We start from the raw sequence: 72,089 nt of genomic DNA, 5'->3' as shown, positions 1-72,089 counted from the left end.
TATGCATTTATATATATATATAATATATAATTTCTTCAGAGAAATTTAGATGATTTAATAAACAAAACATAATTTTTTTTTAAAAAAATCTATGTATTTTATATTGGAAAGATGTTTTTATAATGTAAAATTTCTTATAGTTAAGAGGTATAAATAGCCTTATACAATAGTAGAAATGTTAGCTCTTCCCTGTAGCTATTGATATGGTTGAAATGATGCTTAAAAATTATACACAAAGTATCTTCAAATGGTTCCCTTTCATTATAGTACAATTGTATGGGAGAGGGGGAGTCCATATGTCTAAAGACCTTGTAATCCATTAACTGAGAAAATAAAATCTTCCTATTTTCCATGGCTAATGGATGAAGCAACAGATGCAGGTAAAGCTGTTCATTTGATTACATACATACAGAACATTGTTGAAAGTAATGGGAGAGAAGTCTTGCCATTTTCCAAAGCTATCAATGAAAATGTCACATTAAGACATGATTTCAATGTTACTAAGAATTTTTTAATGAAAATTTCATCATTGAGAAAAGGGTATTGGGCACTACATTGAATGAGCTTAACTATGTCATAAATTATTAATAGTGTAACAAACAACAAAATAAAGAAGAATAAAATAATTACTTTATTATACACAGTCAATCCTCAACATTACCATGCTTAAATTTTGCAATGTCAACCATTGACATAAGTTTATTAGTAACTTCATTTTCACTTTCATGTTGACAACCATACACATTCATGGATATGTTCAGTAGAGGTGAGAGAGAGAGACAGAGAAAGGGGAAAAGTATTCATAAGAGTGTTTGGGAATCTGCTCCAGAGAGTACTAAAGTAGGTCTCAAGTACACAATGAATGGAAAAGCCACTAAGTTTATAGGTAAATAACTTGTTTGGTCACTCCCACCCTCTCACAAGTATAGGTTTGGTGAATATCTCACCTTCCCCACTGGCTTGCCCTTGGGCAGCATAGTGTCAGAGAACTCTCCCTGAAGCATGTCCTTTTTATCCAGTAACCGTTCAACCACTGAGCAGAAAAGGGAGGTTAGAGATGGCAGTTTCTCCCTTTCTCTTTTTTTTTATTCTGAAGTTCTTCTGACATCATTGGCCTTTCCCTTCCTTGTCCCAGAGTTGCCTCTCCTCTCATCTACATTTTATGGGCTATCTCATGGTTACTGTGTTAGGAAGAGTGCCTGTTATTAGAACTAATATTTTGTTGTAAACAATTGTATGTAGAAAAGTGTATTTTCAGCAATCTCTAGTGAAAAATTCTAGTTTTTTGTTGATCATAAGAACCAAACGCCCCATTTCCCATAGGTTCAATGTTCAAAATATTCTCTTTTTTTACTTTTTCTTCCATTTTCTAGGAATGTTTCCTCTCTGAAAATTGAGAATTGGCTTTATATACATACATACATACATACATACATACATACATACATACACACATACATACATATACGTGTATATATACATAAACATGTATGTGCATAAAATTCATAAATAATATATCATTTGTGAGAAATAATGTAGCCTTTCACCTTTAACCATCATTGCATCTGCCACCTTCTCAATTCTGGAAACAGATCTCAACATTCAGTTCTCTTAGAATACCAATTAATGTTTCTCCTCAAGAATTCTCATGTTTCTTGACATGAAAGTGCTTAAATTCACGTAATCTCAGAAAATAAGTTCTTTTAGTATGTTTTTTGTCTTCTCTCAACTATCAGTTAGTTCCTCAGTCTTGTCAGAGATTCCTCATACACTGCTTTAAATTGTCACTATTCAACATTACATTGTCTTTAAAAGATGTAATAACTGTATCAATAGTTTCTGTAAGTGTATGTTGAAATTGTCAGACATTCACCTGCAATAATATATGGAGGCCAATGGCTGCCTGGTTTTGATAGATAATCTTTAGTAGTGTTGACAGTTTCTATATAACTGAATCCCTGTACTTTTATGCTTCCATGGCTAGAACTCCTCAGACAGCCACAGCCATGCACCTGCCAACATTCTCTTTCTGGTCGTTTTGAAGGACTGGCTAGTTTTAATGACCATTTTAATTATATCATCTGCTTTAGTTTTTTGCCATCTAAAATTTTTTTTAAAAGTTATGTTAATCTTTATTGAAGTGATGCTTCCTCTTTACACTTACCATTCCTTTCCTGTGTGTTGACTAACAAACACTTTAATTCTATGTCTCAGAATTATGTCAGAAATTGATACAGAGCCTCTTGACCCATAGTTTACCCGCCACTTTCTTTCCTTTTCCAAAAATTATGCTATTTAGAATTTCCAGTCCTTTGGTACATTTTCACATTTTCATAATTTTTAGGTTACTGAGAATAGTTCAGAAATTCCGACAGCCAATTCAACCAATACCCAGAGATGTAGTTTATCCCTGGTAACATGAACTTATCAAAGGCAAATAGCTGCTGTCTTGCTACATCATTGCTTGTCTTGAGTGGCTACTATTCATTTTTATTGAATCTTTGCAATGAAAAGATCATGTTACTTGGCAAAGAAAACAGAAAGATAATGAGAGTTGAAGAGCTCTGTTGCTCTTTGCTATAAGTAATGGTTCTATCTCTTCTTTAATCCCTTAGCTTTCTCCAAAATTGTTTAAAAACAGATCATTTTTCCTTACTTTTCTTCAGCTCATTTGAAACTTTAATAAAACCTATAGATTTTGCCACATTTCATTTATCCTACATTATCGTGTATATATCCCTTCCATATATCCCGTCCTGCAAACCTAAAATCATTGGTAAGACATTTATGTATCTGCATTGGTATCATTAGACAACTTTATTTTTACTCCCTCTTTGAAATTGCTTTTCTTTGAATCTTCAACCTTTGATTCCTGAGATCTAACTTCTCCTTTAGAAATTATTTTTAGTCTACAGGATTCTGCCTATACTTTCCCTGAACACTTTCAAATCTGTTCTCCCAAAACCTAGTCAGTCTTAAAGCTTATCTCAAAAACAATCACAAGTACTTTTTTTCTCAACACTACTCCCCCCCTACCCCTATCCCCACACACAACCCTTCCCTTTGTAATGCAAATTCTCATCCTTTTTCTGTCAGGCCTCAGGCCTTCCAACTGGCCAATATTCCTCAAATTCTCCCTGGGAGCACAGAGAAACACCTTTACATGTTTCAGTAGGAAAATTCTCCACCTCTTGCCTCTCATACTAGATATCTGGTGAATGAGACCACGATTCTCTAGAGGGTGCACAATGCTCCCTGAGTAGTTGAAAGTGAGCAATTCTCCTGATTTATTTATTTATTTATTTGTTCACTTATTTATTTATTTTTTGACCTGGGACAAAGTGAGTCTCTCAGGATGGGCAGGTATGAATGAAATCTGCATTTCAGACCTCATTATATTTTCTTCCCCCCCCAAACTTTTCTATTTCTATCTAAGGTACCAGTACCCTTCTAGTTACCAAAGTTCGAAATTTCAGTGTCATATGTGATTCCTCTTTTTTTTTCTTACTGACAATCTAATTAGTTGCCAGATCTGGTTATTCTTCCCTCTATAACATCTTTTAAATGTCTATACTCCCACAGCCAAATCATTTATTTAGAGTTTCTTCCCACTTTGTCTTGTCTACTATAGTATTCTCCTAAAGGACCTTTCTTCATAAGGTTTCTCCTGTCACTAAATTATCTTTCCTCACCTCCCAAAATGATTTTTTCTGAAGTTAGGCTTAACCACATGATTCCTTTATTCAATAAACACTGATGTTTCCCTATTGACATTAAGATAAACTATAACGTTATATTTTAAAATTTCTCTTTGGTGTCAGTTTTATAAGATATATCATTTTAGTAGAGTGGTATATTAATATAAGTATATTCATATTGAGCTATGTATTCATTTTTCTTATTGATAAAGTTTCATGATCCACAAAATTTAGAAACTACTACTCTTGAAGTGATTTATATTGCAGTTATATCTCTCAGGGCTACCAAATATCTATCTAAAGGGATTAAGATAAAGCACTTCTTTGTCTCAAATTAAATTCTTCCAAACAATACCTTTATCATCATAGGGAAATGTCTCAAAACCAGCATCATTGCATGAATGCAGCCACAGCTGGCTCTGAAAGAAATGCTTTTCATAGACAGCGAAAACACCAGGCACGAAGGGAAAGATATATGGATACACAGGCCGTGTCCTGTCAACTTCCTTGCTAGTCAGCATGAAGGAAAAGAGAGATAAACCACATCCACACCATGGAAAGTCCTCAAAGATCCCAGACCCCAAGAATACCTCCTTCTTATCATTTTTTTTAACATTCCCTTTTCACATCCTTCTGGGTCCTCAGTTTTGTTCCAGATTGAGGTTCTGGAAAACCTAAATTCTGAATAAAGAAGGAATTGTATACCATGTGTAAATGTATCTTGAAATGGCATTTATCTATTTATCAGTCTGTCTGTCTGTCTATCATCAATCTCTACCTGAAATTCTGGAAAATCATTACCCTATAGAATATTGTTTCTTTAAAACAACAAATTCAGAGAATTAATTTCAGTTTCGAATGTGATATAATTAAGTTGTCAGCAGAAATGAAATTTTAAAAATGCCTAGGATTCACTGCTGTTTCATATAGGATTTAAGAATTCTGGTCCTCTCAAAAAGGCTCAGCTGAGGGATTGCCTATTGGTGAAGTTTTTCCTGTTTTACCATCTATTAGTGCACAATTTCTTCCGTAATATTCCAAGAGAGATATGTATGATCTTCTCATTGTTTCCCTAATTCAATTTATATTCTTCATTTTGTTCATATTTTAAAATATTACTTATATTGTAAACTCTACAACCCAGTGGAATATTAGATCCTCAAGGCCACAGCCTGGTGCCTTGACTATTTTTGTCGATATTGTTATTCATTTAAGTCTTTTATTTAGACTCTTCTATAATGTGCAAGAAAGTATGGGACCATAGATAGAAGGCAGTCATGGAGTTGGGAAGACTTGAATTCAGCCTTACATGCTTACTTTGTGACCCTGGATAAGTCACTTAACCTCTATTTCCTTAATTTCCTCATCCCTACAATGAGAATAGTGATAACTCATCTCCCAGGGATGTGAGGATCAAATGAGATATTTGTAAAGCATTCAGCACAGTGATTAGCATAGCAAGTACTACATAATTTTTAACTTCTTCTTCTTCTTATGATAATGATGATGATGACAGTGATGATGATGATGATGATGATGACGATGATGATGATGATGATGATGACCCAAATTTGTGGTTTCATTGTGTGGCAGAGGGATATCTCCTTGTTTTGCTAATATGGATCTGTAACTCCTTTGAAATTAATGGTCTTAGAGAATTGCCTCTGGGTCCTGAGAAATTAAATGACTTGCCCATAATTATAACCCTAGTAGTATGTGTCAGAGACAGGCCTTGAAGACAGGTATTCCCACAAGGTCTAGCCACCTATCCACTGTACCACAGTTTTTTGAACATTGTAGTAAAGATAATAAAATATTTATTGGGAAGAAAGGGCTGAAAGTTAAAAACATAACAGGACAAAAAACCCAGCATGTTGTTTCTATCCCCCTCTTCTTACCTCTTGATAGAATCTCATGAACAGCACATTTAAATTGGAAAAACTTTTGAGCTTATGACTCAGAAACAGATGGACTATTTTTATCCGTCTGTTTCCCTTGAGTATGTAGAGCATTTGACAGAGAATATAGGGAAGCATCTTTGCCTAGAAACTGTGTACTTATTCAAAATAATGAGATCAACTAGTTGAGTTATAATAGTTTCTTGTCTTGTTCTTTTTTTATTCATATTCCACATTAAAACATTTCTATGTTCAGTGCTATACCAATTTGATATATCCTGCTGTCACACTATTTAAGAGAGTGAAAGGAATCATTTCATGTGATTTGAAATATTTCTTCTTTCTAAATGGCACATAGTCTTCTAAGTAGAATACCTCTTAACATTTAGTTTGGGGGATGATTGAAAATGGGGAGAGCAAAATGGCTGGGAGAGGCAGTGTGGTTGAACGAGGCAGAACATAGACATAGGTTTGAGTTCTTCCACTGAATTTGACATTGGTCAAGGTTATTATTTTTTTTAAGGTATCTCCTACATTTTTATTTTTTTAATTTTTTTTGTGAGAAGAATTTTTTCTTGTTTTTTTCTTTTTTAAATTTATTTTATTAATTTATTTTGATTTATCAACAATCAATTCCTTATGCTTTTGAGTTTAAAATTTTTCTCCCTCTTCCTCCCCACCACCCTCCCCAAGATGGTGCACAATCTGATATAGGCTATACATTTACATTCCTATTAAACATATTTTCACATTAGTGAAGTTGTAAGTAAAAATTAAAACCAATAGGAGGAACCATCAGAAAGAGGAAACAAAACTCAACAGAAGAGAAAAAAGAAAAAAAACAGATAGAGATACTATTTGTCTTTTTCTCCATCCTTCCCCCCCATTTATGCTTTTCTTTCTCCTTTATGCTTTTCTTTCTCCTATACCCCCCTCACTAGTGTTTTGCTTTTGACCACCACCTCCTTCAGTCTCTACTCCCTTCTATTATCCCTTTCCCTTTTCTTCCCCTTTGCCCTTACTGCTTTTTCCCTCCCTTGTATCCCCCCTCACTTTTCTTTCCCCCTTTCCCTCCTACTGCCTATAGGGCAAGTTAGATTTCTATATCTGACTGATTATGTTATTCCCTTCTTGAGCCAAATCTGATGACAGTAAGGTTCAAACAATGTTCACCCCCTTCCCTTCTTTCCCTCTGCTATAATAGGATTTTCTGCCTTTTCTTGTAACATAATTTACCCTTGTCTGCCTCCTCCTCTCTCAGTACACTTTCTAAGATGAGACTAATCTACTTGGATCCGTTTAACCCACTTTACTAGATTTTTTTTCTCATTACATCAAAGTCAACTAATATCCACCCCCTTTATGTACACTTCTTTAACATGCTGTAATAACAATACAACTCTCAAGAGTTAAAAGTGTTATCTTCCCTTGTAGGGATGTAAACAGTCTGACCTTATTAATAACATTTTGTATCTTTCTGTCCCATTTACCTTTTTATGTCTTTCTTGAATATTGTACTTGAAGATAAAATTTTTTGTTGAGCTCTGGTCTTTTTATCAGGAAGGTTTGGAAGTCCCCTATTTCATTGAATATCCATCTCCTCCCTTAAAAAAACATGCTCATTTTTGCAGGGTAGTTGATCCTTGGCTGCAATCCAAGTTCCTTTGACTTAAGGAATATCATGTTCCACACCCCGTGGTTTTTTAATGTAGAAGGTGCAAGGTCCTGTGTAATCCTGACTGTGGTTCCATGATATTTAAATTGTTTCTTTCTGGCTGCTTGCAGCACCTTCTCTTTCATCTGGTAATTTTGGAATTTTGCTGTTATATTCCTTGACATTGTAAATTTGGGATCTCTTTCAGGTGGTAAGTGGTATATTCTTTCTATGGTTATTTTCCCTTCTGGTTCTAGGACTTCTGGGCAGTTTTCCTTTATGATTTCCTGAAAGATACTGTCCAGGCTGTTTTTTTCATCATGATTTTCAGGAAGTCCAATGATTTTTAAATTGTCTCTCCTGGATTGATTTTCTAAGCCAGTTGTTTTACTGATGAGGTATTTTATGTTTTCTTCTATTTTTTTCATTTTTTTGGTTTCTGTTCGACTGATTCTTGTTTTCTCAGAGTCATTAGTTTCCATTTGACCAATTCTAGTTTTTAACAGATTGTTTTCTTCTGTTAGTTTTTGTACTTCCTTCTCCAATTGGACAATTGTATTTTTAAAGGACTCTTCTACCTCTCTCATTAGACTTTTAAAATCTTTCTTGAGCTCTTCTAAGAAGGCTTTTTGGGCTTCAGACCAGTTCATATGCCCCGTTGATGTTACAGATGTGGGTTTATTGACAATGTTGTTCTCTTCAGAATTTCTGTCTTGATCTTCACTCTTCTCATAATATGAATCTACGGAACATTTCTTTTTACTCATGATTTCTTTATTCCCTGTCCTTTAAAGAGATTGAGATCTCCTGCTGGGGGACAGAGGGCACTGACCCAAGCTTCTTATGTTAGGAGCCTAGGTCTTGGTCACTGGCTTTGTGTGCTGGGGCCTCTTATGTTGGCAATTGGAGGCTGTAGGGTTTTGGCAGCTTACCTCGTGTTGGGCTAGAATCAGCAAGGCTGGCACTTTCAGGCAATTCTAGGTTGCCTGCTTTTCCTTTCCTTCAGCTTTCTTCAGCTCCTTTTAGATGGGTGTTACAGGATGTTTATCTGCCTGGGGCCCCTTGCAGTGTTGTCTCCCTCATTTCTGCTAATGTACTGGGAGATTCCTTTGTGGTAAAGTGCCAAGGCACCTGGTGGTTTTCTGAGCTGGTTTCCACCAGTTCCCCCACCCTCACTGAGGCACTGAGAGGTCCAAATGTTGGTGTTTGCCTGCTCTACCACCTGGGCTTCAGCATCTCCTCCTGGTTGACAGTTGGAAGCTTTAGGGTTCTGACAGCTTACCTGGTATTGGGTTGGAATAAGCAAGGCTGGGACTTTAGGAAGACTCTAGGTTGCTTTCTTCAGTTCCTTTCAGATGAATGCTGCAGGGTACTTATCCACCTGCCGCCCTTTTTAGTGCTGCTTCCCTTATTTTTGCTGAGGCACTGGGAGACCCATTTGCTGGGTTGCTGCACTGCTGTTCCCCATCTTTCTTCTAGTTCAGCTATTCCAGGGTTTTTTTTTCCCCTGGGGCGAGATATTTTCTGGATTTTCAGAAGTTGATAGGGGAGGGTGAGAGCAACTACCTTTTTATTTCACCATCTTGGCTCCTGGAAGCAGAAATCCAAGGTTATAATTTTTTAAGCTAATATTCCTAATCTTTAAAATTGGTACAATGATAATTTGCAATTCCTAGTTGACAGGATCAAAACAGGCAGCAGTTGGTGTGAAAAATGCAATCCCCAAAACACTATGTAAATGTAAGCTTTCATCTCATAACTGAGAGTAATTTTCTTAAATGGCTCATGGGTTCATAATCAAAATTTTATAGTCTCTCTTGTATGATTTTAAGAAGGTCAAAGTAATTTGCTATATAGCATAGGCTAAAATTTATCTTATTCAAACATAAATTGCATACATTTATCCCAAGGTGGTGCATTGGATAAAACGCTCAGTTTGGAATCAGGAAGACTCATCTTCATGAGTTTAAATCTAGCTTCAGACATATGCTGGATGTGTGGCACTGGACAAGTCACTTAACCCTATTTGTCTTAGTTCTTCTGATCCTTTGCAAAATGAGCTGGATCAGGAAATTGCAAATGACTTCAGTATCTCTACCAAGAAAACTCTAAAGGTGGTAATTAACAGTTTTAAATGAATTAGAAAATATTGTTTTCCCATTCAATTTTATTTACGTAGACAAAGCTTGTTAGGTCACATAGATACATAGAGACCATATCCCTTGACAGATTTCTTTCCCACAGTCCCTTTTGAGAAGAAAACCAAGAAGAAAAAAATAATTTCCTATGGAGTATGTATTCACCCTCACCACAAATAACCATGCACCCTATTATCAGAGACATAATGTAAAGTGAATTGTTATGTACTTGTCAGGGAAGATAAAGAGTTAATCAAACTGAGCAACAAACACAACATTGGTGTATGTTTGTGTGTGTGTTTGTGTGTGTGTGTGTGTGTGTGTGTGTGTGTGTGTGTGTGTGTGTTTAGGGATGCTGGAGGTTTCTGGTTAGTGAAAGGGTAGAGAGATTACCTTTTAAAGAATTCTCTCTGCCTCTCTCTGTCTCTCTCTGTCTCTGTCTCTCTCTCCATTTGTCTCTCTTTCATTAGTTGTGTGAGGCTATAAACACATTTCTAATTCCATGGAGGGCAAATGATTTGTTCCAGATGCTGCTGATTTTTTTTTTTTACAGAATTGCAAGCAGGATGGTTAAAGTCCTTAAATTCTTGAACATGAGAATCAGTGGAAGGAACAGCAAAAGAAGTACAAACAAAACCTTTCTCATGATGAGATACACTCAAAGGTGAAATAGATTGTTTCTGGAGGTACTAAGTTCTCCTTCACTAGAAGTTTTTAAGGGCAGGCTAAATGATGATTTAGCTAGTATATTATAAGGAGGAATCTTTCTCAAGTATCGGTTGGATTAGATAAAAGTGAGGTAAGAAGGACAAAGAAAACAATATATACGATAACTGAAATATTGAAAATGGAAAGAACAATAGCTACTAAATGATATAAACTGAATATTATGAGATCAGGAAGAACTAGCTTATCCATAAAGAAGAAATATAAAAAGACTCTTTGAATTTTTTATTTTCAAATAAAAATGGTAGAAGGAACAATGAGTATGGAACATTACCTGCAACAGCATTTTTTTTGAACAATGATCTGTTTTACTGATTTTTGTTCCTCTTTAAAAAAATAAATATTTGTTATAGGGTCAAGATCCCTGGGAAGGAAAGGAATTGGAATATAGAGAGAATTCTAGTTGATGTAAAAATGAAAAAATAACAACAAAATCTATTTTAAAAAGAACTATTGTTGAGGAGTGATCAAGTAAAAAGATATATGTTTGCATATACAAAGGATGTATACCCTTAAATAGAGAAATAAATATTGTGACTTTTTTCTTTCTGGTTAAATGTTAAGTAGAATCCACATAATAAATACATGAGTACATATATATGTATGTACATATATACATTTACATATGTGTACATGTGTGTGTATGTACATATATATATATTATGACTATAAGCACTGTAACACTTTTGTATGATGCTTTTTATTTGGGAGGTGATGGGGAAGGCTTATTTTAGGATTGACAACAGTAGGTATTACTCTTCAGTGAATAAGCAGGAGGTATTATGCTCACCTTATGCCAAGGTGAGGGATGTGATGTCTGTTCTACCTTCAAATTCTATAACTGTGAAAAACATATTATTTCTCTTTAAAATGGAAATACATCTTAATATGTACTTACTTACTGTAAATGAGCAAAGCAATCTACTGAACTGGAGAAAGCATTGGCTGGAATCAGAGGACCTGGGTTCAAATGCCAGGACTCCCTAATGAATTCTTTTTTACAAATAGAATAATAAGCCATCTGCAATGCCACATGGAGTCACTATGCAAAGCTAACTACAAGTTTCTAATTACTCCTTGATTAACCTCCTCAACTAATTGTAATGCCCAAAGACATCAAGGCAGAGATTTGAAAAATTGACCAGTGAATAGATCAACAAGCCTTTATCACTTGCCTACTAAGAGATAACACTTTGCTTCCATTCTAATTCAGATGCTAGGAGGTCTAAAACAGTGATTGAAAGCTCTGGACTAGAGATAGCACCTTCATAATCATACTCTCACCCTTCCTCACAAAGCATAAAGCCAAAAAGAATAATCATGTGCAATCTTTGCCCATGGATACAGCTCAATGCTAGAGAAAACATTCTCCCTAATGAGAATCTATAAGCACACATCAGTCAGGCTGTACAATAATTAAGGATAGACTGCTTTCAGCACGTAGCATAAGTTAATATTCCTAGACCTGGAAGGGACCTCAGAAAGCATTTAGGTCAGCTTAATAGATGAGGGAACCAGGCTCCAGAGATTGTGAAGTGATTTGCTGAAGATAACACAGGTGGTAAGTAAGCATCAGTGTTAGCATTTGATCCCAGTTTCTCTGACTTCAGAGACAGTGTTTGTTTATTCATTTTCCTATCACAATAAATCATATTGCTCAGTTATAGTAAATCAAAGATGTATCAATCAATAATTATCAAGTACCTACTATGTTCTGGTGCACTAAGTTGTGAAGATAAAAAGAGAGGCAAAATGCATTCCCTACCCTCAAGGAGCTCACAATGTAATGAATACACCTATGATTGTGTATTCTTTTATTTCCAAACTGAAGGGAGTGTAACTTTTTTTTTCCTTGCTGCCCAGAATTTGGAAATGGGAGGTACTTATCACTTCACTCATCTTGTCAAAGGTCAAGCATGGTGCCTCCTCAGCATAGCCCAATCATTATTTTTGCTAATCTAATAAAACTTTATGCTACTACCATTGTCTAAAATTAATGGTGAAAAGGACAGAGAGGAAAAGAGAAATAAGGGAGATCACAAAATGGCCTGTATGACTTATAGATGGAATAAAACTGATGATTTCAAAGATCAATATTGATTGCCAAGATGAGCCCAGAAAAGAATCAAATGCTTTTGATGGAGGCAGGGCCCAAGACAAAATTTTTGCCTTTGCCCCAAAGAGAATCTGGCTCCAAGTTGTCTACAGACCCCAACTCTTATCTTCCCTTGAAAGCCCTAGCTTACCTTTAGATCTTATTCAGATGCACCTTCAACCCTTGCCCTGAATAGAATCTGGCTCCTGTTTGTCTACAGGACCCAGGAAAACCCTTGAACCTTCAAATTTCCTAATCAACTCCCCTCATCTCCCTTTGAAAACCTTAGGCTCCCTTTTGTCTACAGGCTACAGAAAGGCCTTCCTTTATCTCCTTTTGAAAGTCCTAGCCCCACCTTGATTTTGTGCAGATGCCTTTCAAACTTCTGACTTCCTGTTCCCTCCATTATCTATTTCCATTGTCTATTCAATCTCTCTGACCTCCCCAATTAGAATTCTTACCTAGACCCTTTCCCCAACCCCCTTCTCTGGCCACCCAATGTTAACTTTAGTATTTAAGATCCACCTCGGCCTTCATTCAGATGCTGAGAATCTCTCGTGCCCCAAAGGCTGAGCCTTTCTCTTGCCGGCCTGTCCTTATGGGCGTCACCTGGCCTCTGTGATTTATCACTAATAAACTTTTCCTCTGGCTGAAGAAGATTTGAGTTGAATTCATTCAGCAGGGCCCGGTACCCTGATCTTGGAGATTTTGCAACACCCCAAAACCCCTAGACCTCTTCACTTTGATAACATATATCCTAGATTACACTTTTTTTATTTTTAGTAAATATTTAGAAAAATATTAAGAGAAAACTGTTAATCAAAGGATATAAGCAACTTATCAGTAAATTTTGTTCAGTTGTTTTTCAGTCATGTCCACCTTTTTGTGATTTAATTTTTGGGTTTTTGTTGTTGTTGTTGTTGTTTTTTAAGCAATGATACTGGAGTGGTTTCTCATTTCCTTCTCCAGATAATTTTACAGATGAGGAACTGAGGCATACAGAGTTAAGTGACTTGCCCTGGGTCAGAGCTAGTAAGTGTCTGAAGTCAGATTTCAACTCATGAAGATAAAGACTTCCTGAGTCCAAGTCCAGTGTTCTATCCACTGCACCACCGAGGTGGACATTTCCTATCAGGAAATAACTTACTCATTTTTTTGGATGTAAAGACAACTTAATATGTAGATTCTATTGATAATACTGTAGTTTTGGTAGTTGCTTTATTTATTCAACTGGTCTTTTTAATATTTAAATAACCTCTTTTAGCCTGTTTTTTTCCTATTGAGAGAGTTCTGGAATGGAAACGTATTCAGTAAAATGCAGGTCCATTTTTTGTTCTTTTCCTTTTTTTCCAGTTTCATCTTAATCTGGGAAATCTCGTCATTATTGGGTCTGAAAATTTGCTTACACCTAACTTTCCTATGAAACTCAGAATAGTTCTAGAGGCAACTCAGACATTAAAAGGTAAGCCCAAGAGCAAACTGGACTATTTGAAGTAGATGGGAACTAGTACTTTTTAATTTCTTTTTTTCTAATTAGTTTTGTTTAGATGTTTAATAAATGTTTTTTTTAATTCCATGGATTTTATTTTTACTTAATATGTGTTTTAAAACTTTGGGTTACAAATTTTCTCCCTTCTTCCCTCCCCACCCATCCTCATTGAAAAGGCAAGCATCTCAATACAGGTTATAGATGTGTAGTAATGCAAAATACTTCCATAGTAGTCATGTTATGAAAAACAATGTATATTTCCCTTCATCCTATCCTACCCCCCATTTATTCTATTCTCTCTTTTGACCTGTCCATCCTCAGAAGTGTTTGCTTCTGATTATCCCCTCCCCCAATCTGCCCTCCCCTCTATCAACCTCCAGCTCTTTTGTCCCCTTCCCCTCTTATTTTCCTGTAGGGTAAAATAGATTTCCATATCCCACTGTGTATGTTATTCCCTCCTTAAGCCGAATCCCATGAGAATAAGATTCACTCATTCCCTCTCACCTTCCCCCATTTCCCTTCCATTGTAAAAACCCCAGGCCTGCTCCAGGGTCCCTGAGCCTGCACACCCCAGCCTAACTGCGTTCCTCTCCCAACCCTCTCCCTGACAGGTGCGATATATCTTTCCTATCAACCATCCAGGTTGTCTTGGGCTGGAAATTTGTTTCACTTGGTCTTTTTGTGGGTTTTGCTGCTTTAGAATTTGTTTAGAGCCATTTTTTTATATGTATTTGGAGGGCTTTGGGGGAGAGCTCAAGCAATTCACTGCTTTTACTCTGCCATCTTGGCTCTACCCACTACTTTTTCATTTCTAACCTTACCTCTAAGACCTACTTTAACCCAAGACTAAATTCTAGGGAGCTACAAAAAGAAGCATGATTGTGAGGTAAAGAAAGTACAACAGGAGCATCTTCTCATTAGTTGAAATGTTCATTCATTGGCCAAAATTACCACCTATCCAGGATGGTGTCAGTCAATACTCACTAATTAAGTTTTAATAGGTATAAAAGAGAATCCATCACTGTTTGTGTGCTTGAATGAGAAGGTTTACAGTGAGGTTTGTTTACATTAAAAGTGTTTTGTTTTGTTTTGTTTTGGAGTGGGGCTATTTCACCCAGGCTGGGAGTGCAGCAGTCACTCACAGCCTGACCTCATTGATGATCAACATGGAACCTTTAATCTGCTCCATTTCTGACCCAGTTCACCCTTCTTTAAGAAACTTGCAGGGGGATGGGGGGGAGGGAGAGGGGGAGTGTTGCTGTTTTAGAAACTCACTGCATTAGAATCTGCAGCCACCCTGTTAGCTTTTGACATACTGCATCCCAGAATTTCTAAGCTCATGTTCCACTAGCTTCAGCCTCTCTCAGTAGTTGGACATACAAGTTATACCTGGCTTAAAGCATATTTTTAATGAAATAGGTTGTATTATTTCACATATTGATCTTTTCTCCACCTTTAGTACTTGGTGTTTTTCAAAGACTATTAGGAGTTCCTGGTATTCATTGAGGGCTAGGGAGTAGTCATGATGAGTATTCCTTGTGTATTTGATATAGAAGCTACAAGAAGGAAAGGTTTAATTTTTTCTGTATGTTTTGCATAAAGTCATCTCACTTTACCATTAAAAATAAGAAAGCATTTTTGGGCTTTGTGCCCCCCAAAATCTAATAAGAACTAGAAGTATTTTAACCAGATTTATTAAGTTTGTAAAAAAAAATCCACATTCACCAAAATTGACTCCTCTATTGCCTGCATTTTCCCTTTGTTGAGGAAAGCTCAAAAGATTTCTCTTCTTTCCATTAGTGATTTCTATAAAGGAATAAGAAACTTGATGAATTTTTTTTCTTCTTTTGAAATTTATCTCTAGTAGATAAAACAGATCAGAGAGTCATTCTATTCAGAACACATCTGTCACTCTTTACCTATCCCACAATAAACCAAAAATAAAAAAGTTTCGGTATCATGGAGTATAGCCCTGTATGACTACAGGTAATATTTGGTTAATTGCTAATGAAATAACTAAAATAATATTGTTCACCACATTAAATTTTCATCACTTATTTTATCAATAACATAAAAGACAATTTCAAATTTGAAAAGCAATTGAGACACATCAGGATTTAGTTTTTTGAAAGAAGCTTTTTTCTCTTTTCCAGGAATATTTCTTTCTCAAATTAGGCATATTATTAATTATCCTACAGAGTATCCATAAGTATAGATACAAATCAATGAATGACATATGTAAATGATGCCTGAAAATCTTAATTCACATAATTAACACTTTTAAAGTACTTCAGGAATTCATAGACCTGGAAAGGTGTTCTTCCTCATAGATTACAACTACATTGAATCTACATAGGCAGTAGTCATCAGTTGAAAAAGAAAAAGGAAAAAAAGAATTATGTAGAAGTCAATACTTTCATGATTAGACTTTATAAACTTAGACAGAATGGTCCTTAGGCTACAAAATGTAGCCTATGTACTAGGTAGGTTATGTATGAAGCTCTTCAAGAATAGCACAAACCAGGTGAACTTGCATTCCATTGACATAGACATTCAGGGTTCAGTTTCAGCTCCACCTCTCAATAAAGCATCAACATAGCTTTTTAGTAATGTGCTATTTAAATAGCCACATTTAATCTAAGTATACATATTATGGTCTCTGTAGCATGAATGTTATACTAAATGGATTCATCTGGTTTTCAGGATGAATCTAGGTTAAACAGTTATTCTTTCTTTTTTTTTTAAACACAGATCATGAGTTTGAGAAAAAAAAATGTTAAAATTGTCTCTGCCCTGTAGCCTATTTTCTACATTCCCGTTTCAGGTTAAAAAAGTATCTATTATTAGACCTCTTTTACAGGTTAATTGTAAATTTGCCTAAAAATGTCACACAGCAGCTGTTCTCTTGACTTGGTGATGACTGTCATTACAGAGCATCATAGCCACTGAAAATGTCATTCTCTGATTAAGAGAGTCATTGCTGTCACATTTGTCAATGCTTTATAATGCCATGCTTAGCATGTACATTATTTCAAACAAGTAACATGTGATAAAATTATTCATTCATACCATGGCCTCATTTACTCAGGAATTTATAAAGAAATTAAGGATTTGAATCAGTACCCTACATACGATATCAAAGAGATACATAGCAAGATTTTTTGGGTAGGACAATGAATTGAAGTAAATTCCATTATCTGTGTTACAGTTGGCATGCTGTAAGATTTTAAGGAAGTAATTAACTTAAGTATTAAAATTTTTCCATGTTCAAAGTGACAGCCTGGTAGCCTTGCACCTTTCAGTGTACAACATCCTGGCATAGATAAACTGCTCTTATTTCTTAAAATCAAAATTAGGACAGAGAGGCCATAGGGCCTTTCTTTTCAATTTGGAATCTAAGAAGGTACATTGTAAGTCTGTGAAACTCATTACATTTCCTTCACTTGCATTTTATATAAAGTTGAAGTTGATCTTCAGTGTAGAGGAATACATCAATTTAAGACCTAACACATTTCAGGTGTTCAATAAATATTGTTGGATTGCTTTGAATTGAAAGCAAATTAAAGTGCTAGTAATTTGTACCCCCTTTGAATTTGAAAGCAAAATAAATTATAGTTTGAATGACGTAAGCCCTGAGAAGGCAAGGGGAATGGGGAAAAGATAATAAGCATTTATATAATGCCTACCATGTGCTGGGACAGCTAGGTGGTGCAGTGGTTAGAGTGTTGGGCCTGGAGTCAGGAAGACTCATCTTCCTGATTAAATCTGGCCTCAGATTCTTACTAGCTGTGGGACCCTGGGCAAGTCACTTAATTTTATTTTCCTCAATTTCCTCATCTGTAAAATGAGCCGGAGAAAGAAATGACAAATTACTCCAGCATCTTTGCCAAGAAAACTCCAAATGGATTCATGAAGAGTCAAACACAACTAAAATAACTTAACAGCAAACAACGATTAAGTGCCAGACACTGTGCTAAGAAGTTTAGAAATGTTCTCCTATTTTATTCATATAACAACCCTGTGAGGTAGATATTATTATGATTCCTCATTTTATAGTTGAGGAAACTGAGATTAAGTGGCTTGCTCAGGGTCACACAGCTATTAAGTGTCTGAGACTGGATTTGAATTCAGGTCTTCTTCACTCCAGGCTCATGCTTGATCCACTTTGCCACTTAGTTGCCCTGAAGTAAAGAATGATTAAGAAAGTCATATAAATTGTGATAGTCATTGACTCACAGTTTAAAAAGAGTGCTGATATATGGAAATACAGAGGTAAACTAGAATTTCACCATAGGATAGTGTTCCTTTAGAATGTGACTTCTGTGACTAGGCAAACCATCATTTTGTGGAAGGATCTGAAAAGAAAAAAAGTTTTTTATTTTCTTCTGTTATATTTCTTGGCCATAGCTATAGAGCACAGTCTAAAAGTCAAAGTAGGTAAAAAGAAACATAAGTTTTATCATTTCTCATTTTTCACACTGTCTAAACTGCAGAATATTCCTAGCTAACATTCTGTCATTAATTTATCCTATATTGTCTCAGTGTTTATCAGTTAATTTACCTTTGAAAATGAAGGGGTTTGGCAAGCTTCCTTCTGTAAGCTTTTTAACTTTTCAATAATACTAGCATCCACTATAACTAAAATGTTCATGGGTCATTACATTCATTGCCCATTAAAGATGTTTTTCAACCATTTTTCTCTGTGGGAGAATGGTAGCTATGAAAAGAATATCAGTTTAATGGTCCCCCAAAAATATGTCATTCTATTTTACCAGCTGTGGATTTTTCAAAGTACAATCATCTCTTTTTTAGGATAACAGAGCAGCACACACAGAGATACCTGTCTGTGAGATATTTTAGACCCAGGTGACTGCCACTCTGTGATAGTTGACCCAGTCTTCACTTTCCACTCACTCTCTGTAAGAATAAAGTCATCTCTTTCACAAGTGTCTTTTTTAGTCTTTAAAATTTCTTTATTTTACCTAATGCCAATCAAGTGGTACATGAGGCATAAGCTACACTATGTGATAGGTTATAATGATTCTCAGTGTTGTGATTGCCAATTTAAAAAGGGAACTTATTTGTATTGTGACAGAGAGAATTATTATTTCTGATGTTCCAGTGTTACAGAATAAAAATGATCATGTTGAAAAACAGAATTTTAATAACATTCTAAGACAGTTTAGTGGAACAGATATCTATTTTCACTATCATATTTTTTTTAAATTAAATATAGGAAAGCAATTAAGAGTGATGTAGACTGGGGAACAGATATTTGAGTGGAAACAGAACATATTGTTGAAACCATTATCTAGTGACTCGATATATTGTAGTTACTTTAATGTCGTTTCCTGGTAAAAATCTTTATAGTTACAACAATATGCTTGAGTTAAATTCATTTTGTTTCAGTGTGTGTAAAAGAATAATTATATGACCAATTTTTGTAATAAAATAATATCATTTGGGAGGCTTTTCCCCCTCATTTATATTAAATCTATTAAAAGCTAATTTTCTTTGTTCATTATGTAATTCTGTAAAGAAATACAGATTTTAATTTTGTCCTTTATTAATGACCAAGCAATCATCCTTTGATGCATTTACTTGCTTGTAGGTTTGAATGTTATATGGGATAGCTATTTACTTCCATGTCTATTTAAAATTTTAGGGATGTCCCAGCAAATTTGACATTAAGCAAAATTTCCCATGTGCATTTCTTCCTTTAATTACTATTTAACAAATATTGTTACAAGTACTTATTTATAGTCTAACTGGACCTTTGGCTTTTAGGCAGCTAATTGAGTCACGTTAAAATGAGATCTCTTAGTAATCCACATTACATATAGTCATGGAAATAGAGTAGGAAGGAACTTGGTATATTGATAGGAAAGTTATGAAATGGTTCATTTTGCATAGAGATTTCTGATACAATAGGGCCTTTTTTTTTAATTGCCTTGAAAAGAAGCACCTGGAATTTGTTCTAAGGGAAATGAAGAGCCACTGAATGTTTTTAAAACAGGTAATTGAAATGATTAAATGAATAATTTAGTAAGTAGTTTCTCAACGCAGGAAAAAAAAAATTTTCAGCCAGGAGAACCTAGGTGGATGTGAAATCATTTGATGGCTATTGGAAGAAATTAACATATAAAGTAATCAGTTGGCATTAGATCATAATAGATTTGGGAACATGTGACTGGTGTAACAGGTATTCTGAAGGTAGAAACAATATGATGTTATGATTAATTAGCTGTGAAAACAAAAGGAGAGAAATACAAGTATTCAGGCATTGAAAATTGGGGAAATGGTGGTAGAGCCAATGAAAATAAATTCCAAATTAAAAAGGATTGCTGTTTCAAGGTGGTGTGATAGGGATAGATAATGAGTTGAAAGAATCATGGAACTGTGAGAAATAGAGACTGTAGATAATTCTGTACTATATGATCACTTTATTTAGGAGGAAACTGAGGACCAAAGAGAAGAAATTATTTAAATCTGAGTATATACACTACTAAGTAGAAGAACTGGGAATCAAACAAAAGTACACTTCAAATTTAGAATTTTTTTTCTATTATACTAAAATTTAGTTCAATTTAATAATGATTCCTAGAAGAAATTCTAATATATATTTAATATTAAACAGATGAATTAGAAATCTAGATTTTGAGTTGTGTTTCTAATGGCAATCAATCTAAGTTGAATTCTAATCTTTATGGAAGACATGTCCAAGTCTGTGTATTTATAGTTATTGTCTCTTTTTAATTTTCTGATATTTTCACCTAGACCAAATGGAAGAAGTCAAATTATTATTCTTCACTAATATTAGGGGAAGGGGAAGTGGTCAGCTATTCAACTAGGATAAATTTATTCACCATCTCCATAAGCTTGGTAAAGGGTTAAAAGTGACATATGTCAGAAAGGACACTCCTTTTAGATTGGCCACAGTTTATCCCAGGGAAATGAGAAAAGACCTCAAAGACAATATATCGTGATTTTATTACACTGTATATTACTATCTTGGTGCATTTACAATGTAGGCTTTCTAGATATAAGTTCTGAAAGGGAAAATAAAATGTAAGGAAGGGAGTAGATACAAGAACTCACCAATCATATTGTATATGTCTTTATGACAGGTCAATAAGACTGCTACATTCTATTCTTCCTATTCAATTCAAATGTCTTCTTTTGTTCTACATAGTGAATCGAAATGTTCTTTAGTGTGAGGACAGAGTGCAGAGATGGGATTTCTGCTGCTATTGACATATTTTGAATTCAATAAAACTCATGCATTGGGTATGGTTAGAGAAGAAGGTTGGTGCATGTCTTCATGTCCTGTTAATTGGGACACAAGAAGGCTCCAAGTACTCTGGTATTCATTAAAAAGTAATATTTATTAATTTCACATAAAAAATGAGATTTCACAGATTTGCTGCATTATTATTAATATTGAAGTAAAAGTAACAAAATGAGGGAAATTTCAATTGGATATATGGGACTTATTTTTTCATTTTAATTCAGCAAATATTTATTTAATTGACCTTACATCAACTTTGCACTTATCTAGTATATTTTCATTTATATATGTTTTCTACTTCAATTGGAAGATTTTTGAAGACAGTGGCTGTTTTTTGGATTTTTCTCTGTACCAAAGAGGATATCACAGTGCCTACCACATAGTTAGTACTTATTATTACTTGTTATTAATTAGCTTATTGTTAACTTAACCACTACTATAATTAGGGGATGTTCATTGTTCATGTGGGTCATATGTATGTCCACATATATTTGTCTAACTTCAGATCATATTAAGTCTTTACTAGATATCTTAGAATTTCACCTACTTTTTTTTCCAATGGAGACTATGATTTCTTTCTACAAAGGAGCAAGAAAAAAAAAAGGAGGGGGTCATGAGGGATGTCTGCTCTACTTTTGTCAGAAAGGAGATACTGGACTAAAATATATTGATCTGCATTGCAAGTATTCCTAGTTTAAGGGAAATAGATTTTTTTAAACTTTGATTCACTTTTTTGATGTCACTTAATGAGGAAGTGGTGCACTGAATGTTTATCCAAAGGACTAATTCCCTTTGCACCAAATTCTAGTTAACCAAAAGACTATACCAGACAAAGAATAGTGAATAAACTCATTTATCCAGACTTAATAAACAGAAATCTGAGATATTATAAATGTTAAATACATCTGACAATACACATAATGAACTTTTCTGCTGAGTGAAGTATCTCTGCTAAGGCTATCCTTGATTTTATTCAAGGAGAATTTTCCTGAAGTCTAACAGCAGGTAAGCTGTAAATCAGTGACTTGGGAAGCCATCTTTCCCCTCAATGATTGCCTTCCAAACTCTGTTCTTTTTCCCTTCAGTTTTCCTCTTGAAGATGGTGTAGAATCATTTCTGTTCTTTATTATAGGAGAAGCCGGAAGAATGATTCTTCCCTGTTGCCAACTCCACCTCTCACACTGGCACAAGTCAAGTCATCATTCTGTCCACCAATAAAGGGAGTAGTATACAAATGCTCCAGGGTGAACCCAAAATTATATATGTAAGGAGTGCCATGATATGGAACAAAACCTGAGCTTCTAGTATCAATTCTTGAGTAATGCTTCAATTAGAATGAATAGCGAGATAAAAATTGCAGAATGTAATTTCCAAATAAATTAGTAAAAAATAATGCATCTATGTACTATTTTTCTTTTAAAATTAGTTTTGAAAGTTTCTTGTTAGATTTTTGGGCAAAACTTCATGACTTTAGATGTATAAAATGAACAAAACTTTTATTCTTCTGTAGTTTTATATGCTTAAAATAGCTAGTCATTGATGTAGATTTAATGAAGTGAGTATTGAACATACTTGTTTAATGGAGTAATGGTTTGGGTTAGATTTTTTTCATTTGATTGTGATATTATATTTTTTCCTTAACTCACAAATGCAATAAATAAGCATTTCACTGAATGATAAATTTGTGAAGAATTGCTCATCCTTAAGTCTTTGATTAAAAATACTGAAAATTCCTCTTTCTTTTGTTTAATTCTGGGTTTCATACTACAGTAATAAGTTTCATTAGCCTGCTGAGATCCATGAAGCTGAAAATACATTCAGAGACCCCATGAAAGCAGTGGAAGGTATCAAAGTAAAGGACATATAGTTATATTCTGTATTTCTTGTAACCTAAAAGATGGACATATGCTTTTAGTCTTTAAATTCTTTCTATCTGAAAAGCTTTTGACTCTTTGGTACCTATATTAAAAGTACTTTTTTTCTTTGTGGAATAAAAATGTAATCTAAACCTGACTTTGTAAAGGGCTACAAGGGCCAAATAACATTTCATGAGAAGATAATGAGCTACTGAGAAACAGACCCATGAAATAAGTACAAGGGAAATAGAAAGATAATCATTGTTTTCCTTCTATTGCACAATTTCTATGATTTTATTAAGCATTCTTGGATAGATTTATCTACATACAAATCTAAATGAGACACTCGATAATAAAACTGCTAATTGATGGAAGAAAACATTTCATAGACATTTTGTATTTCTTTTCTTTGTGTGAGGTTTGAAGCACTAAATTTCATTGTTGAATGCATTAGGAGAGATAGTTTCCTAGAAGCAGACATCATGTATATTTATCTAATGTTCCCAATTCCATTGTGACCTAGCACGTTTTTATTATTTTGCATCTTAATAACTTCCAATAACTTTCAAAGAATTTTCTTAAACAAGAGAATAATATATTCAGACTCTGGCTCTAGAAATGTTATTTGACAGTTTCACAGAGGATATACTTGAGTGGAGATATTGGAAGCAGTTAGACTAATTAGGAAACTATTGCAATTATTCAAGAAAGAGGTGACAAGATCTAAATAAGGGTATTGATCATGTGAATGTGACTACAGGAAAAAGGGACAAACGAGAGCTGTATCGAAGGAGAATTAACAATATTTGGCAACTGTTCAAGAACTGAAGGTTGTGAGCTAAACTTGCTCAGGATAGTCTCCTCATAATCAATCATGCTGGTACTTTAATTAATAAATCTCCTTAATTTCCATGACCTATATCAGAGGAGTCAAACACACAACCAACAGGATGCATGAGGCCCACAACACTCCTGAATGTGGACTGAACCAGATAAAAGTGTAATTGGGAAATATTTACCAAAAATAAATAAAAATGCAATAAAATAAAGATAACAGGTTTTAATGCTAAATCAATATGAGACCTGCAAGAAACTGGCATCCACAGGTATGCTGTATTTTCATAACTGCTGCCAATTGAAGGCAAGACATATATAGGGGAGGAATCTATCTGGGCATTTAGCTTGCTAATATGATATATAAAAATATAATTTTGTTTGCTGGACTGCCTTATCTATTAGTTTCCAGTCCTCCACTTAAAATATGGGAATTATGAGAGACTACTGGCTAAGGAAGAAATGTATCTAATAAAAGTTGATCAGAATATATTTGCCCAATAGCTTTCAAATCTAGTCAAAATAGTTTTAAACTGAGGATGTGTGAAAGGCAAAGTTATCTATCTATATCCACTAGGGAAGATAACACACACAAAAAAATTCCAGTATTGGAAGATTAGTTCTTGACAAATTAAGAAATTCACAGTAGACAAAACCTAATAAAGGGTTCATACTTAAACTCATGGCCTCAAATTGCTTCTATATTTAAATGAACAAAGTTTCAGGCAGTGAGATGGCTTAGTGAATAGAATGTAGGACCTGGAGTCAGAAAGATCTGAGTTCAAAACCAACCTCAGGTACTTAATAACTTTGTGACCCTGGGAAAGTCACTTGATCTCTGTTTGCCTCAGTTTCCTAATTTGTAAAATGAGGATAATAATAGCACCTACCTTTCAGGTTTTTTGTGAAGATAAAATAAGATACTTATTGTAAAGCAATTAGCACAGTGCCTGGCACAACATTATCATTATCATCATTGTTATTAGATACAAAATAGAGGTCATCAAGTAAATATAAATTTTATCTCAAATGACTGAGACTTGGCATGATGAGACTCATCCCTGAAATATAGTTCTACATAAGTATATCTTATTGAAGGAAAATAGGATTAGGTGGTTTGCTTTGAATATTAAGAAGGTAAATGTATGTGAAGAAAATCACAAACTAAAAGGGTGGGGCATGTTTGAGAACTTTTGGGTTAAAAATAAAAGCTAGCATTTATATAGCACTTTAGTTTGTAAAGAGCTTTGTAAATATCTCACAGCTTCCTCACAACAATCCTGCAAGATAGGTACTATCATTATTCTCATTTGAGAGATAAGTGAAGGAGTCAGAAGTGAAATGACTTGCCTAGGATCCTACAGCTAGTTAGTGTCTCAGGTAGGATATGAATCAGGACTCAAGGTCTAGCATCAATCCATTATACCACATAGCTGTCTCTAGGCTAAAAAAAAGAGAAACAATTCTGTCATTTGAGGGAGGAAATAGATTAATAGTTTCAGAAGCAAATCACAAACCTTTCTTAGAAGTATACTATAAAAATAATTGAGGACTTCAACTCCCTAGACATCTGCTAGGGCTTTCCTTTTGTCAAAAGGAGAGATAATTAACTACTTTTTGACTTGGTTTTCATGATAATTTAAGATGTCAGTTATTGGAAGAACCAACACCATTAAATTAAATTCTAGATCTGCTTCTCACAAATAAGAAGGGAATAGTTCTTGGAGTAGAAATTTGGTGACATTGAGGGCAATGTCTTCCCCTCTCGAGTTTTTTTTTTCTTCTCTTAACAGAGCAGCTTGGACTTTGATGTTATTAGAATAGATTTGAGAGTTTTCAGAAAAAATATAGGTAGTATAACCTAGACTTCAAATTTACATGGTAAGTTAGCTGTGGAAGGACAGGAAATATTAATTAAATTCTGAAGTAAAAAAAATTAAATTCTGAAAGAAAAGATTTATTGAAAAGAGGAAAATGGAAAATACTAGAATGAACCAATGTAGTTGCAAAGAGGATTAAACAACTATCTTAGAATTTAAAAAAAATGATTTCCTGAACAAATTTCAGTGACTTCTTTTTTCCTGTAGGTCAAAACCCAAATTCCTTTTGTTTTGGCATTTAGAGGCTTTCAAAAACCAGCACCAGATTATAGATCAAGATCCTCCTACCTTAGTAAGCTTATCATACTTCTCTTCATATTCTTTGCACTGGTCTCCATCTTCAGCAGCCACATCCTTTTTCCCTTAAATTATTTAGTATTTTATTTTTCCCCAAATACATGTAAAACATTTTTGATATTTATTTTTAAAATTTTGAGCTCCAAATTCTCTCCCTCCCTCTTTCCAAACTTGCCTCATTGAGAAGGCAAGTAATTTGCTATAGTTCGTGTATATGTAGACATGCAAAACATATTTCCATATTAGTCATGTTGTAAAAGAAAACACAGATCTTCACATAAAGAAAAAAAAAGAAAAAGAAAGAAAGAAAGAAAAGCATGCTTTGCTGTGTATTGAGGCACTATCAGTTCTTTCTCTGGGGATGGATAGCATTCTTTATCATAAGTTCTTCAGAATTGTCTTGGATCATTGTATTGCTGAGAATAACTGAGTAGTTCATGGTTGCTCATCTTACCACATTGCTGTAATTGTGTACAATGTTCTCCTGGTTCGACTCCTTTCACTTTGCATCAGTTCATACACATCTTTCCAGGTTTTTCTGACAACATCGTGCTCATCTTTTCTTATAGAACAACGGTATTCCATGAGAACAGTATGCCAAAATTTGTTCAGCCATTCCCCAACTGCCACCAGAAAAGAGTTGCTAAGAATATTTTTGTACTTATAGGTCCTTTTCCTTTTTTTTAAATTTTCAATCTCTTTTGGGATACTGATCTGGTAGTGCTATTGCTGGGTCAAAGAGTATGCATGGTAGGGCAAGCTAGGTGGTTCAGTGGATAAAGCACTGGCCATAGAGTCAGGAGGACTTGAGTTCAAATCCAGCCTCAGAGACAGAACACTCACTATCTGTGTGACTCTTGGCAAGTCCCTTAACCCCAATTGCCTCACCAAAAAAAAGAAAAAAAAGTATTCATGGTTTTAAAGCCCTTGGGGAATAATTCCAAATTGTTTTACATAATGGATGAATCACTTCACAATTTCACCAACAGTGTATTAATGTCTCAATTTTCCCACATTCCATCCAACATTTGTCATTTTCCTTTTTTTGTCCTAGGTGTGTAGTAGTAACTCAGATTTGTCTTAATTTGCATTTCTCCAATCAATAGTGATTTAGAGCATTTTTTCATATAGCTATAGATAGCTTTGATCACTTCCTCTGAAAACTGTTCATATTTTTTTTTATCATTTATCAATTGGGGAGTGACTTATTTTTATTAATTTCACTCAGTTCTCTATAAGTTTGAGAAATGAGGTCTTCAACAGAGAAATTTACTACACAGTTATAATTTTTCACAGTTATAATTGCTAACTTTATTTCCCTCCATCCTACTCTCCCTATTAGATATCTCATTTATCCCATTCTCTTCGTCCTTTCACTCTGACCCTCCTCAAAAGTGTTTTTATTCTGACTACCACCTCCCCCAAACCACTCTCTTTTCTACCACCACTCTGCTTTCTCATCCTTTTACCCTCCTACTTTCTTGTAAGATAGGTTTCTATAACCAACTGTGTGTGTATGCTATTCCCTCTTTGAGCAAATCTTGATGAGTAGGTAGGGTTCAAGCGTTCTCCACAATCTCCTCCAATTTCCAGTGAGATATTTCACATTGTCTTTTCTTTTTTTCATTCTTTTGGTTTTATTTTATTGTTTCTTAATTTCTCTTAAAGTCATTCGCTTCTACTTGCTCAATTCTAAATTTTAAGGAATTATTTTCTTCAGTGATGTTTTGAACTTCCTTTGTTGTTGTACTGTCTAGGGTTTTTGAAAGATCATAGGGATGGAGATCTGGATTAAATGTTTTTTTTTTTAAAGTAAGATAATACAGCCCACAAATTAAAGGCCAGTGAGTTTCACATGTCCCTAAGAAAAACTTTAGAATTATTATTAAGGAAATATTAGGTGAATGTCTAGAAAGGAAATTTTATTTCTAAGACCTTATAGGGATAGCTTCATAAAGTCCAGGTTATAATTTATTAAAAATAATTTTTGACAGGGTTGCTAAAGTGGTAGATCATGAGTTTGTTTTAGACATAGTTTATCTAGCTTTTAGCCATTTGATCATGTACATAATTACATTCTGGGCACAAAGATAGAGAGATTTAGGGTAAATATTGGTGCAATTAGATGTATTTAAATTTGAATAACAGGGTTCAAATAGTGATTGTTAATGGCCCATGCTTAACTTAGAAGGTCTCCCATACATACCTTTAGATTCTAGTCTTGATATGGTGCTGTTTTAATATATTTTATTTATTAATGACTTGAATAAAGACATGTATATCAGGCTTAACAAATTCACAGATGGTAGAAAGTTGGAAAGGATAAATAATACGCAGGAAGACAAGGGCAAAATCCAAAAATAACTTGAAAAGCTAGAGCATTGGTCAAATTCAATGAAGTGATATTTCATAGAAATAAATATTAGCATTTAGATTCAGGAAATCAACTTCATGAGTACAGGCAGAGGGAGAAATACACAACAGTTTGGCTTTACAATATCTAGACTTTTTAATGAATTGGAACCTCAATACAAGTAAATATGTGTGTGTGTGTGTGTGTGTGTGTGTGTGTGTGTGTGTGTGTGTGTGTGTGTGACATGATACACCCACAGGCTATTGGATTCTTGGATATAGCTTTCAAAATAAGATATTAATTCCTTTGTGCTCAGTCCTTTTAGGTGACATCTTGAAACCCCTTTTCAGTTCCAAGTGTCACATTTTAGAAAGGACATCATTATGTTGTAAACATTTGGAATAAAACAATGACATGATGAAATGTAGGAAGCATATACCTTATGGAGATTTGTTAAATATTCTATGGGTGGTTAACCTCTCTCTCTCTCTCTCTCTCTCTCTCTCTCTCTCTCTCTCTCTCAATACACACATACATACATACATACATACATATATATATAATCATTAACAACTGTATGATTTATACACACACATGTAATATATATGTATATATACATATATATCATATCAAAACTGTATGAATGTAGGTGAAGGGCTTCAATATAGAAGGGCTATATTTGTTCTGACTGGTCTTAGAACCAAAAGACCAAAAACAATTAGTAAGTGTAGCTAAAAAACAAACACAAATTGAGGTCTTATGTAAGAGTAAGAATGACTTCCTAACAATGATGGCCATCTTAAAGTGGAATGGAATTCCTCAAAAGGTAAGGAGTTTCCCCTCATTCAACATCTTTAAGTAGAAGCTAACAAAAAAGCAGTGATATGGAGTGAATGACTTCACTTGTGCAATGTCTACAACCTACTTTATTGAGGAAACATAGACCACCTAAATATCAGCTATTTAAATATGAGGCATTAGTATTATAATTATTTTAACAAACATTTCCATATTACACACAATACTTTTTTGATGGAATTTGGATACAGAAAGTCCAGGGGAAAACCACAGTTCTTTTGTGATTTTTAAAAATATGTAATATTCAACTGACTATTGCATAGATGTATAAAAGAACTTCTTATAATTTAATAAAAAGTATTATGATGTAAGCTTATCCTATATAAGCTCTTGGAAGTTATCTCTGGGGTATTTCAAATAACAAACACTTTATTTTCTTGCCACATGAGTTTTGTTTCTTTACTAATTCTCTCTAAATTTTTTGAGAGAAAAAAATTTGTTCCATATCACCTGGAGATTATGACCATTTGGCATGGTGACATATATGAAAAGTAATATTCTTGAATTTGTATGCATCAGTATTATGTTTTGGTGATTATTAAAAAAAAACCATAAACAATAGTTCATAAGCTATGATCTAGTACAGTTCTAATAAAATTTATAGATTCATTTCTTTTTATAAAATTTAATTCATTTAAAAAAAGTAAGTATAAAAATTCATGAAGAAAATAGTCTAAGTACAATTTAGTAACTTTCTCTCCAATTCATTTTTTGAAATTTTAGTTTGTTTCAATTTTCAAATTGTTATCCTTTCCCTCTCCCCTTCACACTTTTAGAATCCAATAAATACAAAGTCCACTGCAAGTATGCATAGGCATATGAAACAAATTACTGCATTAGCCATGTTGAAAGGGAGAAAGAGAGAGAGAGAGAGAGAGAGAGACAGAGAGAGAGACAGACAGAGAGACAGAGAGAGAGACAGACAGAGAGACAGAGAGAGAGAGAGGGAGGAAAAGGAAGAAGATGAATAACAAGAACAAGAATGAGAAGGAGAAGGGTTAGAAGGATGAGAAGGAGGATGAGGAGGAGAAAAAGGAGAAAAAGAAATGCAACAATCTTCACTATGAGTCCATCTGTTTTTTTAAATCTGGAGATGGAGTGCATGTATCCTCATGTGTCTTTTATAATTCTGATTCATCATCAGAATTCCTAAATCATTCAGAGTTGATTGTCCTGACAATTTTATTGTTATTGTATGAATTTTTCTCTGGGTTCTGCTTACTTTACTTTTCATCGTTTCAAATAAACCTCATATTTTCAAAAACTATATCCTTCATTATTTTTATAGCAAAATCATATTCAATTATATTCATAATACCATTTCAAGGTCAGGTATTCCTCAATTGGTGGTCATTGCCTTAGATTCCAAATCTTTGCTGCCACAAAAAGGATGTTGTAAATATTTTTTGTACACATGGATCATTGTCTTCTTTCTTTATTCTCTTTAGCATCATTTTGGCCCAGAATCGAGAAAAATCCTAATAATCTATGTTGTCCAGAAATAAAATAGAGGTGGAGACAGTGGTTAGTGAGTTCCTTGTCATTGGAGGTATTTGAGGAGATATTGGGTAATCACTTGTCAAGTTTGTTGTAGATTTCCAGAACCTATCATTCACATGTGCTGGTTGTTATCCTTCATTCTCAAAGAAGATGAAAACTCATCATTATGTTGGAATCAAATTACATTGTCTCTGACTGCAGCTGATCAGACCAGTATGAGCTTAGGACACTCTGCTACAGGTTGGGCACAAGTAATTCATGTGAACATCTGGGGTGAATTCTCTAAATTTGCACATGTCATGTTTCCTCTGAGTTGCTTCACATACTTCTCAGGTACTATCTTGCTCTTGGTTATCTTACTTTCCACTTTGATCCTCTAGATGCTATTTCACTAAAATAAACGAAGAAAAACTCATGCAAAATTTCTGATTCAAGTAAGTCAAACCAGTAAAATTCTTATTAACAACATTAATTTTTCATTAATCTTCCAATTTTATTAATTTATTTATAGCTTTCAACATTCACTTCCACAAGGTTTTGAGTTCCAAATTTTCTACCCATCTTATTTCTCTCTTAAATCCCAAGACAGAATGCATTTTGAATACCTCTTCCCACAGTCTGCTTTCCCTTCTATCTCTCCCCCTCTTCTCTTAACCCCTTCCCCTTGTATTTTCTTGTAGGGCAGGATAGATAGATATACTTCGTTGCCTGTATATCTCATTTCCCAGTTTCATGTGAAAACAATTTTTAATATTTATTTTTAAAACTTAGGGTTCCAAATTTCCTTCCTTTCTCCCTCCCCATCTACCCTCATTGAGAAGACAAGCAACTCCATACAGATTACACATTTGTAGTCCTTTAAAACACTTCCATAGTAGTCACAGTGTGAAAAACTAATTGTATTTCTCTTCATCCTATTCACCCCTCCAATTTATTCTATTTTCTCTTTTGACCCTGTCCCTCCTTAGAAGTGTTTGTTTCTCTTCCTCCCTATTTTCCTGTAGGATAAGATAAATTTCCATACCCAATTGAGTGTGTATGTTATTCCCTCCTTAAGCCAAATCCAATGAGAAGAAGATTCACTAATTCCTCTTACCTTCCCCCATTTACCCTCCACTGTAAATGTTTTTTCTTGTCTGTTTTATGTGAGATAATTTACCCATTCTACCTTTCCCTTTCTCATTCTCCCAGTATATTCCTCTTTCACCCCTTCATTTAATTCTCCAGATATTACCCTTTCATCTTCAACTCACTCTGTGTTCTCTATCTGTCTGTCTCTGTCTCTCTCCATATATATATATATATATATATATATATATATATATATATATATGTATATATATATTATATATATGTATATATATAATATATATGTATATATTATATATATATATGTATATATATATAATATATATATATATATATAATGTGTGTGTATGTATATATGTATGTATATATATATGTGTATGTATATATGTATGTATATATTTATGTGTATGTATATATGTATGTATATGTATATATATGTATGTATGTATGTATATAATTTTTTTCTCTCCAACTACCCTAATAGTGAGAAAGGTCTCATGACTTATAAATATCATCTTTCCATGCAGGAATGTAAACAATTCAACCTTAATAAGTCTCTTATGATTTCTCTTTCCTGTTTACGTCTTCATGCTTCTCTTGAGTCTTGTATTTGAAAGTCAAATTTTCTATTCAGCTCTGGTTTTTTCATCAAGAATGCTTGCAAGTCCTTTATTTCACTGAATGTCCATTCTCCCCCCCCCCAGGATTATATGCAGTTTTGCTGGGTAGATGATTCTTGGTTGTAATCCTGTCTCCAGAATATCCTATTCCAAGCCCTGTGGTCCTTTAATGTAGAAGCTGCAAAATCTTATGTTATCCTGATTGTGTTTCCACAATACTTGAATTGTTTCTTTCTGGTTGCTTGAGATATTTTCTCCTTGACCTGGGAATTCTGTAATTTAGCTACAATATTCCTAAGAGTTTTCCTTTGGGGATCTCTTTCAGAAGGTGATGGATGGATTCTTTCCATTTCTATTTTACCCTCTGGTTTTAGAATATCAGGACAGTTTAATTTGATAATTCCTTGAAAAACGATGTCTAGGCTCTTTTTTTTTGATCATGGCTTTCAGATAGTCCAACGATTTTTAAATTCACTCTCCTGGATCTATTTTCCAGGTCAGTTGTTTTTTTCCAATGAGATATTTCACTTCTTTTGGTTTTGTTTTACAATGTTTTACAATGTCTTAATTTCTCATAAATGATAACTTCCAATTGCTCTATTCTAATTTTTTAAGGAAGTATTTTCTTCAGTGAGTTTTTGGACTTCCTCTTGCGTCTGGCCAATTCTGCTCTTTTAAGCAGTTTTTCTCCTCATCGACTTTTTGGACCTCTTTTGCTATTTGAGTTAGGCTATTTTTTAAGGTGTTATTTTCTTCACTACTTTTTTTTTTTGGTCTCCTTTAGCAAGCTGTTGACTTGTTTTTCATGATTTTCTTGCATCACTCTCATTCTCTTCCCAGTTTTTCCTCTTCTTCTCTTACTTGCTTCTCATAATCCTTTTTGAGCTCTTCCGTGGCCTGGGACTGATTCATATTTTTCTTAAAGGCTTTGGATGTAGGAGCTTTGACTTTGTTGTCTTCTTCTGGTCATATATTTTGATTTTCTTTGTTACCAAAGTAAGATTCTATGGTCTGACTTTTTTTGCACAGTTTGCTCATGATCCCAGTCAATTACTTGAGTTATAAACTGTTTGTTAAGACAGAGGTCTGCTTCCAGCGTGGAGAATGTACTGTCCCAGCTTCAGGGGTTTTGTGCAGCTGTTTTCAGAGATACTTCTAGGGACCTGTAAATGTTCAGTTTTTTTCCAAGATGGTATGATCAAGGGCAAAGTGTTTATTCCTTTCCTGGCCTGGGTTCTGGTGTATGAATGACCACAAGTAATCTTTTCTGCTTTGGAACTGTGAGGAGGATTCTCTCTGTACTACTGCCACTACAAGCTCCACCATGCCAAAGTTCCTTCTTGCCCCAGGATTACCACCCAGAACTGTGACCCAGATCCAAGCACATACAAAGCTAGAGAATCTTTCCTCTCCACCATCAAAAAGATCCCTGCAATCCCCCTCTGATCAGCCACTCTATTTCCCCCACCATCTGTGGGCTGAGCTTCAGAAGCAGCTACTGTGCTGGGACTGGGCCTGAGACCAAGCTTCTCTCCCACTGTGGTCACAGACATTTCCTACTGACCTTCTAAGTTGTCTTTGGCATTTGTGAGTAGTGAAGTCTGGAAACCACCACAGCTGCCTATGATTCAGTACTCTGAGGCCTGCTCCAGGTTCACTGAGGCCTGGTCTTTGATTGTGCACCCATGTTGAACTGCGTTCCTTTCCTAGCCATCCATAACAGACATTTTAATCAACCCTCCAGGTTGTCTTGGGCTGGAAATTTGTTTCAACCTGTCTTTTTGTGGGTTCTGCTGCTCTAGAATTTGTTCAGAGCCATTTCTTTGCAGGTATTTGGAGGAGTTTAGGGGACAGCTCAAGCAAATTACTGCTTTTACTCCACCTTCTTAGCTCCGCCCCCAGCAATATTCAATTATTGGTCTTCATGCTGGTACTGTTCTATATAGACTTGGCAATATCATCCAACTTCCTACATATAAGCCACTTGAAGAACTTGTGATGATCTTGTTTGCATTTGCTGTAGTGTTCATTAACTCATTTCCTGTTTCAATCTTTTAAAATTCCTGAAATTTCTTCTATTAAACTATTCTTTTCAAATTCCCTCTGTTAGATCTGTTCTACCATCTTGACAGAGATGTTCTCACACAGAATTGACTCACACTCGCTCCCAGTTGCACTCCATGTTTTTCAGTTGTTTTGACCATAAAGACTTCCTTTCAGTCTGTGCACCTTCCTTCACCATATCTAGTTCTGTTCCTAAGAACCAACACAACACTACCCCTGAGGCAACTTGATGACATGCTTCAGTAGGCCAAGACAATGGCTTGGAGCTATCTTGATCTTTGTAACCTTGGTCCTATAGCTGTTGCTGTTTTACTCTGACAGCAAGCACAATCTGGGCTTTGTGTAGATATTTAACTTAACTAAATTTCATATGAAAGTTCTTCCAACCCTGAGATTCTAGCAATCTTTTTTTTCCCCTAAGCTATCTTTATCAGGAATTCTAAATCCTAAATGCACTCATAAGTTTCCTCCCTCACCCCTTTTAGACTACCTAAACTTCCTTTGCCTCTGTCATGATTTAGTAAAAGAAGATTGAAAGATCAGAAATGTCAGAGGCAAAAATGAGAATTCTAAAGTAATAAACTAGAAAGAAAATTAGGGATAATACTATGAAGTCCTAAGGTATTCTACAAAGTTTGAAGGACTCTAGAACATAAGAGAAGGAACACTGTGTAATAGAACTTGTTGACTAGATAACACTTGGATGACATTTCTCAGTCCTAGGATAATTCTCCAGTCACCTCTTTCACAAATTCAATCACCACAAGGATTTTCTTGTCTGATTTCCTCTCCAGTTGTTCCCTTCTGTAAGGCTTCTCTTTCCTATGGCCCACTGCATAGAAGAACAACATTCCGGCACAGCAGTCAAGTCAATACTATCATTGCTTTTGGAATGGATATGTAAACTAACTAACACATGGAATTAATTCACCCTTTCTATGACTCTTTAGACCACAATGCCATTCTCTGGCCTCTTCTCCTCTATACATGGTCGCTCTGACATTAAAATACAGTACTTTTTTATAATGGAAAGGACTCTCTTACTTCTTATATTTGTATGCTCTGAGATTAATACAGTTCTTAAGACATATTAAGAATTTATTTTTATTCACTTATGTCATGAGAGAAATAGCAATTTACATTACAAGAAAAATAGACACATTGATTTTGCATGGTTTAGAGATAATAGAAGAATAATAAATAAATAAATACTAAAAGAATTAGAATAAAGCATGAAGAATGTTGAGTATCACTCCGGAAGCCTGACAGAATAACATAGACAGATATTATAGGAAAGAGTGGATAAGATATAATTTATAATTCCTATAATGATTAGATTAGAGATCCTGCCCTTGTCCTTATTTAAAGTAGGGTGGATATCTTTCTTTTCTTATTTTAATACTACCTTAATAATTAAATGAATCAAATTGTTGTCTTAAAATAACCATCCCAGATATTATTTATGTGCTAGTAACTATGCCTGAAATATGCCATCATATGATCTGTGTTTAACAAAGCAGTATAGCAAAAAAAAGAAAAAAAATTGTCATTTCAAACTATATATTTGTTCAACTTATAAGTAGCACACCCTTCTCCCTTATCCAATAACAACTTGTATCTGTTTCCCCTACATACCCTGAACCCTACACAGGCTTTGTTGTAAAACAGTATGTATTCACAAATCAAATAGATGACTCAGAAGGAAGGAAAAAAAAAACCCAGGAATTTACCATTATATTATTTTATCTAAAAAAACTAATTCGAATTTTCTTCTGTTGTATAATTTAACAGAAGCTCAAGTGTGTTTGTTTGTTTAGTCAACTTCTCTTACTATTAAAAAGTAATCACCAAACTGGGAATGAGGAAGGCATGCACAGGCCATTATATTTGATTGTGATGATATAATTATTAAGACCTCATGTAAAGAAAACACAAGAATAAGAAGAAAGTCCACATGAAATGGAGTTAATTGATTTTTTTCAGATTTCTTCTGACCCGCTCAGTCTTTAAGCCATTGCATTTACTTTTCCATCAACATTCCTTTCATTAGCTATTTATATATACTGGTTGTATAGATTCAGAATTCTGATTGTGGAGACCTCCATTAATTACTGTAAATATCACAAGAGATCCACAGAAAATTAAAGAAAAGAAAATGAAAGAGGTCTTCACAGATGACATTGGGAAACACCAAAAGGAATGACAAAACAACTATAATCATGCAGTCAGAATAAGAAAATGCTACTGAGCGAGACAAAATAAAAACATTTTTCTGAAACATTAGTTGTGAAACTAGTATTGTGTGGTTATGAAAATGGACTTAGCTAGGTGCAGAAGAATATAGATGTCAAAACAAAGGTAGTCATTTTTTTATTCAGCAGCTTGAGTGTAAATGATTTCAATAATTATAGCTGACATTTATATATAGTTTCAAGGGTTATACAGCACTTTAGGTGCACTATTTTGTTTGATTATATAACAACCAGGTAAGAAACATATTGCAAGTATTAATATCCCTATTTTAAAACTGAAAAAAACCTGGAACTCAGAGAAAATGTGACATGTCCATATGACTCAACAAATAACGATCAAAAGTAAACTGAAATGTTTTTCTTTATTCCATGTCTGCTATAATTTCCTCTATATGATATCTCTTATATGTCAACAATCCTACAGTACCTGGAAATGAGCAAAAAAAAATAAATAATTATTAAAAATCTATTCTTATTTCCCATGTCTGTTAAGGGCTCTCTTCCTAATTAAATTATTTCGTGTTTACCTAAGTACCAATCTCTGTATGCTATCACAATGCTGCTCCTTTGTTTATAGCATTTTCTTATTTGGTATTGTGTTTTCATTGGCCAGTGTGTAGCACACTGCCTTGCACATAGTTAATATTTTTTTATTCAAAATGAGGATTGTTCTACCTTTTTTAATTGTTTTTCTTCTGCATTCTTTTTTATTATTTATACCAAGTATTCAATAATAATTTCATATTGCCTGATAACTTGAAAAGTAAGAAACTATTCTTCTACCTCTTTTATTTCTTTTTCCTCTAGTAAGGGAACCAACTCAAACTTTGTCAATATCTGTCATTTGACACCAGAAAAAATTAACTATAAATAATCTCTGCATGTCATTGAAAACTATATAGACCATAGTCTCTGGGGCTTTCCCAAGAACAAGCCCAACTATTACTCCCCTCAGGGTTTTAAGGGTACCCCTGATGAGTTGGGGGAAGGTTCTAAAATTATAGTTCAGTTACCTCCACCTAGTGCATTCCTAGCAATATGGTTCCCTATTGATATCTTTCAAATACCATATAATCAATTAACATTCATCAGCCTTTACGAAAAGGTATTTATTAAGAAAGTGTAGTAAGGAATAAACAACTTTATAAACTGGCAGCATACTCTATTTGATCAACTGCTTGATCTCTGGAGAGAATGGACTTAAATATAGCTACTACAAAACATTCTCTCATCAAGTTAATTTTCAGGTGCAACATACCCAATGGACCAATCTCTACCTTGAAGGTAGATAAGAACAGACATGTTTCTCCTCAGGACTTCCTCTTCCATGGACTTAGCTCCTGTTACTACTGGCTCTTATTCCTGAGGTAACATTTTATGGCTTTTTTGAGCTTCCCAAACAACAAAGCTGCAACCTGATCCTTTATGTGTCCCACATATATTCATCCGAGATGAGAAAAGGCTAAACACAACAAAAATAAAATATAGAGGCATTATACATTCAATACCACATGACTGGAAATTGGGGATATAGGAGGCAGGCCTTTGACACTTTCACCATTGATACCTCTCCCCACTCCCTCAGAAGTTAATGCTTTGCTTACCCTCAGGAAAGAGAGGAGTTCTTCTGTTCTAACCTTTTATATGCTCACTCAGTTCCATCATTGCAGTAATTAGAAGACATTTTATCCCTAAATAATCCTATAAGAACTAGTTAGCAAATATCTAAATGTGCTCTGGAGTGGGAAGGAGAAGGGAGGATCAGATTGTCATTAATTTCCTTAAGTACATTCATCAAGACATGCCATGAATTGGCAGCAGGAGGAGCATATCTTCAAACTCTAAGGATTAGGCCCTTATTGCCCAGCGTTCCCCCTCTCATGAATGTAATTATGTATGTGTACAAGGTACACAGACGACAGAGAGAGAGAGGGAGAGACAGAAAGAAAGAGCTAGAGAGAGAGAGAGAGAGAGAGAGAGAGAGAGAGAGAGAGAGAGAGAGATTCTATGTTTGAAAGCAGGCTTTATTTATTTTTCTTCATATACATATCACAACATATTATACATAATGGGTAGTTAATAAATGTTTCATGAATGAATGTATGAGTGAAAGAAGGAAAATGAATAAATGCATAAAATGGTTAATGAAACATGGTTTTCTAGTTCACAGCTCCAATTCCTTTATGATACTTACAAAGCATGCATATTGGAGGACAGAAAAGAAGATTTTCTAGTTACAAAAGTGAATTGAAACCCAGATTATAGAAATGCTTTAAAATAATTTCATCACTGAGGTGGTGTTGATGTTAGAGGGGAATTGGTTCATTTCTCTATTTTCAAAGTTACTGTGTTACGTATCTCAAATTGGGGCAAGTATTCAATAATCATTTAACTGCATATGTTCTTATCAATAAAGACATAAAGGCAATGGAAGGGGGAAGTTTGGAGGCTTATACTCCCTGATCTGTAAAATGAAGGGGAGTGGATAATATAACTCCCGAGGTTTTATCCAGCTCTAACTCCATGACTATATGGTTTTCCAATTCCTTAAGTGTAACACTTGTCTTTCTCTAGGCTTTATTTTCTCTCTATTACTACAATAAAATGTTTTAAATGACAGCATTATTCTCAAAGAGTACTTTGGCACATATGCAATAATAATTAAGTTTTATATCAGAACCACTTATGTTCTCATCAATAAAGCCATGGGGTCAATGATGAGGGAAGTTGGGAAGCTTAAATTATAGTAAAGAATTGTAGAGAATACACACACACACACATTGTGTGTGTGTGTGTATAATGCAAATATGACTTTTGTAACAAACTTTAAAGTGCTACATAATTTGAATGTTGTTGTTGTTATCCTTAAAATTACATAAGCAATATTCAATATGAATGGAACAGTTGTACATTTTATAACATTGGGGTGGGGTGGGGAATCTTTCACTCTTGCCTGAAATTTTTTGATTGATTCATTCTTTAACCCCATAACTTTAAAAACCACATAATTTCCTGTTCAATTTTTGCTGCTTCAATTTGCCAAAGGGTAGTTATTAAAGTCAACTTGCTATCATATCTCATGGTGTAGTACATGCATATGTCCAGAATCTATTACTGCTTGTTAATGTTATCAGTGACAGAGAAAATAGTGTAAAAAGCATTCTCATTAAATCCTAGCATGACAACAAATGAAAAGGAAAGGGTAACACCTTTGAGGCTAACACTATTATTTACAATGTCCAAACAAATTAAAGGAATAGTCAGGAAAGGAAAAGACAAACAAAACAAGCATGGTATTAAAAGAGGAAGGAAAAATATCCAAATATGAATGAATTAAAAATTTATCACTCTTATACAAGTTTCAATAAATCATTTAGAATTCTCTATGTGTGGTAAGCTGAATCTCAGTTTATTGAGCAACCCTGCTTTTTTTTTTAAAACATGAATATGAATAAAAAAATTATGGATGTAAGCAATCAATGTATTTGTTGAGGTGACTAATTGCATCATACTGTAGAAAGGAAAATTGCTGTTTTTTCCCCCCAGTTTAGATTGAATGATGAAAGAGAAATTCAGAAGTTTGAAAAAACAAAGCCTAGAGGAGGCTAAGTATAGTTTTTATGGAACAGGAAAATCATATTGACATAGAGTTAAGCTAGAAATAACTTTAGGAGTTATATTGTCCAGTCCCCTTTATTTTACAGATGAGGAACCCACAGTTATTTGTCAAAGTAACATAGGGAAGAATTTTCAGAGGTGAAATTCAAACCTAAGTGCTCTGCCCTCTAACCAACACTTTTTATATTTCGTTACTCTTCTTTCCTATTCTTTTAACATTATTTTTCAGAAACCTTGCCAGTGAAATTTTTTTTTAAGTCCAGAGAAGGAAACAAATGATTAACATAATCATCTTCAAAGTAAACTTTTTCAATTGAATACTGATTTGTAAAGTCCCTACTATATAAACAGTGTTCATGCCAAGTGCTGAGCTAGGCACTTGATAAAGTATAATGGTCTATAATAAGAAGGATGACAACCATTCCTCATTCACAATGAGAACAGAACTTTAGAAAGAATTTTAATTGCAGCAAGTGAGAGAGAATTCTAGGGAGAAGAAAGAGTAGGTCAGAAAATTCCACACTATCCAGATTTCCTTCACACAAGACAAAACAGAGTCTCAGGTCAATATAAAAGGGCAAAAATAAAGCAGAATAGTGGTCCTCCTGGGACAACTGGAGAAGATCTGAAGAAATATCCCAAGGGGAGGTTTGCTAAAGGTAGCTCACACAAGAGCAATAAGCTAGCCCTGGTTTGGGATGTAGCTTTAAACTCAGTCATAAAAATTTTCACCTTCAAAACAGTGTGGGAGGTCAGGGAAGATTGAGGGACTCTCTGCTCATAAGGGACGCCAGGTCCACTTCTGCTGCTGAGATGAGACCCTGGGCAAGAAGGAAACAACATAGTGTGCCCGGGGGCAGGGGTGTTGCTGTGGCTTGGAGGGGAAAAAGAGTGCAGAGGTTAGGCCCAGGATAAAACTCCAAAAATAACAGCAAAAGGGAACTGAGGCCAGAGGCACCATCAACTACATCCCGGGAATAGAGGTGATTATAATAAAAAGCTGCTATTTTTTTAAGAGCACTTTTTCTCCCCTCTCCTCTTTCCCCCCTCCTCCCCCATCCCCATCCTTTTTATTCATCTTTTCTCCTTTCTCCTTCCCCTGCCAAGATGATGGATGTAGTGGTAGAGATGGCTGAGGAGGTCACAGAACCAGCAGAGGTGTACATGACAGTGCTGTGCCAGGACATGTTCTCAAAAAATGGCTACATACCTGACAGGTGAGCTGACAGCCACCAGTGAAGACTATAAAATTCTGGAAAATATGAACAAAGTGACTAGCTTGAAGTATTTAGAAATGAAAGCTATTGCAGTAAACATAAGTAGAAACCTAAAGAATTTAAACCAGAAATATGCAACATTTCAGTCTTAGCTGGATCTTAATTGAGGAGTATGCAGTAGCAGCTCTTGAGCAGGCAGCTTACAAGTTGGATGCATATTAAAAACAAACAAACAAACAAAAAAACTAGAAGCAAAGTACAAGAAGTTAGAAAGGCAATCAAAGAATTCTTTAGCACAAAGACTTTAACTATAGCAATGTTTCCTAAGAGCTGAAATAAGTGGGATGGGACTTACCACTATGCTTCAATTCCTAAAAGGAAGCTATGTTGCTCATCCAAGGAGAATCTCAGCCCCCACCTTTGATTGTATATATAACTTTGGCCACCTCTTGATGATTCCTAAACTTGTAGCCCCTGGAACCTCATTTTATCCTGTGCTTGATTGTATGCTTTGGACCAAGGTTCAGAAATCAGGATCAATGTCATCTAGAGCAGACACCAATGAGAGGCTATCATCTGCCTGTCTCCTCCCCTTTTCCCTCTCCCCTAGGGCTCCACCTTGGACTTTCTTTTTTGAATTGCCCCCCACCCCCTTCATAACCTGTTGTTCAACTTAAATAATAAATGCTGACTTATGACCTTCAAAAATATGAGCAGGCAAAGTGGAAAGAACCCAACCATAGATAGCTACAATGGGAATAGAGAAGACTTAGGTTCATCTTCAGAGGAGGATATTGAAACAAAGCAAGTCTCTCTTACCTCAAAGGGTAATGTCAAATGATCTCTTGCCCAAAAAGAATTCATAGAAGAAATGAAAAAAGACTTCAAAAATGAAATAAGAGAGGTTGAGGGAAAAAAAAATTAAAAATAAGAACAAAGAAAAAGAAGAATATTATGACATGAACGTAAACCAACTGGAAAAGGAGATCCAGAATCTAAAGGAAGAAAATGACTCCTTGAAAATTAGAATTAGGCAAGGGGAAACCAGCAAAGTTATAAAAGACCAAGAAATAATAAAACAAAATAGAAAGAATGAAAAAAATAGAAGAGAATAGGTGATGTCTTATAAGAAAAAAAACAACTGACCTAGAGACCAGATCAAGAAGAGTAAACATTAGAATAATTGGACTACCCGAAAGCTACAACAACAAAAACCCAAACAAAAACAAATGTGTACACTGTAATATAAGAAATAATCAAAGAAAAATGTCTTGAAGTATTAGAACAAGAGGAGAAAGTAGAAATAGAAAAAAAAACACCTATCTTCACCTAAAAGAAATCCTCAGAGGAAAACCTATAGGAATATCATAGCTAAAGTAAAGGAGAAAATATTATGAGCAACAACAACAACAAAAATAAGAATATGGTGGAGACCCAATTAAGATTACACAAGACTTAGCAGTGGCTATATTAAAATACCACAGGTATTAGAACACTATATATGGAAGAGAAAAGAACTGGGGTTTGGCTAAAAATATACTCACTAAAGTTAAGGATAACCCTGAATAAATAAAAAAACCCCAAAATTTCACAAATTGTCAGACTTTCAAGACTTTATTACAAAAAGACCAGAAGTTAATAGAAAATTTGACCTATAAGATCCAAGAGAAATATAAGGTAAACATCAAAGATTAATTGTGAGCGATTCAGTAAGGACAAATTGTTTACTTTTTATACATGGAAATGTAAACCATATGTCTAAAATTGTCATTAATAATTGGGTAGTGCAAAAGAAAGATTGGGGCAGAGTTGAGTATGATGTGATTCTAAAAGTAAAATGATGTGGAAAAAAGTAAAAAGAGTAATGGGGAAAGTATTAAATAATCATTAAGTTTTATATCATAACTGCATATATTCTTATCAATAAAGCCATAGAGGCAATGGTGGGGGATGTCCAGAGGTTTGTACTTCCTCATCTGTAGTGCAAGTGGCAGGCCCCTGACATTTTCACTGCTGCTACCTCTCCCCACCCCCTCAGAAGTTATATGTGTGTGTGTGTGTGTGTGTGTGTATGTGTGTGTGTGTGTGTGTGTGTGATGTGTGTGTGCATCCAGTGGGAAAATATTCCATGTCAAGAAAACCTATATAAAGAATAGTACACATTATTTTCAAAGCTGTCCATTTTTTCTTTGCTTTATTGTGTGTTTTCTTTTGTCCTCTGCTGTGCACTTTTTACTTTATTTTTTCCCATTACCTACCTCCCCCAGAAGGTTACAATTAAGCACGGATACTCACAAACACATATATACATAAATATACACACATATACACATATACACTCAAACACATTTGTAAGACTATTATGCTTATTTCCATTTGTCATCTGTTTCTCTGAAGTTAGATGGCACCTTTATTCATAGGTTCAAGTCTTTCCATATTTTTCTAAATCCATCAGCTCATCATTTCTTACATTACAACAATATTCTGACCTAATCACATTCTATCTGGGAGATTGTCTATGAGAATCATTTTCCCCCCCTAATTTTCTACATTCTCTCTATTTTTGGATAGATAGGTTTTATTTATGTAGGATTTTTAAAATTTAAAATAATTGAAGTTATACATTTTAAAATTCAACCCTGCTTTCACCTTATAAAATAATTTTGTTATAAAGGTCTGGTATATATAAAATAATATAAATCCTGCTCTCACATTATAATATAATTGTGTTATAAAGATCTGGTATATATAAAATAACATAAACTCTTCAAGATGGATATTGTACTAAGCATAGAGTGAGGGAGAGCAAGAAGGCCTTGAATTGTAATTGGAATTGAACTTGTCTTATGAAGTTAGTCAGGATATTTTTAAAGTGAAAATGAATAGGGAATAAATTCCAGATGTGATGTATAATGTGTGAAAATTTGCAGAGAACATAAATGCAATGCCAGGTAACTAGAAAGCCAATTTGCTCAGAATGCATTAAAAGGGAATTCCAAGGAGGGAGTAAAATTGTGGGAAGCATGAAAATTCAGGCTGAGTGACAAGAAGAACCATATTTTATATTAGTCTGTATTTTATCTTAGAACAATGGTCCTAGGGGAAACTTTTTTGCATATGTCACGGATGTCTTGGGAAGTCCAATGAAACCCATGGATTTCTCAGAATAATGTTTTTAAAAACAAAATTAAACATATAGGATTGCAAAGGAAAGCAATCATATTGAAATATTTTGATAATTTTTTTTAAAAAAACTATTCATAAATCCATTAAGTCCCACTGACCTGGAGGAATTAGGGAATAAGTAATGATTTAGGAAAGAGGGGGAGAGACAAGAAAAATTTCATTAACTTTTCATTTCCCTTTAAAATAATCCATAAAATAGTTCATAAAATATCTTCAATTTCTTAAAAAGAATATACAACATAAATGGCATGTATAATGAATCATTGTAGAGAATCATTATGTGTATGTGCACACACATACACACACATATATGCACTCATATATAAGTATATATGCACTTACATGTATGTGTATATATACACACATATATATACATATACATATATGCATATAATATATATGCATGCTTATATGGATAAAGATGGAGAGAAAGAAATATACATAAGATATGTTTATGTGTGTCTTTATATCCACAGTCAATACTGTTTTTCAATTTTTAAAATCTCAATTTTCTCTGAAGTTAAAAATTATGCATGGGCCTTGAGTCTCAAAATACTGTGGACAGATATGCTTGTTACTGTTGTTTTGTGTTTCCATAATGGAAAATAATCACGTGGGGAAGGAATTGATATGGAAATCAGTTCTATAATACATTTACATCAAACCAGTTAGTGGTTTGCTGTATCAAAAATGAATTCCTTATTTAGAACCTCCTGACTATGTAAACTCCTTTTAATAGCCATAATAAAGATAAAGTTCTTAGGAGCCAGCTTTATTATCTTTCTATACTGGAATGTAAGCAGATTAACTTTATTGAGATTTTTAAAATTACTCTTTAGTATTTATCTTTTTATGCTGTTCTTCAGCCTCATGTTTGAATGTCATTTTAAAAAATTCAGTTATGGTCTTTTATCAGGAATGCTTGAAAGTCTTCTATTTCATTAAATATGTTTTTTTACCCCCAGAAGAATTACACTCAGTTTTTCTGGGAAGGTGATTCTTGGTAGTAATCCTAGCTATTTTGCCTTCTGGAATATCATATTTCAATCCCTCTTATCCTTTAACATGGAAATCACTAAATCTTATATGATCCTGATTATAAATCCACAATATTTGAATTGTTTCCTCCAAGCTGCTTGAAATATTTTTTCCTTGCCTTAGGAGCTCTGTAATTCAGCTATAATATTCCAAAAGCTTTCATTTAGGGATCTCTTTCAGAAGGTGGTAGGTGGATTCTTTCAATTTCTATTTTATCTTCTATATCTAAGATACTGGGGCAGATTTTCTTGAAAATTTCTTGAAATGTAATGCCTAGGTTCTTTTTTATCATGACCTTCAAGTAGTTCTATAATTCTTAAATTATCACTCGATCTGTTTTTCCATGTTTGTTGTTAGCTTGAAAAAGCCAAGGTCCCCCACTTCATCCTGGGTCATCACTAGTTATTCTGATGTATATCTGAGCACTGAACCTAGGTGGCTCTAGAGGAGAAAGTAAGGCACCTGGTGACTTTGCACTTGCCTTCCTCAGTTAAATCCAATTCATTTGCATGTTATGACATTATCTCCCTGATGTCACGGTTCTCTTTGAGAATGAAGGACAATAATCAGCAGCAACCTCTGTTTTACTGGTGAGCTATTTCACATTTTCTTCTATTTTTTCCATTGTTTTGACTTTGTTTTATTGTTTCTTAATGTCCTGTGGAGTCATTAACTTCAACAGGTCTAATTCTAATTTTTAAGGAATTATTTTTCATTTAGATTTTTTTAATCTCTTTCCATTTGGTCAATTCTGTTATTTAAAGAGTTCTTTTCTTCTTTTTGTATCTCCTTTTCCATTCTATTTTTAAGGTTTTAATTTCTTCAGTACCTCTGTGCATCCTTTAAACAAGCTATTAATTATCTTTTCATAATTGTCTTACATCACTCTAATTTATTTTCCCAGCTTTTCCTCTACCACTCTTATTTCTTTCTTTAACTCTTCCAGCCATTCTTTTCAGGCTTGGGTCCAATTAGCATTTTTTTCTTTAAGGCTTTGTTTATAGTTGTTTTTACATTGTTGTCTTCTTCTGAGTTTATGTCTTGGCCTTTTCTCCCACAATACTAGCTTTTTGTAGTCAAATTATTTTGTTGTTTGCTCATTTTTCCAACCATTTCTTGAATTTGAACTTTATGTTAAAATTGGGGTCTGCTTACCTGTGGATGGGGATGCAGTTTCTAAAGCATCAGTCATTTTTGTACTGCTGTTTTCAGAAGTGGACATGGGAGTCTTCTAGTTTTTGGTATTTACAAGTTGGTTTGATCCTGAGTGAGGTATGGTCACTACTGTGCTGGTCTGCTCTCTGGAATTTACCCATGAAGGGCCCCTGCTTCTCTGATCCACGAGCACTAGTGCTCTCTTTGTCTGGAACTACAACCAGGGCCCTGCTTCCCTGTGATTGTCCCTCATTGCTCCTTTCTAACATAGAATTGAAACCAAGAACACTGTGTCGGCAGTAGAGTTGTCAATCAGTGCCCAATGCGAGGGAAGAGTACCTGGTAGTCTCTTTCTGACTAGTTGTCTGATCCCCTTACCATCTCTGGATCAGGAACTCCCAAAACTGCTGCTACTGCTGCTGCTATGGTCAATGTTACTGCCACGTGTGTAGGCTCTGGACAGGTTTCCACCCTGGTGTCACAAACTTCTTGATGACCTTTTGAGTTGTCTTAGGCCAGAAAATTGTCTTACCCTGACCTTTTGTTCTCTCTGACACTCTAAGATTTTATTTTAAGCATTATTTTAAAGTTATGGCAAACCTGAACAGCCTAATAAGAAGCAGAGATGGCATCTTGCTGACAAAGTCAACAAGTCAAAGTGATGGTTTTTCCAGTAGCAATGTATAGCTGTGAGAGTTAGATTACAAGGAAAGCTGAGTGCTGCAGAACTGACACTTCTGAATTTGGTGCTTGAGGAGGCTTTTGACAGTCCTTTGGACAGCAAAGAGGTCAAATCAGTCAACACTTAAATAAATTAATTCAAGCTTTTTACTGGATGGTCGAATACTGAAGCTGATGTTTAAATATTTTGAACATATAATGAGAAGATGACACTTAGTGGAAAAGACTCTGATGTTGAGAAAGATTGAAGGAAAAAAAGGAAATGGGGATGGCACAGGATGATATGAATAGGTAGTATCATGGAAACAGGAACCTGAACTTGGACAGACTTCAAGAGATAGTAAAGGATTTAAGGGCCTGGCATGCTGTAGTGCATGGGATTACAAAGAGTCAGACATACTGAATGACTAAACAATTTAAAAAAAGTTTTCAAAGTCTACATGACTACTTTCAGATATGCTAAGGAATTCTTTTGAGTATGTATTGAATTAGATGACCACTGAGATCTATTCTGACTTCTAAATTTTGCCATTCTATGAAGAGATATAGGCTACATAATAGATGTTTCAGTTAGATACATTTAGGAGTAGTTTCACAACTAGACTCAGAAGTAATTTTAAGGAGCTCAAGGTTATAAGAAGACTTTAGAGATGTGGAAAAAAATAAAGAAATGAAGTGCAATTATAATATTTGCACATTATATAAAACAGGGATATATAGCATCATTATAAGTTTTGAAGTACATTTTAGACAGTATGTCTGGGATATGGAATAGGTCATTCATACTTCGATACTTCTGGATTTCTGATATTCCTTATAAACCCTAAAGTTTATAAATTTTGCTTTTTGCTAGATATTGAAGGACATTAAAAAAAGATGGTGAATTAGTGGTAACCCAGCTGAACTCTCTCTCAACCTTCCCTTTTCAACTCTTTGCATCTCTTCTGTTGCTATTAAATTTTTATAATTTTGGTTTTTTTATCATGCCTATTTTTTTTGCATGAAACTTTCCCTTAATTATTCTAATTTTCATGAACTGATTGCTTGTCTTCCCCATTCTATTTTTTTCTATTTCTTTGCATTGTTCATTTAAGAAAATCTTCTTATCTATCCTTGCAATTCTCTGTAATGTTGCATTCAAATAGGTATATATTTCCCTATCTCCTTTACCTGTCACTTTGCTTCTTTCCTCAGCTATTTGTAAAGCTTCATCAGACAGCCATTTTTCTCTTTTGCTTTTTTACTTTGGGATTGTTATTGTTGTTGTTATTGTTGTTGCTGTTGCTGCTGCTGCCTCCTGTACAATTTGTGAACCCAAGTCCATTGTTTTATAGGCACTTTATCTACCAGATTGAATCCTTTAAATACATTCATAACTTCTAATTCATATTCATAAAGGATATTATTTAAGTTGTATTTCTATGGTCTGACGATTTTCTTGGATTTAAATCTGAATTTCACAATAAGGAAACTCATGACTGAGTCAGTGAGTTCCAGATCTTCCTTTAACTGACTGTATAGAGCTTCTCCCATCATTGGCTGAAAAGAATATAATCAATCTGATTTTAATATTGAATACCTGGTGATGTCCATGAGTAGAGTTTCCCACTGCACTGTTGAAAAAGAACTTTTGCTATGACAACTGAGTTATCTTGACAAAACTTTATTAGACTCTGTCCTATTTCAATTTGCACTCCAAAGCCAAACTCACATGTGATTTCAATTATCTTTGGATTTCCTACTTTAGCATTCCAATGTTCCATGATGAATGTGATATTTCTGTGTGTGTATGTGTGTGTTATTTCTAGATGTTGTAGCTCTTCCTAGAACCGATTCAACTTTTGCATCAGTGGTTGGATCATGGGCTTGTATTACTGTGTTGTCAAATGGCTTGTTTAAATTCAAACAGGTATCATGTAGTAATTTTTCTAGAGGCAATTGAAGTTAAATGACTTGCCCATGATCATTTATCAAGTATCTGAGGCTGGATTTGAACTCAGGAACTTCTGAATCCCAGGCTGATATTCTGTCCACTGTGCCACTTAGCTTCCTCAGTCATTTTTTTTTTTACTATTTCATGTCAGTACTGTTTTTCTCACTATTTATTGACTATGAGGTCTACTCTGTTTCTTCTAAGAGATTCTTGCCTATAGTAGTATATGTAGTGTTATTTAAATTAAATTCACCCATTCCTATACATTTAAATAATTAACACCCAAAATGTCTATATTCAATCTATCTACTGTCTGATCACATCCAGCTTACCTTGGATTACAGATCTTAATTCTAAGTTCTTATTGATGACTACTACTCCCATAGCTGAGCTTCCTTTTAGCTTTGGCCCAACTACTTCAGTAGTACTCAAGCTACTTGTAGCTGTCCTTTGCTCTTCCCTAGCAATGTATTGGACAGCTTCTGCGTGAGGGATTCATTTTCTGGTGTCATCTATTTTATCACTTCAGTACTGTCAGTGGGGTTTTCTTGTCCAAAATACTAGTTTGGTTTGCCAAAATTTCCTTCTCCAATTGGTCACTTTTTCTCCAAACTCTCCACTATGACCTTTCTATCTTTGGTAACACTGCATGGCATAACTCATGTTTTCATTGAGCTATTCAAGCCTCTTCTCCAAGAAAGAGCAGTGATCCAAGGAGTTGCTTAAAGACAACTAACTGGGGAAATCCCATTTCCTGTGATGACTTTTGGCCAGTCATAATTTCCATAGAAATTTTGCTGGTTTGTCATTATTTTGTTTTGTTTTCCTGCTATCATTGAGCCTATATTTGCCTCTTTGAATCTTTCACTTACTGTTTCTGCTGTATAGGTCCAAGTCAATTAAATCTACTACCTCTTCTATATGAAATCATGATGTACTTTGCCAAATCTTTCCATGAAATCCAGTTATGTTGTGTGTTTGGAAATCTTCTGAATGTACATGACTTATCACTTGGAAATGAAATATCTGACATGACTTACTTAAAATGCTCTGCTGACTCATAGTGATCAACATTATCCTTTCCAATTGCTTACATATTATTTATTGAATGATTCATTCAAAAATGGATTTAATATCATACTCACTAAACTGTGGTAAGACCAAATCATGTTGCCTAGTTTTGCAAACTACAGCTACTTGTCTACAGTTCTGTCATGACTTTCCCATTCTCTATGATTCTTTAGACCTCACTAACATGGTTTTACCAATAACATGGACATGTTTGCTTTAATAGGTGCTTAATAACTGTTTTTTGAAGAGCAATTTGTGTTTTCCAAAAAGGTTTTTTTTTGGGGGGGGGATGCACACTAAGCTTGATTTTGATGAAGTATTATTTATTCATGGTCAAGGAAAAAAATTCTGCAAATGATCATGTGAATATAGTATTCATATTACTAGATTAGAAAAGCTACTCTCATTGACAAATTATCTTTTCTGTCTTAAATGAAAAACATTCTTTGTCAATTAACAATCTCCAGTTCTGTTTGCCACAAATATGTTTTAATTGAAAAAGAGCCAGGGATAGTTAACATTTCCCAAATATTACATTGTCATGTTTTCTGTACCCATGTAATAAAGATATGCATCTTTCATCTGGGTGTTTTCTGTCATTTTCTTTTATTGAGTTTTTCCATATACTTTTTCAGTTCTCTATTTTACTTTTGTTTTGTAGAGTTGAGATAGGTTTCTACTGCCATCATGTTACTTTCAATAGAATGTAAAATTACTCTGCTAGTATAGCACTATTATCTCTGTGGAAAGGATAACGTGCTCAGAATATTGTTGTTTTCAAGCTTTTGATTTGATTTGTGTGAGGAACTCCCACTGTATAAATTCAGTGAGCCTGATACAGATTTGAAATTTCACTAGTAGCCTTAGGGAACTAAGGCACTGGACAATTTAAATGACTTGCCTATGCCTACACAATAAATTGGGCTTTATCCCTGATTTTCCTGACCACAAGGTAGGCCCTATATTTACTATTTTAAGTTGCCTCTCTAAAAAGACTATTACTTATTTAGATTCATTAGTATTTTAATCATTTGATACATTGTAAAGGAACTATCAGTTGATGTCAGGAAATGGAAAACTACATAAGAGAAGAAAGAAATTGAAGAATACACAAAAATTGAAGAAAATTATTTACAAAGCCAATGCTAATTTGGACTTTTTTTGTGGTTTTTGGTAAGTAGAGTTAAAAGGTGAACTTTTTCACACCAGTGGTACTTCTTGCATTGTGGGGAGAAATCTGGAAATTCTTAAACACTTTCAAATACTTGGAAATTTTATAAACAGAATGTCAGTAATTTCAATTTCTTTGAACTGAATTCTGTGCAAATTATAGTTATCTGCATAATAAGTACTTAAGAATACAATATCTCAAAAGTCAGTGAAGTTAATCTTTGAAAGCTTTGTTACCCTTTTTAGAACCTGCCATTAATGCCCATCAACTAACCTTTTTTGTTTTCCATTGACTTACCTTGGATTTAAAAACTAGCCCTATTTTAGGTGAAAGTGTATAGTTTAAATTCTAAATAATTAAGACACGAGTTTCCAAGTCATCAGCAACAGTACATTAATGCGTCAAGGCCCTTCAGGATAAATCAATTGTTTCCTTAAAAAATAATAACAGCTCTTACATGATAGGGATAAGGTATTACTTATTTCTCAAAGTAAACCAAACACAAAGCAATTGTCACTGAACTTAAAAAAAAGGAATACTGAGGTGGCAGAACAAGTTTCATTAAAATAATCTAATCAAAGTCCTTGGAGAATGAAAAGGAAGTGACCATTTAAAATATTATAAACTTCATCTTCAAGTCCTCTCATTCAACAATCTGAAAATCATTACGAATCTTAGTTTTGATGCTGATGATAAATTATAGACAAAGAATTATTTGAGTTTTTTGTTTGTTATTTGTCTAAGGTGAAGGGTAGATTCTTGCAAGTCATATGAGAAGTTTTTTTTTTTTTTTTACTGAAAGAGAAATAGTACCTGAAATTCATACCCCCATCTTATTAATTATAGGTAGAAACAAAATTGAGTAGTAGAATTTAAAAAAAAACCCTCTTTTTAGGGTGTTTTTATCAAGACATTTTTGATATAAATGTGTTTTCTGATATAAATGAATGATATAAATGTAGAGTTCAAGGTTATATGAACTTGAAAGCTCAAATAATTTATATTGGAATGAATATCATTGTAGGTGGATTAATTTATTTTAATCATTTTTAGGATAGCTATGTCATTTTGAGCTTTGTTTTTATATTTAGAAATCTATAAATAAAGGTTGTTTTTTTTTCAAGATTTTCCTATGCAAATTTGCTTTAATAATTACAACCATGGCTTAAAATAAGCTTATTAATAAAAAAATTAAGAAACGTTAGATCACCTCAACCTTTTTATACAGAAGAAGGGATTTCAGGATTAAGGATTTAATGAAACAGGTGTCATAAAGAAAAAAAAAGTATAAAAACTGAGGAAGAATTACCCATTTCATTTGAATAGTAGGAGTAGCTCTGATAAGTATAATTTGAAATTTGAATATTATTTTCTACATGAATGTGATTTTTTTCCTATGAATTAAGAATTATAGTAACCAAATAACCAGTCTATCCATAGCCCTATAGATACACACAAAGCAGTTTTCTGTTTCATTTGACTTGCCCATTACTCAGTTGAAGATAATAGGAAAAAATCAAAGAAGTTGGTTGTTTGATGTACATTGGACCAGACAATTTTTTCATATTTTCTTTTTTACTGTTCTACTGTATGTTTAGAGTTATTTAGTTATAGTCATCACTGATTCATCAAAACAAATGAGTACTGAGTCTCAAATTTATTAGTATTTTCTTTAACAAATATAAAATAGTTGCAGAACAGACTGGTATAACTTTGGAATGGTCATTTAACTTCTCTTAGTTTTACTTTTTTCATCTAAAAATGGAGAGGTTATACTAGATAAAAATTTCTGAACCTGAAAGTCTATAGAAAGTTTTCATGGGGTCCATAAATTTGGAAGGTAAAATATATCTTCATTTTCACTAATATATGATTTGTTTTTTAATCCTATGTAATTTTTTAAAATTTAAAGCATTATTCTGAGCAGTCTAAATCATATAAAAAAGTGTCCATGTTTGATGCTTCACCAAACTGCCAAAGTCATCCAAAATGCATAAAAAGTCAACATCTGTTGAATTAAATCACCTTAAGACAGGGATACAAAGTCTTTGATTTATATTCAGTCAATAGTCAGTCAAATATATACTTTAAGCCCTTCTTATGTGCTAGTCACATGAGCCATGTTTCTTTCCATTCTATTCCTACCTCCACTCAGTCGCTAAAGTGATCTTCCTTAGGGACAGGTCTTACGATATCCTTGTACTCAAAAAATGCTGTTTGCTAGCTATCACCTTCAGAATCAAATCTTAAATAATCCATTTTGTGTTTAAAGCCCTTAATTAATAACCTATCCCCCTCCACCTTTCCAGTCTGCTTATATATTATACCCCAAAATAATCTTCTTTCCAGTGATATGGGCCTCTTTGTTCCTCACATAGAGCATCCCAAATCCTAATTCTAGGCATTTCATCCCATGCCCAGAATTCTTCATCCTTCATTTCTGCCTCCTGAATTCCCTGATTTCCTTCAATCATCAGCTAAAATCAGACCTTTTAAGAGAAGTTTCATACCAGTCTTCCCTCTCCCCACACCCCCCTGCTTAATTCTAGTGCCTTTCCATTGTTATCTCCAACTTAACATGTGTTTGTACATAGCTGTTTGCATGATGCCTCCCCATTAAACTGTGAGCTCCTTCAAAGCAAGGTCTACCTTTTGCCTTTATTTGTATCCCTAAAACTCAGCACAGTGCCAGATACATACTAGGTTCTTAATAAAAGTTTATTGACTGACTTAATGACTTTTATGTATCACAGATGAAAAGGAAGGCAAAAACATAGTCCCTGTTTTCAAAGACTCAGATTCTAATGGGAGAACCAAGTAGGCAATGCAGATAGGCATGTAATAAAAATGATCCATTTCATATTCCAAAATCATCTGTTTCTTGTTTGGTCATATATTTTACTTTTATCTATAAATCTGATAGGTAAAATTTTCCATGATCCCCAAATTTTCTTATAGTAAACACATTTCTATGTGTAAATCATGTGCCCATTTTGAGTATATCATTATATGGTGTGAGATGTTGGTCTATACCTAGATTGTGCCAAATTTCTTTACAATTTTCCATACAATTTTTCTCAAATCACATAACATGTTGGTCTATACCCAGTTTCTGCCACACATTTTTCCAGTTTCCCAGCAGTTTTTGTTAAATACTAATTTCTTATCCCAGAAGCTGGAGTCTTTGGATTTATCAAAAGTAGATTAGTAGACACAACTGACTGTTGTGTTTTGCATACCTCATCTATTCTACTGATCCACCACGCTAGTTCTTAGTAGCCTTGATGATTGCTGTTTTATAATTCAGTTTAGGAAGAAAGGAAAGAAGGAAGGAAGGAAGGAAGGAAGGAAGGAAGGAAGGAAGGAAGGAAGGAAGGAAGGAAGGAAGGAAGGAAGGAAGCAGGAAAGAAGGAAGGAAGGAAGGAAGGAAGGAAGGAAGGAAGGAAGGAAGGAAGGAAGGAAGGAAGGAAGGAAGGAAGTTGTGTTTGGTCCCCAGTGGTCAGATCCTTTTCTACTCACAGTGGTTATTGTTTGTCCTTTTGACCAATTATTCAACACTCCCCCCGCCCCCAACTATGTTGGTTGAGAGATCCAGTAGCTGCTGCTGCCTGCTATGCAACTGTCCCTAAAATTCATCCTGTGCTGCTTGCTCTGAGTTCCAAGGGCTAGCCACCATCCCAGTGAGATGGATGTTTCCTTATAATCTCCTAAATTGTCTTGGATTGGAAAATTATTTCATCTTGTTTTTTGGTTCTTCCACTTCAGAATTCAATTTCTTATGTTATTTTAGAGTTGTTTAGAGAGAAATTTGGAAGAGCTCATCTAAATGTTTCACCACTTTACCATCTTGTTTCATCCATGGCATAAGTATCATCAATAGCCTTCTAATTGGTATCCCTGCCTCAAACAACTCCCAACTCTAGTCCATCCTCATTCAGCTGCCAAAATGATTTTCCTAAAGTGATAATTGGATCACTGTATCACTTCCCTACTCTTTAAGCTCCAGTAGCTACTGATGACCTCCAGTTGAAAAAAAAATGTTCTCTTTGGTATTGAAAACTTTTCAAAGATCTTCCAGGAGCCAAGATGGAGGAGTAAGATATACTCCCTCACTGACCTCTGAAAACCCAGAAAGTACTGACCAAGGAAAAACACTGAGCCAGCAAAAATACAGGGCATAGTGATCTTGCAGCCCAAGAAGCTTGGGGGATTTATGGGAAAGGCCTCTCTCACTTCGGGGGAGGAGGACCACTACAGGACTGGAGGTGTACCAGCAAGCCAGTGGCAGCCCCACCTCAGCATACCAGGGGGAGATCCTGAGACACAGGTTAACGTAGCAGACAAGTGCCAACACCAGGACCCCCAAGAGACTCAATACAGGCAGGAAAACCAGTAGACCGCATGTCAGAAAACCACCACAGGTGATGGTGTTCTCCAAAAGCAAAATCACCTAGTACTTCAACACAACTCTGGAAGCACAACTCCAGAAGGCAAAGCTCCAGGCTGACAGACATCTAAGAGCAGTGAAACATCTCTGTACAAGGCTTGGACAAGTAAGAGCCAAATATTCAAGTGGAAGGCCCAGGTGAGCAGGAAAAGAAGCTTGGTAAGTGCCCCCTTTGCTCCAGCAGGACAACTCTATTTTTTTTTTAAGTCAAGAAATAGGCAAACACCATGAACAAAAAACAGAAATGGAATATGACCATAGATTCTTATTTTGAGGAAAGGGAAGATCAAGGCACAAATTCAGAAAAAGAACAACATTGTCAGTATACCCATATCTAAAACCTCAAAGGGGAATACAAACTGGTGTCAAGACCAAAAAGCCTTTTTGGAAGAGCTCAAGAAAGATTTTAAAAGCCAAATGAGAGAAGCAGAAGAAAAATAGGGTAAAGAAATGAGAGGTCAACAGCTTGGAAAAGGAAGGACAAAAATTAGCTATAGAAAACAATTCTTAAAAAAATAGAGCTGGCCAAATGAAAAATGAAATGTAAAAACTCTTTGCAGAGAACTCCTTAAAAAGTAAAATGTGCCAAATGGAAAAGGAGGTACAAAATCTAAAAGAAGAAAACAACTGGTTAAAAATTAGAATGGGGCAACTCCTGCTTCTGGGAGCCAAGAAGGAGCAGTGAAAAGGTAGTCACTCTCACTCTCCCCTATCAACCTCTGAAGATACAGAAAATATCACCCCAGAAAAAAGTGGAATACTTGAACTAGAGGAAAGAAGGGGAGCAGCAGTGCAGCAGCTCAGCAAACGTGTCTCCCAGTGCCTCTGCAAAAATAAGGGAAGCAGAACTACAAGGAGCCCCAGGCAGATATGTACCTGAGGCATTCATCTGAAAGGAGGTGAAAAAAACAACCTAAAGTCTTCCTAAAGCCCCAGCCTTCCTGGTTCCAGCCCAATACCAGGTGAGCTGTCAGAGCCCTGCAGCCTCCAATTGTGAAGAACTCCTGAAGCCCAGGTGGTAGAACAGGCCAACACTAACACCTGGATCTCCCAGTGCCTCAGTGAGGGCAGGGGGAAGCAGGGGAAGCCAGCTCAGAAAACAACCAGGTGCCTCAGCAGTGTAATTCAAAGGAATCTCCCAGTGCACTAGCAGAAACGAGGGAGACAACACTGCAGGGAGCCCCAGGCAGATAAACACCCTGCAGCACACATCTAAAAGGAGCTGAAGAAAGCTAAAGGAAAGGAAAAGCAGGCAACCTAGAATTGCCTGAAAGTCCCAGCCTTGCTGATTCCAGCCCAGCATGAGGTAAGCTGCCAGAAACCTACAGCCTCCAATTGCCAACAGAAGAGGCCCCAGCACCAAAGCCAGTGACCAAGACCTAGGCTCCCAACACAAGAAGCTTGGGTCAGTGCCCTGTGTTCCCCAGCAGGAGACCTCAATCTCTTTAAAGGCCAGGGAATAAAGAAACACCATGAGTAAAAAGAAACGTACCATAGATTCATATTATGAGAAGAGTGAAGATCAAGACAGAAATTCTGAAGAGGACAACATTATCAACAAACCCACGTGTGCAACGACAAAAGGGAATATGAACTGGTCTGAAGCCCAAAAAGCCTTCTTAGAAGAGCTCAAGAAGGATTTTAATAGTCAAATGAGAGAGGTAGAAGAGTCCTTCAAAAATACAATTGGCCAATTAGAAAAAAAAAATACACTGAAGAAAACAAGTCCCTAAAAAACACAATTGGCCAATTGAAGAAGGAAGTACAAAAACTAACAGAAAAACAATCTGTTAAAAACTAGAATTGGACAAATGGAAACTAATGTCTCTATGAGAGAGCAAGAATCAGTCAAACAGAAACAAAAAAATGAAAAAATAGATGAAAATAAAATACCTCATGTAAAACAACCGACCTGGAAAATCGATTCAGGAGAGACAATTTAAAAATTATTGGACTACCTGAAAATCATGATGAAAAAAAGAGCCTGGACAGTATCTTTCAGGAAATCATAAAGGAAAACTGCCCGAAGTCCTAGAACCAGAAGGGAAAATAACCATAGAAAGAATCCACTGCACCACCTGAAAGAGATCCCAAATTGACAATGCCAAGGAATATAATAGCAAAATTCCAAAATTACCAGATGAAAGAGAAGGTGCTGCAAGCAGCCACAAAGAAACAATTTAAAATCATGGAACCACAGTCAGGATTACACAGGACCATGCAGCTTCTACATTAAAAGACCGCAGGGTGGAACATGATATTCCGTAAGGCAAAGGAGCTTGGAATGCAGCCAAGGATCAATTACCCAGCAAAAATGAGCATCATTTTTCAAGGGAGGAGATGGATATTCAATGAAATAGGAGACTTCCAAACTTTCCTGATAAAAAGACCAGAGCTCAACAAAAAATTTGATCTTCAAGTACAGGACTCAAGAAGGACATAAAAAGGTAAATGGGACAGAAAGATACAATATGTTGTTAATAAGGGGGGGGCTGTTTAAACCCTACAAGGGAATATGACACTTGCAACCCTTGAGAACTGTATTGTTATTACACCATGTTAAAGGAGTATACATAAAGAGGGTGGATATTAGTTGACTTTGATGTAATGATAAAAAAAAAATCTAATCAAGTGGGTTAAATGGATCCAAATAAGTGGATCAATCTGATCTTAGAAAATGTACTGAGAAAGGAGGAGGCAGACAAGGGTAAATTACATTACAGGAAAAGACACAAAATCCTATTACAGCAGAGGGAAAGAAGGGGGAGCATTGTTTGAACCTTACTCTCATCAGATTTGGCTCAAGAAGGGCATAATACAATCAGTTAGGTATAGAAATCTAACTTGCCCTACAGGCAGTAGGAGGGAAAAGGGGAAAGAAAAGGGAGGGGGGAAAGAAAAGGGAGGGGAAAAAGAAGGGAGGGAAGAAGCAGTAAGAGTAAAGGGAAGAAAAGGGAAAGGGATAATAAAAGGGAGGAGGGACTGAAGGAGGCAGTGGTCAAAAGCAAAACACTAGTGAAGAGGGGAAAGGAAAAAGGAGAAAGAAAAGCATATAAAGGGGGGAAAAGGATGGAGAAAAAGACACAGATAGTAATCATAACTGTGAATGTGAATGGGATGAATTCTCCCACAAAACGGAAATGGATTGCAGAATGGATTAAAAACCATAATCCTACAATATGTTGTTTACAGGAAACACATTTGAAAAAGAGTGACACATACAGGGTAAAGGTAAAAGGCTGGAGCAGAATATATTATGCTTCAGCTGAAGTAAAAAAAGCAGGGGTAGCAATCCTGATCTCAGACAAAGCAAAAGCAAAAATAGATCTAATCAAAAGAGATAAGGAAGGAAACTACATCCTGCTAAAAGGCACCATAGACAATGAAGTAATATCATTGCTAAATATATATGCACCAAATGGTATAGCTTCCAAATTCTTACAGAAGTTCAGGTAGTTACAGGAAGAAATAGACAGCAAAACTATACTAGTGGTGGACCTGAACCTCCCCCTCTCTGCACTAGATAAGTCTAGCCACAAAATAAACAAGAAAGAAGTTAAGGAGGTGAATAGAACATTAGAAAAGTTAGGCATGATAGACCTCTGGAGAAAACTGAATGGGGATAGAAAGGAATATACTATTTCCTCAGCAGTACATGGCACATACATAAAAATTGACCATGTACTAGGGCATAAAAACCTCACAATCCAATGCAGAAAGGCAGAAATATTAAATGCATCCTTTTCAGATCATGATGCAATAAAAATTATGTGTAATAAAAGGCCATGGAAAGATAGACTAAAAATAATTGGAAAACAAATAATCTAATCCAAAAAATGTTTGGGTCAAACAACAGATCATAGAAACAATCAATAATTTCATTCAAGAGAATGACAATAATGAGACAACATACCAAAACTTGTGAGATGCAGTGAAAGCAGTTCTTAGGGGAGCTTTTATATCTCTGAATGCTTAAATAAATAAAATAGAAAAACAGGAGATTAATGAATTGGGCCTACAACTGAAAAAACTAGAGAAAGAACCACTTAAAAATTCTCAAACACAAATTAGAAAAATTGAAAACCATAGGAAAAATTAATAAAATTGAAATTAAGAAAACTATTGAACTAATAAATAAAACTAAGAGCTGGTTTTACGAAAAAAACAATAAAATAGATAAACTTTTGGTTAATTTAATTAAAAAATAGAAAGAAGAAAACCAAATTACTAGTATCAAGAATGAAAAGGGTGAAGCTTCCACCAAGGAAGAGGAAATTCAAACAATAATTAGGAATTATTTTGCCAAACTATGTGCCAACAAAATTGACAATCTTAGTGAAATGGGTACATATTTACAAAAATACAAATTGCCCAGATTAATCAAAGAGAAAGTAAGATACTTAAATAGCCCCATCTCAGAAAAAGAAATTGAACAAGCCATTGATGAACTCCCTAGGAAAAAATCTCCAGGGCCAGATGGATTTACATGCAATTCTATCAAACATTTAAAGAACAATTAATTCCAATACTATATAGACTATTTGGGAAAATAGGTGAAGAAGGAGTCTTACCAAATTCTTTTTATGATACAAATATGGTGTTGATACCTAAACCAGGAAGAGTCAAAATAGAGAAAGAAAATTATAGACCAATTTCTCTAATGAATATAGATGCAAAAATTTTAAACAAAATACTAGCAAATAGATTGCAGCAACTTATCACAAGAATAATACACTATGACCAGGTAGGATTTATACCAGGAATGCAGGGTTGGTTCAATATTAGGAAAACTATCAGCATCATTGAGCATATCAACACAAAACCAACAGAAACCACATGATCATCTCAATAGATGCAGAAAAAGCTTTTGATAAAATACAACACCCATTCCTATTAAAAACACTAGAAAGCATAGGTATAAATGGAGTCTTCCTTAAAATAATAAATAGCATATATCTAAAACCTTCAGCAAGCATTATATGTAATGGGGACAGGCTAGAAGCATTTCCAATAAGATCGGGGTGAAACAAGGATGTCCATTATCACCACTGTTATTCAATATTGTACTGGAAACCTTAGCTTTAGCAATAAGAGAAGAAAAAGAAATTGAAGGCATTAGAATAGGCAAAGAAGAAACAAAGCTATCACTCTTTGCAGATGACATGATGATATACTTAGAGAATCCTAGAGAATCAAGTAAAAAACTACTTGAAATAATAAACAACTTTAGCAAAATTGCAGGCTATAAAATAAACCCACATAAATCATCAGCATTTCTATATATTACCAACAAAGCCCAACAGCAAGAGATAGAAAGAGAAATTCCATTTAAACTTATTGTAGACATTATAAAATATTTAGGAGTCTACCTCCTGAAACAAACCCAGGAACTCTATGAACACAATTACAAAACACTTTTCACACAAATAAAATCAGATCTAAATAATTGGAAAAACATCAGTTGCTCATGGGTAGGCCGAGCTAATATAATAAAAATGACAATCCTACCTAAGCTAATTTACTTATTCAGTGCCATACCAATCAAACTACCAAAAAGTTATTTTATAGAGTTAGAAAAAATAATAACAAGATTCATTTGGAAAAACAAAAGGTCAAGAATATCAAAGGAACTAATGAAAAGAAATGCAGGGGAAGGTGGCCTAGCAATTCCAGATCTTAAATTGTATTATAAAGCAGCAATCATCAAAACTGCTTGGTACTGGCTAAGAAATAGGGAGGTGGATCAGTGGAATAGGTTAAATATGCAAGACACAGTAGTCAATGACTATAGTAATCTATTATTTGATAAACCCAAAGACCCCAGCTTCTGGGATAAGAACCCACTCTTTGAAAAAAACTGCTGGGAAAACTGGAAAAGAGTATGGCAGAAACTAAGGCATAGACCCAAATCTCACACCATATAAAGTCAAAATGGGTTCATGACTTAGATATAAAGGCTGATACCACAAGCAAACTGGGAGAACAAGGAATAGTTTACCTATCAGATCTATGGAGAACAGAAGAATTCATGACCAAACAGGAGATAGAGAACATTATGAAAAGCAAAATGGATAATTTTGATTACATTAAATTGAAAAGTTTTTGCACAAACAAAGCCAATGCAACTAAGATTAGAAGGAAGGTAGAAAATTGGGAAAGAATTTTTACAACCAGTCTCTCTGATAAAGGCCTCATTTCTAAAATATATAGAGAATTAAGACAAATTTATAAGAACACAAGCCATTCCCCAATTGATAAATGGTCAAAGGATATGAACAGACAGTTCTCAGATGAAGAAATTAAAGCCATCTATAGTCATATGAAAAAATGCTCTAAATGTTATTGATTAGAGAAATGCAAATCAAAACAACTCTGAGGTACCACATCACACCTATCAGATTGGCCAACATGACAAAACAGGAAAATGATAAATGTTGGAGAAGATGTGGGAAAATTGGAACACTAATACATTGTTGGTGGAGTTGTGAAATGATCCAACCATTTTGGAGAACAATTTGGAACTATGCCCAAAGGGCTACAAAAATGTGCATACCCTTTGATCCAGCAATAGCACTTCTAGGGCTATATCCCAAAGAGATCAAACAAATGGGAAAAGGACCCACATGTACAAAAATATTCATAGCAGCTCTTTTAGTGGTGGCAAAGAATTGGAAATTGAGAGGATGTCCATCAATTGGGGAATGGCTGAACAAGTTGTGGTATATGAATGTAATGGAATACTGTTGTGCTATAAGAGATGATGAACAGGCTGACTTCAGAAAAACCTGGAAAGACTTATATAGTCTGATGCTGATTGAAGTGAGCAGAACCAAGAAGACTTTGCACACAATAACAGCCTACGTTATGCGATGACTAATATTGTTAAACTGAACCCTTCTCAGCATTACAAGGATCTAAGACATCTCCAGAGGCCTCAGGATGGAAAATGCTGTCCACATCCAAAGAACTATGGAAGTCGAATCGCTATCACTTATTTTTACCTTTTGTTGAGTTTTGTTTCATATTTCTGATGATTCCTCCTATTGGTTTTAATTTTTACTTACAACTTTAGTAATGTGAAAATATGTTTAATGGGAACGTAAATGTAAATCCTATATTAGATTGTGCTGTTTTGGGGAGGTTGGGGGGTAGGAAGGGGGAGAAAAATTTTCAACTCAAAAGCATATGGAAGTGATTGTTGATAAATCAAAATAAATTAATAAAATTAAAAAAAATTAGAATGGGGCAAGTGAAAGACAGCATAAGAATCAGTCAAATAGAAACAAAAGAATGAAAAATCTGGAGAAAATGTGAAATACCTGATTGGTCAAAACCGACCTGGAAAATAGATTCAGGAAAGACAATTTAAAAATTATTTGTCTACTTGAAATCTATGATGAAAAAATAAAAGCCTGGGCAACATCCTTCAGGAAATCATCAAAGAAAACTGCCCTGAGGTCCTAGAACTGGAGGGCAAATTAGTCATGAAAAGAATCCACCCATCACCTCTTGAAAGAGGTCCCAAATTGAAAACACTAAGGAATATTGTAGACAAATTTCAAAATTACCAGATCAAAGAGAAAATGCTTCAAGTAGTCAGAAAGAAACAATTTAAATATCATGGAACTACAGTCAGGATTATGCAGAACCTTGCAGCTTCTACATTAGAGGATTGGAGGGTGTGGAATACAATATTCCATAAGACAAAGGAGCTTGGATTACAACCAAGAATCAACTACCCAGTGAAAATGAGCACAATCTTCAGGAGAAGAGAAGGACATTCAATGAATTAGGGGACTTCCAAACCTTCCTGAAGAAAAGACCAGAGATCAACAGAAAATTTGTCCTCCAAATACAAGACACAACAGAGGCATAAAAAGATAAATAGGACAGAAGAAGATAACAAAAAACAACAATTTATTAATAAGGACAAACTGTTTAAATACCCACAGGGAAGATGACACTTGCAGATCTTCAGAACTGTAATGTTATTATGTCATGTAAAATGGTGCATACTTCAACAGAGGGCATAGTTATAAGTTGATTTTGGTGAGATGGTAAAAAATCTAATGAAGGGATGAAAACAGATTGTACTAGGAGAAGAGGAAAGAAAGAGGAAGACAAAGATATCACATCACACGAACAGGCCACAAAAACCTAACACAGTAGAGGGAAAGAAGAGAGAAGATGAGCATTATTTGAACCTTACTCCCCTCAAATTTGCTTCAAAGACGAAATAACATAATTAGGTATGGAAATCTAAATTACCCTATAGGAAGTAGGAGGAGAAAGGGAAAAGAAAAGGGAGGGGGTAAATAGAAGAGAGAGAAAGAGGGAAGAAAAAGGAGGGAGGTAATAGAAGGGAGAGAAGACTGAGGAAGGTGGTGATCAAAAGCAAAAACTCAAGTGAGGAGGGAAAGAGAGAAAGGAGAGAAAAAAGCATATATATGGGGAAAAATAGTCTGGAGAGGAAGGTACAGATAGTATTCATAACTGTGAATGTGAATGGGATGAACTCTCCCATAAAATGGAAGATGATACAGTAAATTCAAAACCATAATCCTACAATATGTTGATTACAAGAAACACATTTGAAGCAGATGGATACCCAGGGAGTAAAGGTAAAAGGCTGGAGCAGAATATATTATGCTTCTGCTGAAGTGAAAAAAAAAAAAGCAGGAGTAGCAATGCTCATTTCAGCAAAAACAAAAGCAAAAATAGATCTAATTAAAAGAAATAAGGAAGGAAACCGCATCCCGCTAAAAGGTACCATAGATAATGAAGTAATATCATTATTAAATATATATGCACCAAATGATATAGCATCCAAATTCTTAAAGGAAAAGTTAAGGGAGTTACAGGAAGAAATAGAAAACAAAATTATACTAGTAGGGGACCTCAACCTCACCCTCTCTGAAGTAGATAAATCTAACCACAAAATAAACAAGAAAGAAGTTAAGGAGGTAAATAGAATTTTAGAAAAGTTATATACAGTTGACCATTGGAGAAAATTGAATGGGACAGAAAGGAATATAACTTTTTCTTGGTAGTACATGGCACTTACACAAAAATGGCCATGTACTAGGGCATAAAAACCTCACAATGCAGTGCAGAAAGGCAGAAATATTAAATGCACCCTTTCCAGATTATGATACAATAAAAATTACATGTAATAAAGGGCCATGGAAAGATAGACTAAAATTTAATTAGAAACTAAATAATTTAATCCTAAAGAATGAGTGGGTCAAGCAACAAATCACAGAAACAATCAGTAACTTCATCCAAGAGAATGACATTAATGAGACAACACACCAAACATATGGGATGCAGATGCAGTGAAATCAGTGCTTAGGGGAAGTTTTATAGGTCTAAATGCTTACATGAATAAAATAGGGGAAAAGGAGATCAATAAATGAGGTATGCAACTAAAAAAGTTAGAAAAAGAACAAATTGAAAGTCCCCAATTAAAAACCAAATTAGAAATTCTGAAAACCAAAGGAGAGATTAATAAAGTTAAAATTAATAAAACTATTCAACTAATAAATAAAATCAAGAACTGGTTTTATGAAAAAAAACCCAATAAAACAGATAAATCTTTGATTAATTTGGTTAAAAAAAGAAGGAAATCAAATTGCCAGTATCAAAAATGAAGAGGTTGAATTCAACACCAATGAAAAGGAAATCAAAACAATAATTAGAAGCTATTTGGACCAACAGTATGCCAATAAATGTGATAATCTTAGTGAAACAGATGAATATATATATATATATATATATATATATATATATATATATATATATATACATACACACATATGTATAAATTGCACAGATTAATGGAAGAGGAAACAAAATATTTAAACACATTTCACAAAAAAAGATATTGAAGAAGCCATCAATGAACTCCCTGAGATAAAAATCTCCAGGACCAAATGGATTTATGAATGAACTCTATCAAACACTCAGAGAACAAGTAATTCCAATACTACATAAACTTTTTGGGAAAATAGGGGAAGAAGGAGTACTATCAAATTCTTCTTATGATGCAAATACAGTACTGATCCCTAAAGCAGGAAGAGCCAAAACAGAGAAAAAGAATTATGGACCAATTTCCCTAATGAATATAGATGCTAAAAATATAAGTCAAATATTAGCAAAGAGATTACAGCAACTTATCTCGAGGATAATTCACTTTGATGAGGTAGGATTTGTACCAGGAATGCAGGACCAGTTCAATATCAGGAGAACTATCAGCATAATTGACCATAACAACAACAAAACTAACAGAAATTATATGATTATATCTATAGATGTGGAAAAAGCATTTGATCAAATACAATACCCATTCCTATTAAAAACACTAGTGAGTAAAGGAATAAATGGACTTTTCCTTAAAATAATAGATAGCACCTACCAAAACCCATTAGCAAACATTATATGTAATGGGGATAAGCTGGAAGCATTTCCAATAAAATTGGGAGCAGGAGGGGGGAAAACAAGGATGTCCATTATTATCACTGTTACTCAGTATTGTGCCAGAAATGTTAGCTGTAGCAATTAGAGAAGAAAAAGAAATTGAGGAAATTAGAATAGGAAAAGAAGAAACAAAGTTATCACTGTTTCCAGATGTTATGATGATATATTTAGAAAATTCTAGAGAATCAAGTAAAAAAAAATCCTTGAAATAAAAAAACAAATTTAGCAAAGTTGCAAGCTATAAAACCGTCACAAATCATCAGAATCTCTATATATCACTAACAAAGCCCAGCAGCAAGAGATAGAAAGAGAAATTCCATTTAAAATTACTGTAGACACCATAAAAAATTTGGGAGTCTACCTGCCAAAACAAAATAAGGAACTCTGTGATCATAATTACAAAATACTTTTCACACAAATACAGTGAGATCTAAGTAAATGGGGAAAAAATATCAGTTGCTTATGGGTTTGCTGAGCTAATATAATAAAAATGACAATTCTACCCAAATTAATTTATTCAGTGCCATACCAATCAAACTACGAAAAAATTATTTTATAGAATTAGGAAAAAAATGACAAAATTCACTTGGAAGAACAAAAAGTCCAGAATATCAAGGTAACTAATGAAAAGAAATTCAAGGGAAGGTGGTCTACCTGTACCAGATCTTAAACTGTGTTGTAAAACAGCAATCATCAAGACTACTTGGTACTGGCTAAGAAATAGCATGGTGGATCAGTGGAATAGGTTAGGTATGCAAGACACAACAGTCAATGACTATAGTAATCTACTATTTGACAAATCCCAAAACTCCAGCTTCTGGGATAAGACATCTATTTAACAAAAACTGCCGGGAAAACTGAAAAATAGTATGGCATAAAATGGGCATAGGACAACATCTTATACCCTATAACAAGATAAATTCAAAATGGGTATAAGATTTAGATATAAAGACTGGTACTAAAAACAAACTAAAACAGCAAGGAATAGTTTGCCTATCCTATCTATGGAGAAGGGAATAATTTATGACCAAACAGTAGATAGAGAACATTATTAAATGTGAAATGGATGGCTCTGATTACATTAAATGGAAAAGTTTTTGCACAAAGCCAATGCATCCAGGATTAGAAGGAAAGCAGAAAACTGGGAAAGAATTTTTACAATCAGTGTCTTTGATAAAGACCTCATTTCTAAAATATATACAGAACTGATTCAAATTTATAAGAATACAAGTCATTCCTCAATTGATAAATGGTTAAATGACATGAGCAGGCAGTTTTCAGAGGAGGAAACTAAAGCTATCTATAGTCATGTGAAAAAAAATGTTGGGAATTATTTTTGATTAGAAAAATGCAAATCATAATTACTCTGAGGTACCATATCACACCTATCAAAATGGCTAACATGAGAAAACAGGACAATGATAAATGCTGGAGAAGATGTGGGAAAATTGAAAAACTAATGCATTGTTGATGGAGTTGTGAAATGATTCAATCATTTTGGAAAGCCATTTGGAACTTTGCCCCAAAGGGCTATAAAATTTTGCATACCCTTTGGCCTAGCAATACTATTTCTAGGTCTCTATCCTAAAGAGATTATAAAAACAGGAAAAAGGCCCACATGTACACAAATATTTCTAGCAGCAATTTTTGTGGTGGAAAAGAATTGGAATTTGAGGGGATGTCCATCAATTGGGGAATGGCTGAACAAGTTGTGGGGTATGAATATAATGGAATACTATTTTGCTATAAGAAATGATGAGCAGGCAGACTAGAAAGACATGACCTGATGCAGAGTGAAATGAGCAGAACCAGGAGAACACTGTACACAGTAACAGCCACATTGTGGGATAACTAACTTTGATAGACTTGGCTCTACACAGCAATGCAAGAATATAAGACAACTCTGAAAGACTCATGATGCAAATTGCAATCTACATCCAAAGAAAGAGCTATGGAGTCTGAATGTATATGGAAGCATACTATTTGCTCTCCTTTTCCTTTGTTGTGTTGTTTTATTGCTTTGTTCTCATGGTTCCCCCATTTATTCTAATTGTTCTTTACATTTTGACTACTGGGAAAATATTCTTAACATGAATGTATAAGTAGAACCTATATCAGATTGAATGCTATCTTTTTGGGGGAGAGAAACGTGGAAGGGGGAGAAAATTTAAAACTCAAACTCTTATGGAAGTGAATATTGTAAACTAAAAATAAATAAATTAATTAAAAAAAGAAAGCTTTTCACAACCAAACCCTTTTTTCCACTTCCAATGTTCTCATACTTTACTAATCTCTGCTCATTTTAAGACCTGCAGTACCTGTCATCTTGCTGCCCTTCAATATATCTCTCTGTTGCCCAAGTCCAGAACTCATGACTTTTAGATGATTTCCCTTCTGTGGACTATGTCTGGAAAGCTCACCCTCCTTAGTTCCCCCTGCTGGTTTCCCTAGCTTCTGTAAAGATGGAGCATAAATTGTCCCTTTTCTTGAGGCCTCTCCCAGTCTTCTCTTCCTAATCCACTCCAAATGCCTTTCTTCTCACATTACTTCAAATGACATTATATGTATCTTGCATGTACGTTATTATTATTTACATATTTTCTCCCCCCAGGGTCCTTTTATTCTTTTTCAGTTCTTTGTATCCCCAGTGGTGTTTACCATAATGCCCATCATATAATGAGTGTTAAATTAATGTTTTTTTTCATCAATTGAATGACTTATAGTATTTGAATAGGTTGAAATCTGCATTGATGGTTAAGAATCTACCTTGCTGAAATCACAGAACCTGTAAAATATAAAACATGAGATATTCATTCATGAGATGCTTGTTGACTGTCAATGAACCATATGTGGGAAAGTGAAATAATCATCAAGGTAAGAACAATGCGACTTAAATCTTCAGAGCATTCAAAATTAAATGAATGTTCACATATGAAAAGTTAAATGCAAATGATCATAATCCAGGAAATTCTCCAAAATCAAAACAGGTACTGTTTCATTTTGTCAAATTCTTTAATATTTCATGAATAAGCCTCTTTGACTATTGATTAGAAGATTATTCTAGTAATTGCACTTGAAGATACATTTTAATTTTAAATTTTGAGTTAATGTTGCTAAGTTGAAATGATGTGCAGATTAAAAAAAAAAACTGAGGCACATTGCCAGAAGTCTCTATTCAGTGTTTAATGTTAATAGTTTTGTTATTTTCTGAAGTTTTACATTTGACCTATACTTTTAGATATTACAATAAACTTGATTTCATATAACAGGAAATACTAGGTAGAGATTCAAGATTGTGTTTGGATTGTTTTTATAGTCTATAAGATTCATTTTCTATGAGCAATTAAGGTAGATGAATAATTTCCCCATATATTAAAGAACAAAATTCACATGGACTTTATGAATCACTCCTTAATCAGCCATCATGGATAGAAGATGGCACTTTTCACTTAACATAAACCATAACCAATTTGATAAGTTCGTAAGCAACATTAAATAATACCAGCAAGCATATTATGATAGCTTCTGTGATTTTCCATTTAGCACCTTCATCAGTTATTTTAATTATGTCTTTCTATAAACAATGTTCATAAGCGTGGCAAAAAAAATCTGAGTCATGCAATGCAAGCACCCTGTTTTGTAGTAATAAATGTAGTAAAGTGATGTTAAAATGTCTTCCAAATCACAAAGTTGAAGCAAAGCAAAAGTTAGTATGCTTGATAAATAGCTCCATCTAGTGAGATTTGAGGATAATGCATTTTCATGTGATATCACTGTACAAACATGATTTTTAGAAAGATCATTTCAGGCATTTATTAATTAGTAATAAATTCCTCTTCTTTTGGGAAAACTTTTCTGAATATACTAGTCAAAACAGATCGAATAATTTTTCTATGTCATGTAAATAGGTTTATTACAGTACTTTTTGTCTCTTTATACCTTGAATAAACGATGTATTGTGCATGTAATTTACATACCATTAATTGTAGTTACACAGAGTAAATACTTAAACACTTTTTACACTTATAAACATAGATATAGATACATATGCAGGAATACTTTCAGAACTCTTGACACCATCCTGTTTACTGAGGACTTGAGGTTTAATTTATCAAACTCCTTAATGGTATTAATTTCTGAACCTAGATTTAAAGTGATTTATTAGGTTGTATGATATCATTTTGGAACAAAAAAGATATATGACTATATAGTAATGTAACAGATCTTCATATTCCTCTTGTAAGGATTCCTGAAGACTTAATCATTGATATAGATTTAGAATTATGTAATCATACGGGCTATCTAGTCCAATCCTCTCATTTTCAGTGCAAGAAAGAACTGAGAACTCCTTCTCCTCCTCCCGCTCTTTTTCACCATTACCACCATCATCTTCCTCCTTCTCCTGCTTCTGCAGAGGCTGCTTCTCTCCCACCTCCACCCCATCCCCGCACTTCCTTTCCCTTGAAGCAGACCATCCTGGTGCCTCTTTTGTGAAGCGGAGCCTGAGGATACCCCCGGTTTCGCCACGGGAGAGAAAAGCCAAAGGAAGGAGTCAAGACTGAAAACAACGACCACAGTAACTTGGAGGTGGCAGGGCAAGATGATTCGGTGGTGCAATTTAAGTTTAAGAGGCACACACTACTTAGTAAACTAATGAAAGCCTATTGTGAACGACAGGGTGTGTCAATGAGGCAGATTAGATTCCGATTTGATGGGCAACGTGTGCCCATCAATGGGCAGAATGAAACAGACATTGTAAATGGAGGATGAAGATACATCCAGTAGCAGACAGGAGGAGCTTACTAAAAAGGGAACATGCAACTCCAGAACTGAGCTCCCAAGGAAATCCATACATTTACAATTAGAAAATCATGATTTGGTTCATTCACAACCTGACTCCTGCGTATAGTTTTCTCTCTTCTTTTATTCCATTCCCCATTCCTTTATTGTACATATAGTACTTTACTATACATATAGTAACTAGGGTATGTGCATAGGAATAATGCATATCTGTCTCAGCACAGACTTGAACTCAGGTGCTCCTGACTCTAGGGCCAGTGCTCTATGCACTCCGACACCTAGCTGCCTCTCATATATATATTTTTTAACTACATGGCCGATGGTATGTTTAGATCAACATCAAGCAGAGATGGGGAGGGGAAAAAACAAACTGGTTCTGTGAAAATATCCCTTTTCTCCATTAGTGGCATGCTCATTCAACTTTTATCTTTATATTCCAGTAAGTTATTTTGCTTTCACTAACAACAACAAAAAACCAAAACCCACAAAAAAGATCTTTGCATACCTTGTTTGATTGGATAATTTCAATGTTTTTCTTCTATTATTGTAAAACCAAGGACAATTTTATAACTTTTTTTGTACCTAGCTGTTACATGTAGGGCAATCTCTGTCTCAGTAGGGATAAATTACTATAAAGAAATTAATCCTACATAGTTTTCCCTTTAAGTCAGTCACTTTGTTCTTTAAATAAACTTTTTGTTTAAACT

At 34.6% G+C, this 72,089-nt stretch overlaps 1 pseudogene; it reads left to right on the top strand.

The window, feature by feature from the left end:
- Positions 1 to 71,694: 71,694 nt before the first annotated feature.
- LOC110223559 (small ribosomal subunit protein uS19 pseudogene) overlaps positions 71,695 to 72,089 on the top strand; it is an 8,182-nt pseudogene continuing 7,787 nt past the window's right edge.

This window comes from Phascolarctos cinereus, unplaced genomic scaffold, assembly GCF_003287225.1.
Source record: "Phascolarctos cinereus isolate Bilbo 61053 unplaced genomic scaffold, phaCin_HiC Scaffold_7;HRSCAF=346, whole genome shotgun sequence".
NCBI classification, from domain to species: domain Eukaryota; kingdom Metazoa; phylum Chordata; class Mammalia; order Diprotodontia; family Phascolarctidae; genus Phascolarctos; species Phascolarctos cinereus.
Note: the sequence above shows the minus strand (reverse complement) of the source record. Positions and strands in the feature narration are given on the sequence as shown.